This window comes from Nanorana parkeri, unplaced genomic scaffold (genome assembly GCF_000935625.1).
Source record: "Nanorana parkeri isolate BGI_ZX_2015 unplaced genomic scaffold, ASM93562v1 scaffold989, whole genome shotgun sequence".
NCBI classification, from domain to species: Eukaryota; Metazoa; Chordata; class Amphibia; order Anura; family Dicroglossidae; genus Nanorana; species Nanorana parkeri.
In genome coordinates this window covers 463255-534893 of record NW_017307257.1, presented here as the reverse complement: position 1 = coordinate 534893, position 71639 = coordinate 463255, and the positions used below count along the sequence as shown (strand labels likewise).

The following is a 71639-nucleotide window of genomic DNA, read 5'->3' as shown; positions in this document are numbered from 1 at the left end:
GTTATTGCTATTATATAGGGGGATAACAATCCCCCTATATAATAGCAAAGGCACACTGACAGGTCCTCTTTATGGAGACATTAGGGGTCTCTAGGACCCCTAATGTCACCTGTGGACCCCAAAAAAAGCTGATGAAGCAGAGATCCGGCGGCGGCCGCGCGGGGGGGGCGAAAAAACGAGCACATATAGACGATCGGCGGGCTATGGAGCCGCCGATCGTCTATTTGTGAAACACCCGGTAACGGGTGTTTGCATTGGTCGGGTCTTTTCTGCCCGTGCGTGCCCGCTAGGGGGCGCGCGCGAGCAGAATAAAAATGCCGTCTGGAGACGGCAACCCGCCAATGCAGCAGTGCCGTCCGTCCGTTTTTTTACAACGGGCGGACGGCAAGTGGTTAAAGCGTGCGGTTCCCCCTCCCAAAAAATACTAGGCTCTTTAGGTCTCATGTTAGGAGGGACCCCATTTAATAAAAACAAATAAGAAAGTGTGTGGGGTTCACCCCAAAAGTCATACCAGACCCTTAAGGTCTGGTAGGAATTTTAGGAGGGACTCCATGAAAAAAAAAAGTGTGTAGGGTTCCCCCTTAAAGTCATACCAGGCTGTTAAAGTGACATTAAAGTCAAAAAATGTTTCCCTCCCCCCAATGTTAATGTTTGCACTTACCTTAAATTATGTCTCTTAATCCGATCTTCTTCTTCTTTCCTGTTGTTGTTATCTGACCCTCCAGCACTGCTGCGAGTCTCCGATCCAGCGCTGACTCCTCTGTGCTTGCTGGCACTTCCTGTCCCACGGTTTCTGCATGCGGGGGCACCCGTCCATATACTTACCATGTGTCCCTCCTCGCGTCCCGGCCGAAAATGTGAACTGCGCATGCGCCGCCCCAAGATGCTTTGTGGCTGCCCGAGGATCTTCACATTTTCAGACGGGAGCGCGCGGGTTAGACACAGGTGAGTATTGACCTCTGTTACAGCAGGGTTTTTTTTAGAATGGCATTTTGACAGATGCCGGCAACTTATAAACAATTGGGTGGAACTAGCAGTGACAGCTAGCTCTGCCCAACTGTTTAGAGTTCTAACAGGTGAGCCATGATTACGCAAAGACATCATGACTTTACCCTATCATAGTTCTCACAGTTTATAAAAGCCTTGCAACAATTTTGGTTTCAGTTCTAAAAAGTGCAACAGATTCAGAGAGTAACTATTAGCACCAATTTAAGAACTTGTCCCCATGGCTGGAAGAATTACCACCGCTTTACAGATTAAGAAGCTGGCAGTAATTGAGACTAACTCTGATGTGGCCTACAGAGAGTTGCTGGTGTTCAGAGAGGGGCAGGTACTGTATGTACTGTCATGAATATGACAGGTTCCAGCTCATGGTTAATTGGTTGCTGGGATACCAGACTGCCATCGCCCTAACAGCCAATGATGTATCCCTGGGCCCATTCAGCTGCCAACTGGGAGATTCCCCAGCTGGCATCAGAATGTAAACAAAGGGGTCAGGGATGCTGGTTGACATCATTGTGACCATGGCCATACCAGCTGATTGCAAGTATGTATAAAAATGCCAGCTGAAAAAGAATTGTGTTTTTTCATGGTCATCTGGCAATATGGGCCTTGGAGTAATTACACGGGCCTTTTTAGTGGTAGATAGTTTTGTAAATGAAAATGGAACTTTACATTTTAAAACTTGCAAACAGGCTGACTTTTTAGTGCAGAAAAGACATACTATGGGGTCTATTCACGAAGCAGCCAAAGGATCTAGCCGTAGCTTCGGCTGATCCTTCGGCTAGCTTTGGCCCCAGGACCTCTTTGGTTCAGGGCTGCTGTACGGGCTATTCAATATAGCCCGTACAGGTCCCGAACTTGGCCGAGCGGCTCAGTCGAGCCAAAGGCATATGCCTCGGCTCGGCTGAGCCGCGCTGAAAGCCGACCGACAGCCTGCTTCTGACAGCTGGGCGGAGCATCTATAAGAATAGACCGAACAGCAGCGAGTAGCCTGCCGGAGGTTCGGCTTAGCCGATCCAGATGTTGGATCAGCTGAGTCGAACTCATGCTGTGCATGTTCGGCCGACCCGAAGCCACCCGATGTACGGCTGATTTCAGCCATACCAGCCTGAAGTGAATAGCCGAACAGCGTTCAGCTCACTTCGCTTTAGGTCGGTCATTGACTCGGCTGCCTACGGCAGCTTAGTGAATAGACCCCTATGTGTCTTCTGTAATAAAGGATTCTTACCTATCTGTTAGCAATCTTTCTGACAATGTAGACTGAGCTTTACATCTGCCAAGTGCCAGGCTGTATGAACTCCCGTGCACATGCACAGGAGTTATATCATCCCAACACAGCCAATCAAAATTACTGAAGATCTGGAACCCAGAAGACAACCCGGCAATGATGTCAGTGTCTGTGAATGAGCTTGTGGACATCACTTTTACCAGAGCGGAGATGAGTATAGTCCCACTTTAACTCAAGCCTATTTTTTTACATTTGTGATAGCGTGGATAAGAGTTACAATTTCTGTTTTTTTAATTGTTATTTTTGTTTGTGACTCCATTGGAGATCCTTCCCCTTCACTTCCTGTCCCTGTGATCCTCCTCGCAGGACAAGGCAGGTACAGTTGTTTTATTGTTGGGACAGGAAGACATGGTCTGCTAGACATGTGCATTCGGATTAGGATGAACCTGCAAATCAACAAAATTCAGTTTATTTGACGGTTCGTCTGAATCCGAAATATTGAATTTATTATAATGTATGCCCAAATATATGAAAACTATATTCAGGCATACATAAATTTGTGTACAGAATGAGCGGCGGCCATTGGTGTTCTGTGCATGCCCTCTGCCATCTTGGAGAGTGGAGTTTATGATGTCATACATCGAACGAGCGGCCACCGGCGCATTCTGCACATGTGCACCGCCATTTTGGAGTATATTTTGATATACACAAAGATGGCGGCACCCAACATGCAGGTGCCGCCATCTTGGTGTATACCAAGACACACTTAGAAATGGGGGCACGCATGTGCAGAATGCTCCGGCGGCCAATATGGCCACCGCTCGTTCTGCAGTTTATGGTGCGGTTTCGGATTTCTGGGTTCGTTGCCTCCAAATCCGAAACAGCAATAAAATGCATTTCCTTTGACGAAACTAATAAAAATGTTTTTGGTTTTCAATTGTTTCATCCAAAACAAAACATTTTTGCCATGCACATGACTATGGAGTGCATTAAAACTACACATGTGCGCTGGCAAAGAAATTTGTTTCATTTAGTTTTCATTCTGATTTTTCATTATTTAGTTTTGGGATTCGGACAAAATCTGAATTTTCATTAATTTCGTTAGCGGTAGTATGTACAAATTTTCATTATGAATGAATGTTCATTGCAGCAAAGTGACAGATAAAAGATTTTTTTTTAAATTACAGTCCGCAGAAGAAAAAAAAATGTGAGGGGCCCCCCAATTGATAACAGACCCTTTAGGTCTGGTAGGAACTTCAAAGGGGGTACCCAATTACCAAAAACAATGGGGAAAAAGGGGGGTCCCCTCGAAAATTCCGACAAGACCCTTGGCCCCTCTATTCCCTGCGCCATACCAGGCCACCTGCCCTGGGGGGATCCCTCCTAACATTCCTACCAGATCTGAAGGATCTGGTATCAACCTCACACTTTTTCTTTTGTCTGTCACTTTTCAACGAAAATTTGTTCCTTACGAATATTCGTACATACTACCGTTAACGAAAATTTGGATTTTTTTAAAATCACTTCCAGCGGGTTCACGTAAATACACGTCATCCGCTGTGCCCAGTGCGGGCCAGGACCAGCATGGCGGCACTGTCACCAGAGATCAGAGGGAGTTCAGTACACAAACTCCCTCTGATCTCCTCTCTGGTGTTAGAATGAAGGAAGTGATGTATATCACATCACTTCCGCATTCAGTTGTCACTTTTCAGCTACAGAAGCCCGGGAGAAGCTGGTGAAGCAGATCTCTGCTTCATCAGTTTCTCTTGGGGTCCCTAGGTGACATTAGTGGTCTTGGAGACCCCTGATGTCTCCAAAAAGAGGACCTGTCACATAAATTGGCTATCACATAGGGGGCTTCTTAGCCCCCTATGTGATAGCAATAAAGTTTAAAGCAAAAAAGTGTTAAAAAAATTAGACAAGCATTAAAAATAAAATTCCATTTATAAAAAAAATTTAAAAACAGAAAGAAAAGTCCCCCGCCCCCACATACAAGCGCAAACATGCTTCGGGTGCCCCTACGTGCAAAAACGACGATTGCGCCCATTGTGCCGCCCATGTTACATATCGCCGTGAACGTCAGATCGTGAGCAATAATTCCATTTCGCTTTTAAAGCGTCGTGATTTTAAGGCTTGACATGTTTGGTGTCTATTTACCTGACGTGACCCCGTCTTTTATATTTTACCAAAAAAAATTGGGGTGATACTAAAAAGGTTATTCACAAAGCTAGCTGAAGGATCAGGTAGAATTTGATTTTTGAGTGTAAAGGTCCGTTTGAATGACCTAGACATTCATATACACACACATACATTCTAATGCTCAAAAAGGTGGAACTTGATGGACCTGTGTCTTTATTCAACCTCAAATACTATGTAACTTAAGCTTTAAATATAGTTTTTTTTAAAAAATTTATATATAAAAATAAATATAAAACACACATTTAACCGCTTGCTGACCAGGTGTTTACACCCGCTTCCTGGCCAGCTCATTTTTCAGTATTTAGCACTGCGGTACTTTGACTGAGATTTATTCTGTCATACAACACTGTATTGGAATGAATTTTATACCATTTTTTGGGGACTGATAGAGCTTTCTTTTGGTGGTATTAAATCATTAAGGAAAAAGTACTGGAAATTTTTTTTACATTATATTATAATACATTTATTATTACCCAATTCTTTGGTAAAATGTAAAAGACGGGGTCAAGTCGGGTAAATAGACACCAAACATGTCAAGTCTTAAAATTGTGCGCACCCTCGAAATAGCAAAAAACTACCATACCCAAAAGTGACCATAGGCGATGCTTTAAAAGCTTTTACCGCTCATCAGTTTAGTGTTATCAGTGATTGATGGCCCTAGAATGATTGCTCTTACTGCAACGTTTGCAGCGATATGTAACACGTGCGGTATAATGGGCACAATCGTCGTTTTCGCACTTGTGGGCACCCGACGCATGTTTGCACACGTGTATGTATGGGTGGGGACTTACTAAAAAAAGTTTGTGTTTTTTATATTCTTTTTTATGTGTGACTTTAATTTTTTTTTCAATTTTTTTTTACTTAACTTTATTGTTATTACATATGGGGGCTAAGAAACCCCCCTATGTGATAGCAAAGAGACGTGACCGGTCTTCTTTATGGAGACATCTGGGGTCTCCAAGACCACTAATGTCACCTAGGACCCCCAAAGAAGCTGATGAAGCACAGATCTGCTTAATCAGCTTCTCCACAGCTTTTGAAGCTAGAGAGTGACACAGGAATGCAATCTCCCTCTGATCCCCTGTCACAGAGCCCCCATGCTGGTCCTGGGCTCGCACCGGGCACAGTGGAGCTCGGGACCAGCGGGAGGGGGGGTGTGGAGGGGGGGTGCACAGATCGGGACATTATACAAGCGAACCGACGGCTCTATAGCCGGCGGATCGCTTGTATGTAAACAGGCATCGCTGCCGGTTTTTAAATCTGGCAAGTATCCCGCTCATGCGTGAGTGGGCGGGACAAACAGGCCTGTTACATCCAGGAAGCTCACGGCTAGCCGTGTTTTTACAACGGCTGGCCAGGGGGCGGTTAAAAAACCTATGTGCTTTCAGATCTGTGCAGTAATCCAACAGTAATCAACTTGTGCCTCTATCCGGGAGCTTCTTCTAATACAGACCAGTCACAGCTGCTCCCTCTTTGTGCACTCGGTGACTGGTCTTGTATCCTCCTTCCTGTAGTTTTCTGCAGCCAGCTACTAGTAAGTGCAGCAGATGAGTCCCAGTCACAGCTCCTCTCTGCTTGGTGCAGCATGATGTGAACTGAATGAGATTTCAGCTTTAACTCTTTTGGTGCTGTCACCATATGGTGACGGCAGCAATGCCTTGTAAGCAGATCCCAAGTTACTATAGCAGCTGGAAGTTTGCTTACACATGTATATCTGACTGTCAGCTGTACACAAGAAGGGATTTGGGTGGTTTTAACCTCCCTGGCTGTATTCCCAAGTGTGGCTCGGGGTTAATTTTATGTGCCATAAGCGGTAACCCCTAGCCACACTTGGGAATACAGCGCAGCGTCTCTTACCTTGCCCGCGATCCCCGCTGTGTCCTTCGGCCGATGCCGGCTTCCGTCTTCCGGGTTTCCGTCCCTTGCAATTGTCCGTGTGGCAGGGGGGCGGAACCGGTGGGAAGTTTAAAAGTAAAAAAAAAATGAAAAACACAAAAAAGGAGAAAAAATTAAATAATCATACCGCCAGGTAGGTAAAGCCGTTTGCTTACTTATACAGGCCACTGATGAATTCCCCCCTTTTCACTTGACAACCATCCTATGTACCCCAGCAGACGGTGGCAGTGAACATCCATTTACTAATTGCCCCTGTACTGAATGGTATGATTACTATTGTAAGTAAAAGAAACTTTGCTGTACTGTGAAATTATAATTCTAATGAAAAATGGTTAATGACATGAGTTATGTACCTGAAAATTTTTTTTTGCTAAATTTTAATAAAGCTATAATAAACTAAAAGAAGTGAACAAGTGGGTGTTATAGTGTGTTTTTGTGCACTAAAATCAATTCAAAGGTATTTTTAATAAAAATGTGGGTTTGATAAATAGTTGCGTTAATATTGTGAGACATAAAAACATTGCAACTGCCATCATCTCCTTCTACAGGATCTCTGCTTTCAGGAAATGTATACTTCTGGAGGTCTTCAAGTAATCTTCAGGCCTAAATTGTGCATTTTAAAATGCAAAAAAATACAAAAACAGTTCTGGCAGTGAGAGGGTTATTTGTACCTTAGATTTAGAGCCACCTTCTTACCTGTGCATATCCATAAATGTTTAAAATCTGAGCTATATGTAAAGATATTTCCGATGACTGGCCTCCAACAACACCAACAAGTTTGTCATGATCACGGCAGGAGTAGTTGGGAACTGTGGATCCCATTCCAGATAAAATGTTCAGGACACTGTCTAAAGCTTTATTCACATTTCTACAAGAGTCACCTGCAAAGTATCCCAGAGTCACATTAGGTAAAATGTCAGAATTACTGTTGATCTCATCAATGGCAAACGTAAAAGCCAAGAAGTATCTGTAGTAACGAGGTACAGGTCTATGAAGAGAAAAAGGATGAAAAGGGCATCTTGAATCTTCTTTCTGTGTAATTTTTTATATGTGTTTAGGCCCTTAATAGAAGGGTCATCTTTAATTTTAGGTTGCAAATAATAATGCGAAAAGCACCAAAAAGCAGCACATTCAGCAGGATTTTACAAAGTATTGACCAAGCTTCTATTAGCTTTCTTAAAGACCAATTGAACCATTGAAACCCTGCTAAAGCTTGTTTAAAGATATACTACCACTTTGTCCATTAAGGGTGAGGATAAAGGACCTGTCCCCCTATATACACACACCTTACCATTGTTCCATAGCCACTCCTTCCCCTGCCAGAGTGGCACCAAAATTTCTGATTTTGATGACCTAAGGAAGCTTTGATAGTGCTCGGAATATGATGGCCTGGATGGCATTGTCACAGAGGACAAGATCACATGTTCCTCCATATTTGGTTACACCAGGTATAATGGGCAGCTATGTAGGAGAAAAAGGCTCTGGGAGTACTAGTAAGATCTTTCTTTTGGTGTTATTTAATCACCACTGGGTTTTTGTTTTTTGTTTTTTTTTACTATTGCGGTATTGTGTGGCAATCCCACAGTAGAACTGAGGGTTGTAGTCGCCCAGGACTCTCAGCCAGAGGTGCTGAGCGGTTCCAGGAAGCAAGTACTTGCACTGGGAAAGAGCTGACTTTGCAGTTCTTCCCAGGTTTTGTAGATTTGGCATGGGATCCTGGAACTGGGAGATTTCAAATAGAATTGGGAGGGATGAGATCTCCAGTCCCGGGTCCGTGGTTTAGTAAGGGTCAGCACCTAATGATTGCACACCTGTGCACAACCCTTATGGAAAGGGTGCTGGCTGATGTTCAGGGCTTCACCTGGGAGACAGGAAAGCTCCACCCAGGAGTCAGAGCACAGATGTTAGCACCTGTATACGTGGACAATGCTGCATTACATTGTGTTAGTAATGTGATCAGAGTAGGTTCTAGAAAAGAAAAGACAGAACACACACCCTTCCACATTGTCCTGTGTTATGATTGACCCCCACTTGGCATTTCAAGGCACAATAACATCACCACATCAGAGAAGTCTATCTATAAGTTATATGAGTTACCAGAAAACCCATCCCCATAATGCCAAGTTTTGGTTTTAAATCCAAAACATAGCGCTTTTTGGGAAAAAGTTATTTTTTCACACTGTTTGCATGTTCTGGTAACTTTTATGTCCCCAGGGTAAAGAGCGAGGACAGACAGCCAGGAGAGAGAATGAGGAGACACATCCAGGGGAGAGGGAGGAGATATATACAGGAGAGAGAGCGAGAAGAGTCAGCCAGGAGAAAGAGCAAGGAGAGACAGCCAAGAGAGCGAGGAGAGACATCTTTTGTCCCTGATTCAGGACCATACACTGCAGAACTTGTTAAATGGGCTGAAGCACAAAGTGTCTGAAAAAGACACAAATTGTTTGCTGAGATCCATGTTTTTTTGGCATGAGGGACATTAGGGGCGAAATGAAATAAAATAAACAATTCTCACACTGGATCCTCCTGCACCCCCCACAATCCTGGCTCTGAGTGCATACATTTAGCATTGCACATGGGAGAGGGCGAGGGAGAGGGAATGTTGTACTTACTATCAGAGCCCAGTCACAGTGGAGGTCTACCTCAATACTGTGCACAAAGTGCAGTTGCATATGATCAGGAAGACCAGGACTCCATGGTTGCCCCTGTCTGCCTGACATTGTGACATTTTTTGTCCGGGTTTAAGTTGCCCTGAAATACAGACACAGCACGTACAGGATTCAAATCAAATTCTGGGTGAATCCCGGACAGGTGGCCACCCTAGGTAACATTAGTGTAGGTTGTATTAAAGTGTATGAATAGCCCAAAGCTGTGTTTTGGACAAAGTGTAAAAAGCTTAAAACCCCAATCAGGTTATTTTTGGCCTATTCTTGGGAAATTTCCTTGGATTTCTTATCCTGGTGAAACCAAAGGATATAAAAAAAAAATCCCACCAAAGTGAAGGGAATTCCTATCTTTATTGTCACCGCTGGATGATTAACTGTCACATCTTCTTCTAGTAATGACTGTGAAATGTGGTCAATTGTAACCCGAACATATGTAGGGCTTAATCTGAGACAGCCTGATACACAAAAACAGCTTTCAAAACTTGAAAGAAAGTCTAACCCTGCCCACTTGACTCAAAACTGAAAGAAACATTTTGCCTTCGGATGCATTTAATAAATAATAAAAATACTTACAGCATACAAGCCATTGGAGAGTTTAAAACATCACCAATATTCACTATATGATGATAAACACTGAATATTCCCCCAATTATGAAGTCCCCTTCGCTGAAATATCTGATGTTGTATACATATTCTTTTCTGGTAATAGAACATCCAGGTCCTGAATTTATTTGTATACCCTCTGATGGTAATATCATACATAGACATAATGTAACTTGCAGAAGTGCACAATGAACATTCATCACTGAGCCTTGTTACTGTCCTACCCAATCCTTTTATATGGAGAATTAAAGTTCTGTAATCGGAGTGCACACAGAGTGCACACAGTGCACACTATGTCTGGAGTCTGAATCAGTACAATGGTCTTATATAGACGTGGCAGAGCAAGATAAAGATTTTGTTAGATCTCAGATGCTATTTTGTAGACAATAAATTATATATTTCTTTTTCTTCATGCAATACTTTAAAAAAATCATGGTGTTATTTGAGAAAGAACAAGATAGGAAGCAGGAATACAAAAAATCATTAAACATAGAGAATGGACTGCTTGGGTCAGATTCTCATGAATTAACTCTCCATTGTTAATGGCCAAGTTTACTTTTCATACCATGTTTCACCCATATTTAGAAAGCTTTTATTGCAGCTAATGGAAGAAATCTGTATACAACAGTCCAGTAACAACAAACGTTTGAATCCAAAAGGATAAAAGTTCCAGCACAACGGGACTCCCTGCCTAGAATCCAAGCACAGGAGTCCCGTTGTGCTGAAAATTTTTAGGCTTTTAGATTAAAGGTTTGTTGTTGGTGGACTACAGTGTGCAGCTTTCTTCCATTGTTTGCTGGGCTCGAGCATGGATGGCTCCTACCCTGCACACACTTGTCCCCGGGTGTTGTAGACTCAGTGCTGGATGGAGCAGTGTAATCCTCACTTGAATACAAGCATTTTTGCAATTCCAATTTCAGATGATGCCTGCTGCCAGTTGTAGCTGCACTTTTCAGCCAATGTACAATATTTGTGGCTATTGTTTCTCAAATAAACCTCTTTAATTTTTGTTTGAAGGTAATGCCTGGCTCTTCTCTATCTTTGACCAAGCTTTCCTCATATGGTCTAGCCACTGAACACTATGTGTGGCTATTGTCTCTCATAATAAAATATAATTTTTTTTAAGATAAAACCTGACTTGTCTTTTTCTATTTGCTGACTATTCAAGTGCTTACCTAGTCTCTCAATGCTAGCCAATTTCTATCAAACACATACCTGAAGTCTATATTTTGAAAACTTTGGGGGAAATTGGGGATACATGAATGGGAGGGTGTTTTGGGAATGTGGATTTTGGTCTTGAATTGTTTCTGTGTACTCTGTTTTGACATTCTATTAAAATTTTAAGACACCACAGTGTGTTACTGCCAGTAAAAGAAGCTCATAAACTATACTATTAAACTTTTTTGCTATTGGATAGTTTGTTAGAAGCTGAAAACGTTAGCTTTATTTTCCACCATTTAATTCAGGCCTGTTGCTGCTGGATAAAAAAATAAGGTGTTGCCAAAACTACCTAAAATGGTTGAAATAAGTTAGATTGGGAGCTGCTTTTGTGCTTATTTTTTTAATTTGTTACATGTCCCCTGTGGAAGTCCCCACCTCCCCATGCCTTTTTCTTACAATATTAGTCTTGAAAATGGGCAGTATTTAGTATTAAGATTCATCAATACAAAACACAGAAATTCCCCAGCCTCAGGCTGCCAGCCAGCCTGCAACCAAACAAGTAGCCCTGTCAACAGTATGCGTTAAAATCAGAGGTTTTAGTTGCACAAACTTTTGGCCAAAAATATGTAGAAGCCACACTGCCGCGCCAAGGCACCTTTGCAAAGTGTGGTCCTAACTCTATGGGGTTGATTTACTAACCTTTTAAACACACCACGAACGTGTATACACCTCTGTAGTGTGTTCCCTCCCAGCATGATCTATGGGAGGAATCGAAACACCTTTGTAGTGTGTACACACCCAGCAGGTGTGTTGTGCAAAGCCCTGCAATGAATTGCAAGGTAATGTGGTGTAAATTAGCTCTATGTTATGTTGCTTGCGTTGATGAATGCAGGAATGTAAATGCATGAGCTAACCATTTTTGTCTAAACTGTCAAGCAGCATTATATATGCATCATGTGCATTATATTTCCATATATGGCATTAGTGGAAATATGCTTTTAGAGACTTTTTGGTTGATAAATACGTTTTGCTGTGTGAAAATCACACACACCTGGTGTGTGTGTGTGTGTTTAGGTTAGTAAATCACCCCCTTAGTCTCAAGGGATAACTGATCTATTTAGAAGTATTCTGAATCTTGTGGTCATCCAAGTTCATGACAGTTCTGCAACGGTGATGACCAATGGTATAAGTTATGGGTTGGACTTGATGGACGTATGTCTTTATTCAACCCCAAATACTATGTTACTATGTAAGTAAATGTAAAATGTGTTTAAAAATCTGCTTTTTATGTTCATAATTATGTGTATTGTTACTTTAAAAACCACAACAATTATGTACAAAAGTGGCATCAAGATACAATATCATTGTATTTACCCTAATATTCTGTAGATAATGATGATAATAATCATAATTATAATAATAATAATGTAGGGTCCCTACCATTTGCAGTTTTGTCTGATTTAGAGGGTTATTCACAAAGGAGCTAAAGGATTAAGCCAAAGCATCGGCTAATCCTTCGGCTCATTTCAACTGCCATAGCCCTTTGGTTCAGCCGAACCGAAGGACTGCTATACCAGTTATGCACAATAGCCCGTACAACAGCCAAAGGCAGCCGAAGGGCTCCGCTGAAGACACAGACTAAATTTGCACCTGTCAGATGGGTCTTCTGAGGTTCCAGCCAAATCAAAACAAATGGGCGGAGTCGGCCATGAAGTTATGGCCGGCTCCACCTATTTGTTGTCAATACAGGTCATTTGGGGTTAGTAGCCTGCCATTGTATGACAACAAATGGGCCGAGCTGGCCGTGATTTTTTTTTTGGCCGACAAATATGACAGATGCTGGCCAAATCAAAACAAATAGGTGGAGCCAGAGGTGATGTCACCGCCAGCTCCCCCATGTGTTTACTTTTTGCTGGCACCTGTCATACAGGTCATGTTGCGACAGAAGTTCATCGCGTGCAGATGGGTCATCATGGACAACGCTGGACATCATGATTGACCATTGGATTATGTCGAGGATCAGTTATTTGGATTTTTTTATTAGGGGAATTGTCACAATTCCCACAAAATGTTGTGTTTTTGTTTTTCAATTCAAATATTTTTTTCAAAAGTGTGGGATTTTTATTTACAATTTATTTTAACCCTTTAGTGAATGAGTAGAGGTACCCCTTACTAATTCACAAGGGGGTGGGCAGCATCTGGGTGCCCCCTTTATTAAATAGCGTACCCCAATGCAAATAAGCCCCCCTGCTTGCGGGGAGGGCTTGTGGGGAAGAGGCCTTTGTTCCCATCGGCACAGGGACAAGGTGCTTTTCTTGGAGGGACCTGGTGGCTTTTTTAGTGAAATAAATACATTATATTGTTGTGTTTTTTATCAAAAGCTTGTCACTGTGCATCTTTTTCTAAATGTAGCCTTGTGAAAGAGCTTAAATACTGTGTAGATAATCTTTGCATTGGGGGATTTTTCATTAAATTTTTTTTATTAAAAGCTGGCTGTTGTGAGCCTGGTGTAAAATGTGACCTAGTGAAAGTGCGTCAATACTGTGCACAATATTTAAGAAGCCATTTCCAGTAGAAAAAAAAGACACCATATTGTTTATTTTTTTTATTATTAACAGCTTACTGGTGTTTAAATTCTGATGACATAGTCACTGCAATGTTTTGGAGGCTTTTTCCAGTTTAAAAAAATCAATTATAATGTTGATTTTATTTTTAATTAAAAGCTTGCTGGTGTGGGTCCTGTTCAAAAAGAAAGTGCTTAAATACATTGCACGTAGTGACAACAATATATTGTAGGTCTTTTTCAGTCAAATAAATATACTATATTGTAGGATTGTTGCTTAACAGCAGGCTGGTGCCTGTCAATTTGCAAACGTGGCCTATTGAAAGTGCTCAAATACAGTGCATGTAGTCACTGCAATATTCTGGGTCTATTCATTTTTAGGTAAAAAATATGCTTTATTGTTGATTTAAAAAAAAAATTGGCTAGAGTGGGTCCTGTTCAAAATGCGGTCTAGTGAAACTGCTTTAATACTGTGCACATGGTCACTGCATCATTTTGGGGGTTATTTTCAGTGACATAAATACATTTTATTATTCATGTTTTTTCTTAAAAACTGACTTGGGTCCTGTTCAAAATGAACACTGACTAACACTGATCAACCTGACTTACTATGTAACTATGTACATCTATAGTGTATAGTGTAAGAGTATAGTGTCATCGATGTTGTCCCTGAGAATCATGTTCTGTAACACCAAATACAGTTTTTAAAGGCATCTTCAATGCATGTACTTATGCATATTGGTGTTTACCCCAAGTTGCCCTCAAATGTGTATAAAAAGGAGGACCATCTCTCCACTGAATGGTTTTTATCAATGTTAATGTTTGACAATCTCTTGTCTATTACCTTTGAAAATTGCTAGAACTGATTTCCAAGATTCACCCCTATAGATGTCAGTGGGGTTTAGATTTAAGTTTGCAATATTCAGACTTTATGATGAAAGGTCTGTGACCTGAACCGAGGCTCATACCTACTCTTAAACGGCTTTCATACTAGATTGCAAAAAAAAAACAATTTCTCTAGTTCATGGCCTGGTCATTTCCCATGTGAACATTTTTCCAGCCATTATAATTTTTTATTGTAGCATTATGTACATAATTTTGTTTTTAATTATTTTCTTTAAAAAAAAGAACACATATACACAATATACATGCCTGTGTGTTTATATACTATTTTATTTTTTTTGTGAATGAGTAACATTGGTGTTCTTCCCATGTTGTTCATGTGTACCCCATATACATTAACATAGCCATGAGAGACAGATATCTAGGAGCCACTTTTCAGAATTTATGAATAAAATTGAGTACCAATAGTGGCCAACAATTCATGCTATATTATATTAATTTGGATGACACACAAAGCCCCCCAGGCCTGAACACTTCCTGCCTGCAAGGGTAGTAGCGCTTTAGACTTTCTTTTTCTGTTTTACATACTGTTCCCAGCTTCTGAGTGCACTATATGTGAGGGCTGCCATTTGAAAGGGCAGCAACTGTCACCTTCAAGTGACCTCTAACACCTGATACAAGCTGAAGAATATGACTCAGAGAAAATAAAGCTAAATTGGATGGGCAAAAATATTAATTATTCATAAGTACGTCTGCTATCCAGTGCTCCATTCCAGAGATTTCTACTTATTCCCTGTTCTGGTGACACAGCTTTATCAGACAGCAAGTAAGGAAAACTCACCAACAGCAACACAAAAGGAGGTAATTTTACTAAAAAGGTTATTCACTAAGCGGCTGAAGGCTGCCGGGTGAATAACTCAGCCGAAGTGAAGTTGTGCGGCTACTTACTCAATAACTCAGCCGAAGTGCAGAAGGACTTCAACTCAGCGGATCCAACATTTGGATCGGCTGAGCTGAAGCTCAGGCAGCTCACTTGCTGCGGTTCACCCCTATTTAAATAGGGACCGCATGGTAGTGAGTGAACAGCGGAATCCGGCTTGGCTATTCTGCTCTGTACCGAGCAGAATAGAAGACAACTGAAAAAAAAAAGTTGAAAAATATTAAAAAGTAGGAAAAATTAAAAAATAAATAAAAATATTTTAAAGAAAATAAAAAATAATTTAAAAACTGATCCAACTGCATGCGACGGACTCCCGCCGCATAATAAGGCATCTGACAGATGCTGGCAAAAAAAAACAATTAGGTGGAGCTAGCAGTGACAGCTACCCCCGCCCAACTGTTTCCTATTGGCCGGCACCTGCTAGAGTCTTCTAGGTCATTTGGGGACGCTGATCTGTCATTAAAACTGGGTGGAGCCAGCCATGAGATCACAGCTGGCTCCACCCAGCTGTCATTTGCGTGGCTTATGGCCAGACTTCGACCGGCCAGCAAGAGCCGAAGCATATGCCTTCGGCTCGGCTGAGCTGCTCAGACTGCCTTTGGCAGCTGTACGCGCTATAATGAATAGCCCATACAGCAGCCCTTCGGTTCGACTGATTGAAGGGCTCTGATGGCCGAAGAGAGCCTAAGGATCAGCCGTAGCTATGGCTGGATCCTTCGGCTCCTTCCTGAATAACCCATAAGTTAATTTGCGAATGATAGAGCCCCTATGGGCTTTTGTCTGTTTCCCTGTTGCAAATTTTTCCAAGTTGGTAAAAAAAAGGTTCAGTTCATAAATAAAACTGTACTCCTGACAGTACTAGACCTTCAAATAATAAGTGGATTGTGCTACACTAAAACCAAATCAAGAGATGCAAAGTCACCAGTTGTCCAGATACATAATTTTTCTAACAAATGTATTGTGAAGAACAGCATCACGGACATATATACCAATGTTTCAGGGCCTTTCAGGGCCCCTTTAATAAGGTAACATAGAGTGTTGCTTTAAAAAGGGGACACTGTGAAGCCCTGAAACATATATTCCTGTGTTGATGTTCTTCACAATAAATTTGCATCCCATGATTTGGCAAAAAAAAAGTTGTCTATAGGACAAGAAACAAGAGGAAATCTCCAGATAGCAGCCTTTCCCAACTCCATCCCAAATTAGAAAAAACGTTTGGGCTATAAATACACTTCAAGGCATTGACTGAATGTTCAGACTTTTGGACAGTCTGTTAATACTGTCATCCCTTGTCATACAACATATGTCACATATCAGATCCTCAAACATGTTTCAAGATTTGCCTATAAGTACACTATCATTATTCTTAACTCTGCTGCTTTATGATGCAAAAAAGTTAATTCAATCAGATCTCAGTTTTTTCCAATTGGTAAACACATCAGAAAGCCCAATGCAGTTCTCCAACCATGTAGATATAAGCCCACATGTCTACTGTGCTTGGCTGGCAAACCTGGCAAAGCAGATCACAGGAATGGTTCTGATCAACTTCTGATGGAATGTATTTAACAATATTTACTCCTGTCTATCTGACATTGTGATACAAACATTTCATAATGTGTGAGATAAATCAGTAAAGAATGTACACCTGTCTCATTAGATATTTCTCCATCTGAACACTGCAAACATTCAAAGCAGCACCGATGGATTCCCCTCTTCATGACACTTCTATATCCTGGAGGACAGTCTTCAGAACACGTAGACACAGGAACCTACATGAGAAACAAAACAGCAGAAAAGTTAATAAACACTAATTGTAGAAAATTTAATAATACTGTAATAATGACAATTTGCCACAAAGGATCCCCCCGACCCTTCCCTATTTGTCCCCTTTGGAATGACTTTAATTTGCCTTAGTTCTAGGTGTCCTCAGTCGGGTGATGTCACAGGTGCTTTTACCCTCTTCTTCCTCTGGTAGTGAATGGTTCCTAAATGTTGCAGAAAGCAGAGCCAGGCTGACAAAAAATTAGTTATATGACACTTTCAGGTCTATTCACAAAAGGGTGAAGAGTTTGGAGAAGGCAGGAGAAGTGAACAATGTAGGACAACAGAGCCGATATGGAAAAATTCACTAATTCAGCTCACTTTCCAGTTCAGCTATGTTGTCCTAGATTGTTCCCTTCTCCTGCCTTCTCCAAACTCTTCACCCTTTTGTGAATAGACCCCTGGATGTCATTCAGCCCAGAAGATAAGTCATGCTGGATCCCCAGGCGGGTGAGGTTGAGGGGAACAGGTGGTGAGTATCGCTGCCAAAGCTGATTTTTTTATTTTTAAAGACTGCTGGGGGATCCAAGTTTATTTCAATTGTTTAAACAGGATTTGGCCTTTAATAATGTAGAAAACAATCTATATAGAGTTACTATATAAACAGTTGTGCTCCTCTTGCTCATAGGCTAGGGGAAGGATAGCTCACCACAACTAATTTGCAGCATAGGGTTCTACTTAGAAAGCAGACCCCTGATATTAGACCCCAAGAATGGGTCTCACTAAGAGTAATGTGGATTGAGATAACTTCTGTTTTATGACCGCATCAGCTATGTGCTTAAACCTGACCTGCTTCCTTATTTTCTGGACATGGAGTAGTAGTAGTGTACATGACATAATTAAATTATAGAGCCTCCTAATTACTTACCTGCTACATTCACCGTGTCATCCTGCTTCCTTAATATGCCCCTTGAAGACCCTATGTAACTGCATACATACTCTTTGAAAGTCAGAATTTGCATAGGGCAAGGAATGCTGTAGCATTTGCAACACAATATTATAATAAGAAAGGAGCTGCGGACACAAAATATGCGTGACATAAAATAAACACCAATGTGAAAGTCCATGTGACAAGATGTATAATCAATGAAGATTAATCCATCCGGTAACAGTTCTAAATAAACTCTTCCACAAAGTTCAAACTCTTCATCATGAATCAAAGTGCGCCAGTGCTCAAACACCTCTCCCCAGCAGACTAGGACTCACCAAACATCAATGCCTCTCATTGTGCAGATTGGCATATAGCGCCTTATACAGATGACTTCCATCTAACATAGCTTCCGGTCCTGTCTCTCCTCATTCGTGGAACTCCCCAAATGGTAAACAGAAAAGGAATTCACGGTGAAGGGATTGAACTTTTTTGAAGTTTATTTAGAACTGTTACAGGATGGATTAATCTTCATTTATTATACACCTTGTCACATGGAATTTCACAGTGTTGTTTATTTTATGTAACGCATTGCACATTGTACTATTTTTGGGGGGGTATTGTACGCCTGTAGCGCTGAGTTGGGTAGTTATATGCTGTAGCATTTACTTGTCTGGGAACTGAGCAATTCACCATGGAGAGAATAAGTCTGATAGCCCCATATTCCAGCGTTGCACAAGGAAATTAAAATGTTATCATGTCTATAGCACTTGCTATACAACTTTAGCCTCACTTTGCATTCTAGATCATGGAGGTCCCCTTCTGGGAGGTGAGATATGATTACTGGCCTGTGTAATTGTAAAAAGGGAATTTTGTATATATATGGCTGACAAAGAGATTTTGTTGTTGCTGTTGTGTTGTTCAACTATATGATGGCATTGTGGGTGGTAACTTTTGCTTAAATCTATAACGCTAGAGGATAGAAGTTATCATGTAGCATTAAAGTATTATAGGAGTAAGGAAACTGACCTTGCCAGGTTTTTTCCATATTATTAGATCTTTGAGGATAAGCAGTTTCTTCTCTTCAGGAAATAATCCATTGAATACGCCAATTTTCTGCATGTGATATCTCCCATCAGTGAGCACGGCGTAATTATAAATGTAATAGAATGGGATCATCTCTCCGTTTTCATTAAAATACACTTTTTCTCCAGTGGGATCTTGGAAATGAACCCTTCTTAAAAAATACTGGAACAATAAACAAGTATATTTGGTTTAGTTTGTGGTCAACAACCCTCTGCTTCCAGTAGTAGATCAGCTAAGTTACAAGTGGCTCCCTATCTAATAAATCATTTATCTAATCTAATGGGTCTGATACCTTTAATAGGTCAAAAGATTACTACCCAACTCTGGACACCTTCATTTTAATATTTTTAGATGAGTTAATATTTTTATAATTTGAACTTTTTATTCCTGAAATCCATGTATTTGTTGTAAATGCTCTGTATTCCTTCCCTGTGAAGTGCTGTTGTAGCTGGTTTCACACTACATCAGAATGGCATCTATGACAGACACTATTGGGGGTGTTCGTTTTTGTTCCCCTTTGTTCAGTTTTCCATTCTCACAGCACAGCCTGTGATGACAGTGTAACTCAGCAAGTGATGAGGATAAGACAGAACAGAAAGCATGGAGGTTACTTCTCAAAGAGGTAGAAAGCCGCATGTAACACCTTACAAAGGTTCTAACCCAAGACCACTCCGTACATAATGCAAACAAAAAACAACAGTCAAGCTTTATTGGAAATAACATTGTCCCATTTTCCTCAAATTACACCTTAAAATGGAGCTTTACCCCCTTTCAGTAAAAATTACATCAGCATGCAGCGCTGCATGCTGATATGAAATCATCTTACATGAATTAGTTAAACAAACTTGTTTTTCATTTACTTACAAATACAGTTCATCTTCTTCCTGGTCCAGTTCTGGCACAAATCATGTAATGTGCCAAAGCATTGCATCCTGGGAAGTTTACATCAGACATTACATTGCTGAGAAATCTCATCTGTAATCTCATGAGATCTCAGGGAAAGGCATTTTCCTTCCCTGAGATGATGTGTATGGTCACGTGTCCTAGTCACATGTGCCAGAATTCCAGGAAGTAAAGGGAGATCTAGTAACCTGCCCTTATTTAACATGGCCACTATCAGAAGACTGGAAAAGAAAAGAGAAAAAAGGTATGCAAAGAATACAAAGCCTGCATATATCAAGCAGTATCTGTCTGTAGATTGTCATTGTTGGTGAATAAATACCACCAAAAGAAAGCTCTATCTGTCCCCAAAAAAGGGTATAAAATTCATTTCAGTACAGCGCTGCATGACGGAATAAATGTCAGTTAAAGTACCGCAGCGCTGAATACTGAAAAATGGCCTGGATGGGAAGGGGGTTTAACACCGCGGATGTCAACTGGTTAAGCATTATATACAGTATATGGGCTTCACCAACACAACCAGCATGACCTCTAATAATCTGACTTGAATCAGTGTCAGTATACTGGACCCTGCATATCACCTTACCTTCAGTATATGTCTATGACTTGTAACGCTTGTGTTTTGTTTCCTGGATGTAAATAATTGCATCTCATGTAGAGCATGTGCCATGGCATAGACGGTTCTGTACACTTGGTAAGTCATTCCAAAATTCTGAGTGTAGTATATATTTTCAGGAAGCTCACCAATAAGTATACTTCTGTTACATTTGGAAAGTCTAATTCCATAATAGATTTCAATCATCTTGTTTAAAAATCGATCTGAAGTTTTGCATCCAAAATGAATTGCCATGATGTGTTCAGCTAAAAAGTTATCTGGATCACTTGTAAGGCTGAAGTTTTCTAAAAACATTTTTAAATTGGGGACTGTTTTAGTGATAGGGGTAAATATCAAGCTACCATGGAGGGAAGCTTCCCCTTGGGGTTTTTGTGGAAGGTGAGGAAGTGGAGTTGCTGGAGAAATGATTGTCTTTTCATGACCAACCGTGCAAAGTATGTCAATGAAATGTCCTACAACCAATGAGATGGTGCCACAAAGTACAACAACAGTAGAGGTTGAATTATTGAAAATTTTATTTCTTACATCTGATATAAAGTATCCTTTCTTGGTGTGACCAGGTGGTAATTTAATAGTATACTCAATGCAAATGCCGTGTTTAGCAGCCTGTTTGTTGAGCTCCAGACTTTGTATCTCTCCAGCATCATCATCAGATGTAATAACACCAATCCAAGTCCAGCCAAAGTGGTTCAGTAGCTTCACAATTGCCAGATACTGTATCTGATCACTGGGCAGTATTTGGAAGAAGTACGGGTAGACTTGTTTATTGGTTAAACGAGGATCTGTTGCACCATAGCTGATCTAAACAATAAATTAAATACAATTTCTGATGTGTTTGTAACCATTTGTGTCCCCGAGCCTTTTACCCCCTTGAGTCCCATAGCATTTTAGTTTTGAGATGATTCAGATCCGCAATTTATGGCTTTTACTTTATTCTTGTCTGCCCTAACATATTATGCATTGATTTTCTCAAAACATCTCTCATGTAGTAAAAGGGGGGAGGGGGGGGGGGGGGATTTTTTACATGAACTACTACAGCCATTACAAAAAGGTTTAAACATTATGGAGAATGTGAGAGGGAATAAGAAATCTACTCAGATAATATAGAGCAATCTAACTCCATATATGATCTTATAAAACCCACAGAGGAGGAACAGCAATTCCATTTTCCATTTTGCACCACCTCCATTCCGCCTACAAGTCACGTCACAAGACTCCGCATGACCGACGTTGAGTCACAGATGACTTCTTTAGTGGGCACACCATTGTGCACCTCTCCTTTACCCCAGAAAGGGTGTTGAGAGTCATGAAAGCAACACTTTTTTGAGTGGGACAGGGGAGGGTAGGGGATTGGTAATGTTCTGTAGTCTAAAAGAGAACTAAAACACTAAAAAGCATTTCAGTGCAGCAAAGGCTCTTTGTTTCACCAAAAACATGAATTTAGGAGTTCATTGGATATAAAGTAGATCCAAACGTATTTTTCTGTTCTGCTGTGTTAAAACATAAGGAAATGTGCATGTATTGTAGAGATTGTACTAAATATGTTTATTTTACTCTGACATTTGAAAGGTAAAGATTGCATATGGATGAGCTATCTGGTCTGCCCATAATTCCTAGTACCCGTTGTAGCAGGTCATCATGTAGAGAGCCAGTAGAGGTCCTGTCCGGTGTTTATGTGTCACCCAGATTCCTCTCTTACACCTTCTGGAACCTCTAGTAAGCCCCAGGTTGTACATCTTGACTCAATGGCACCTTGCCTCAATGAAGCAAACAGACAGTGCTCTGGAACCTGGTGAGCAGACAGTCTGAATCTGCAGGAGCACAAGGTTGGTCACTGTGTTTTACTGAGGTCTGACCAACAATAGGTTTGTATAGGTTGTTAGACAGGACTATCTTATGTGTAGTCAGTGCTGGGACACGGCTAGGATTTTGTTTTTGAATAGTTTACTTCATTTGAGCACTGTATATAGCCTGTGTGATGCACCAATAAATGCACCTCTGTGCGAAGAAAGGTTATTGGTCTGGTCTCTAAACCTCTCAAGTTTGCTCACCCCAGGGAGCAATTTACCGGCTATCTATTGCCCACCTCACACCGTGTAAAAAAAGAAAAGAATTGACCTTTCCTCTACAACAAAGTGTACCCCACACTTATTGGGGGCACAACTAGAAATCTCAGAACCCTATATCAATTTTTATGGGACCCAAGATGCACTCAAAAATGGGGGCGCCAATGTGCAGAACGTGCCCCTGCTCGTTCTGCAGCTTATTGTGTGGTTTCGGATTTGGAGGTTCATTGCCTCCGAATCTGAAACAGCATGAACATTTACTTTGACAAAACGAATTAAAACTTTTTTCAATTGTTTTGTTTGAAACAATGCACATGCCTATGGACTGCATTAAAACTAGACATGTGCGCCGGCAAACAAATTTGTTTCATTTAGTTTTCATTCTGACTTTTCCGTTTTTTGAGATTTTGGTCCGAAAGTCAATTTGTTTTGGGATTCAGACGAAATCCAAATTTTTGTTAATTTCGTGGTAGTATGTACAAATTTTCGTTATGAACAAATGTTTATTGCAGCAAAGTAACATTAGACAAAAGGAAAAAAAATACTTTTTCTTTTTACAGTCCGCAGAAGAGAAACGAAAAGTGTGAGGGTCCCCCCAATTGATACCAACCCCTTGTTACTTATCGTCGCGAGTGTTGGAGCGAAAGCAATAATTCTAGGTCCATAAATCTTTGCCCACACTAAACTGATGAGCAGTAAAAGCGTTTAAAGTGTCGCAATTTTAAGGCTTGACATGTGTAGTATTTATCTACCCGGCGTGACCCCGTCTTTTATATTTTACCAAAAATTAGGTATTATATTCTGTTTCTGTGCACTAGATTTCATTTTAAGTGTAATTTATCCTAAATATACTGGTTTGATAAACATCTGCGCAAATACCAGGCAACATAAAAATTGCAACTAGCATCTTTTTATTCTACAGGGCCTCTGCTTTCAGAAAATATATCATTGTTTGGGGGTCTGAAGCAGTTTTCTAGCTAAAAATTCAGATTTTATCATGTGTGTGCAAATGTAAGAAATTGCTCTGGACATCAAGTGGTTAACCACCTCCCATCCAGTGGCTGTACCTAAATGGCCAGATGGGAGCCTTGTAGATGTGAGTGGGCGTTTTAAGATGTCCTTCCCAGCCCTCACTCATGCCCGGCGCCCAGCGCACGCACGAGTTGGAAAACTATTTTTAAAGTATTTAACAGTCTGCGCTGGCTGTTGAAATACAAGAGATACGGCATCTGTAGAGACACTTGATTGCTTGTCTTCTGTGTGGGTGTGCAACCCCCCGGCCGGTCCCGAGATCCGCTGTGACCGGTGCAGTGGCTCTGTCACCAGAGATTAGAGAGAGATCAGTACACAATCTCCCTCTGATCTCCTCTCGTGTTAGAATGCAGAAAGTCACGTATATTACATTACTTCGGCATTAAGTTGTCATGTTTCAGCTACAAAAGCTAAAAGAAACTGGTGAAGCAGATCAGTTTCTCTTGTGATCTCTATGCGACCCCTTTTAGCTACATAAAGAGGACCTGTCATGTAAATTGGCTATCGCATAGGGGCTTCTTATCACCTATGTGATAGCAAAAACGTTTAAAGCAAAAAAGTTTTTTGTTTTTTTTAAATTAAACAAGCATTAAAAATAGAATTCCACTTATAAAAAAAATTAAAAAACACAAAAAAGTGTAAAGGTGCCATGCCCCCATATACACACGCAAACATGCATTGGGTGCCCCTACATGCAAAAATGCCGATTGCGCCCATTGTGCCGCACATGTTGCATATCACCGTGAACGCCAGATCGTGAGCAATAATGCTATGGCCATCAATCACTGATAACACTAAACTGATGAACAGTAAAGGGCATTTTACACCTGACATGTCTATGTTATTATTCATCATCATACATAGAGGGATGCATTGGTAGAATTTGATTTTTGAGTGTAAAGGTCCGCTTTAATGACTGGAACACACAGACACTTATATACATACATGCAAATGCTCACAAAGACTGAACTTGATGGACCTGTGTCTTTATTCAACCTCAAATACTATGCAACTTAAGCTTTAAATATAGTTAAAAAAAAGAAATGTATATATAAAAATAAATATAAAACACAGGTTTAACTACTTGCTGACCAGGTGTTTACACCCGCTTCCTGGCCAGGTCATTTTTCAGTATTCAGCGCTGAGGTACTTTGACTGATATTTATTCTGTCATACAACGCTGTACTGAAATGAATGTTATACCCTTTTTGGGGACAGATTGAGCTTTCTTTTGGTGGTATTTAATCACCACTGGGGTTTTTATTTTTTACTATATTAAGGAAAAATGACTTAAAATGTAGAAAAAAACTTTTTTTTTACATTATGTTATAATGCATTTACTATTACCCAATTTTTTTCGTAAAATATAAAAGATCGGGTCACGTCGGGTAAATAGACACCAAACATGTCAAGCCTTAAAATTGCACGCATGCTTTAAAAGCTTTTACCGCTCATCAGTTTAGTGTTATCAGTGATTGGTGGCTCTAGAATTATTGCTCTCACTGCGACGTTCGCTGCAATATGTAACATGTGTGGCGTAATGGACGCAATCATCGTTTTCGCACGTATGCGCACCCGACGCATGTTTGCACGCGTGTATGTATAGGCGGGGACTTTAAAAAATGTTTGTGTTTTTTTAATATTCTTTTTCATGTGTGACTTCAATTTCTTTTGCAACTTAAATTTTTTGTTGAATTTTGTTTTCCACTTAACTTTATTGTTATCACATAGGGGGCTAAGAAACCCCACTATGTGATGGCAAAGAGATTTCACAGGTCCTCTTTATGGAGACATCAGGGGTCTCCAAGACCCCTAATGTCACCTAGGACCCCCCAAAGAAGCTGATGAAGCAGATATCTGCTACATCTGCTTCTCTCCAGCTTCTGAAGCTGGAGAGTGACACAAGAATGCGGAAGTGATGTATATATCTGACTCCATGAGAGGGGACCGGAGGGAGGTCATGTACCGGTCTCCCTCTGATCCTCTGTCACAGAGCCCCCATGCGGGTCCCGGGCTAGCACCCGGCACAGCAGAGCTCGAGACCAGAGAAGGGGGGGGACGCTCAGATCGGGACATTATACAAGTGACCCGCCGGCTCTGTAGCCGGCGAATCGCTTGTATGTTAACCGGCATTGCTGCCTGTTTTGAAATCCGGCAAGTTTCCCGCTCATGCGTGACGTGCACAAGTGGGCAGGGCTAATAGGCTGTCTTTTGACGGCCTGTTACATCCAGGAAGCTCCCGGACGGCCGTTGTCAAAGTTAAAAACCTATGTACTTTCACATCTGTGCAGTAATCCAACATTAATCAACTTGTGCCTCTGTCCGGGAGCTTCTTCTAATACAGACCAGTCAGAGCTGCTCCCTCTTTGTGCACTCGGTGACTGGTCTTGTATCCTCCCCTCTGTAGTTTTCTGCAGCCAGCTACTAGTAAGTGCAGCTCCTGAGTCCCAGTCAGAGCTCCACTCTGTATAGGCTTGGTGCAGCATGATGTGAACTGAATGAGATTTCTCATCCCAGAGGTTCAGCTTTAACCCTTTTGCTGCTTCCACCATGGTGATGGCAGCAATGCCCTGTAAGCAGATCCCAAGTTGCTATAGCAGCTGGAAGTTTGCTTACACATGTAAATCTGACTGTCAGCTGTACACAAGAAGGGATTTAGGTGGCTGTAAAGCCATTTGCTTACTTACACAGGCCACTGAAGAATTCCCCCTTTTCACTTGACAACCCCCCAATGTATCCCAAGATTCAGTGCCCCCCAGCAGACCAGGGAATAACATGGTGGGTGTTGGCAGATGAGGCAGTGAACATCCATTTACTCATTGCACTTGTACTGAATGGTATGATTACTATTGTAAGGAAAATAAATTGTGTTATACTGTGAATTGATAATTGTAATGAAAAATGGTTAATGACATGAGTTATGTGCCTGAAATATTTGTCTTTTTGCTAAAGTTTAATAAAGGTATAATATACTAAAAGAAGTGAACAAATGGGTGTTATATTGTGTTTTTGTGCACTAAAATCTAGGGCTGTTACTGATTAAAATTTCCGTGTTCGATTAATCGAAATTTTTTTACATCGATTAATCGATTAATTTAACGCACATACAGATCCAACTACATTGGTCTATACACATACCGCACAGCAATGAAGTAATAAAATGAAGTAGGATCACACTAATCCAGCACGTTATTAATCTCACGTGGCCCACTCAATGGGGCAACTCAGAGGTCTTCAAGTAATCTTCAGGCCTAAATTGTGCATTTTAAAATGCAAAAAAATACAAAAACAGTTCTGGCAGTGAGAGGGTTATTTGTACCTTAGATTTAGAGCCACCTTCTTACCTGTGCATATCCATAAATGTTTAAAATCTGAGCTATATGTAAAGATATTTCCGATGACTGGCCTCCAACAACACCAACAAGCTTGCCATGATCATGGCAGGAGTAATTGGGAACTGTGGATCCCATTCCAGATAATATCCCCAGGACAATATCTAAAGCTTTATTCACATTTCTACAAGAGTCACCTGCAAAGTATCCCAGAGTCACATTAGGTAAAATGTCAGAATTACTGTTGATCTCATCAATGGCAAACGTAAAAGCCAGGAAGTATCTGTAGTAACGAGGTACAGGTCTATGAAGAGAAAAAGGATGAAAAGGGCATCTTGAATCTTCTTTCTGTGTAATTTTTTTAATGCGTTTAGGCCCTTAATAGAAGGGTAATTTTTAATTTTAGGTTGCAAATAATAATGCGAAAAGCACCAAAAAGCAGCACATTCAGCAGGATTTTACAAAGTATTGACCAAGCTTCTATTAGCTTTCTTGAAGACCAATTGAACAATTGAAACCCTGCCAAAACTTGTTTAAAGATATACTACCACTTTGCCCATTCAGGGTGAGGGTAAGGATTTCTTCACGAGGGACCTGTCCCCCTATTTACTCACCTTACCAGTGTTCCATAGCCACTCCTTCCTCTGCCAGAGTGGCACCAAAATTTCTGATGTTGATGACCTAAGAAAGCTGTGACAGTGCTCAGAATATGGATGGTCTAGCAGTGATTGCCTGGATGGCATTGTCACAGAGGAGAAGATCACATGTTCCTCCATACTTGGTTACACCAGGTATAATGGGCAGCTGTGGAGGAGAAAAAGGCTCTGGGAGTACTAGTAAGGTGAGTATAAGTTAGTTGGAGGAGGGGGCCTTTGACTAGAAGGTGGCAGCGTATCTTTCATGCTTTCTCTAGCATTCTATTAACATCTGTATTTAACACCTCCAGATTGGAGCTAAAGGGTGCTTCAAGGGCTCCAAGAAGACATGCTAAAATTGTGATCAAAGCTGATACTCTTCATGCTTCTATCAATAGGAAGTGAATAAGTATATAAACTCCAGACAACTAATTAGGTCCTTTATTCTAAAAGCTTGCTCTAGAATTGAAATGTAAATAATTTATAATTACGTATTTAACATATAAGTCAAAGGGTACATACCAGAAGTCATTGGATTATATGTTGTATTATATTACTATAGGAGTTCCATAAAATAAAATATTTATGATTTTCAGAAACTACTACAATTGTTTAACCACTTGAAGTCCGCGGTGTTAAACCCCCTTCCTGTCCAGGCAATTTTTCAGTACTCAGCGCTGCGGTACTTTGACTGATGTTTATTCCGTCATGCAATGCTGTACTGAAATTAATTTTATACCATTTTATAGGAACACATAGAGCTTTCTTTTGGTGTTATTTAATCACCACTGCGGGTTTTATTTTTTACTATATAACAAAAAAAGTAAATTTTTGAAAAATAAAAACCAGTTTCCCTATGAAATGTTATGACACATTTATTATCACCCTAATTTTTTTGTAAAATATAAGAAACGGGGTCATGTCGGGTAAATAGACACCAAAAATGTCAAGCTTTAAAATTGTGTGCGCCCGCGAAATCGCAGAAAACGACCACACCCAAATTGGCCATAGGCGACGCTTTAAAAGCTTTTACTGCTCACCAGTTTAGTGTTATCAGTGATTGCCCTAAAATGATTGCTCTCACTCGGATGTTTGCAGCGATATGTAACATGTGCGGCGCAATAGGCGCAATCGTTGTTTTCACACGTTGGCGCATCCGACGCATGTTTGCACGTGTATGAGGGTGGCAGGGCACTTTAAAAAAAAATTTTTGTTATTTTACATTTTTTTTATTTGTGACTATTTTTTTTTTTGCTTCTTTATTTTTTTTATGCTATAATTCTTTTTATTTTTTTACACTTAACTTTATTGCTATCAAATAGGGGACTAAGAAATCCCCTAAGTGATAGCAAAATTAACATGACAGGTCCTCTTTATGGAGACACCTGAGGTCTCCAAGAACCCTATTGTCACCTAGGGACCCCCAGAGAAGCTGATGAAGCAGAGATCTTCGAGCACAGCTGATCTCGGGACCGGCAGCGGTGGCGACAGAGACGGCGGGGACGGGCTCACACATGCAGCTACTACAAGTGATCAGGTTTCTCTAGAGACGCCCGATCGATTGAATGTAAACAGCCATTGTTGGCTGTTTACATTGCTGAGAGTTTCCCCACTCGTGTGCGCGATGGGCGCCGCGCATGAGCGGGGGGGAGGGGCAGGACGCCCCCCAGCTCCTATAAGACTCCCATGGACGGAACGGTTAAAAAGGGATTACTCTTTTTTTATTTTTTGTTATTATCTTTTTACTCCTGTAACTCTCTCCCACTAAGGAGCCGCTGGAATAAATGGGTCATTCATAGCCTGTCAAGAGGATTTTAGTATTTGGCTGCCCCAATAGCACTTACCACCCTCCATGGTGACCAATAAAAGGGAAGTCCAGACTGCAGGTATGACGCTGAGGAACTTTATTGATGAACTTCAGGAAGAGAAGGTTAGAGTCAGAATCATCCAGGCTGGTGTGGACTCCTTTAATTAGTAGAGCACAGTAACTGCTGCCATTCACAGACTAGGACCTCTAAAGGTGGCCATACACTTTACAACCATCGCAATACCTTAGTCTTGCGATGGTTGTAAAGTAATTAAAAAAACGTACGATCTGCCCATCTTGGACAGGCAGATTTTACTTACGATCATCGCAAGCCCGCCTCCCTGAGGGGCGGGCTTCCAATGACCGCAATGCTGAACGGGCAGTGGCGCGTGCGCACACCGGTGCGTGCGGCATTGGTCTTACGATCATGCTAAAAACCAGCTGAAAATCGTACGATTTTCGGCTGGTTTTCTAGCATGCTCCTTAGACAAAAGACGTGCGACCGTACAGTAGAAACGGTCGCACGTCTTCATTCACACTGCACGATTCTCGTACGATCGCGGGATTTCCCGTGATTCTCGTACGAGAATCGTGCAGTGTATGGGCACCTTTAGCCACTGGGCCCCCAGACTCAGGCCTCAGTGCAAGCACACGGCTAGTCCCTAGGCTTCAGGCCTAACCAATCAGTCAGTCCACATAAACTGTCCGAAGGATGAAGCCCAGGGGAGGAAAAGCACCTCACATGGTCTGCTCCAAGTATTTATGTTCTCTCCCAGCATGCACCACATATACTCATAACAATCCCTTATAGGTTGCTCTGCTCTGTGGCCAGGGTACACCCAGCAGCAGGCTGATGCAAAAGATAACAGATTGCTTAGGGGACACCAAATGAGCATAGACTACAATCAGCATCAGACTTATTACAATCTGACAATCCTAACAGGGTTATTCACTAAAGGGTGAAGAGTTTGGAGAAGTCAGGAGAAGTGAACAATCTAGGACAACATAGCGGATTTGGAAAAATTCTCCAATTCAGCTCACTTTCCAGTTCAGCTATGTTGTCCTAGATTGTTCACTTCTCCTGACTTCTCCAAACTCTTCACCCTTTTGTGAATAACCCTGAAAATGTATTAAGCACTCCTGCTTACAAAATACTACACTCCAAATCATTTTTCTTAAAGTTTAAACAATTAGATAGAATACAGAGATCACAGGAACAAGGAAAAAAAGTATCAAGCTAAGTCAATAAAAACAATTCTACAGCGCAACAATCGTTCAAGATGGAGGATATAAACAAAGATACTACAATGCATATCAGTTATAATCTTTAAAGGAGAACTATGAGGTGAGTGAAAATCACTCAGCCTCATAGTTCTAGCCGAACTGTGACAATGAAACTGTCACAGGTCGGCTCAAACGATCGGTAAGTAAACGAACACATACCGTCGCTTGCTCACTTCTCGATCTATCGCTGCAGAGAGCCGTGACTGTCACTCACGGCTCCCTGCAGGAATTCCCCACCTCCCCTGTCCGATTGGACGGGGGAGGGGGCGGGTAACGCTGGCTCTGCCTCTAGATAGTCAGAGCCCGCTGTCAATCACGCAGCTGGGTGGATCTCGACAATAATGTCTTTGATCTGGAAAAAATGAGTAAGCAGAATAACATAGTGTGGTGTTTTCTCAGAACGCAAGGCCGCGAAAGGATCTTGGGGCGGGTGCATGCGTAGTTCAGATCTTCGGCCAGGCGACGAGGAGCAACACAAGGTAAGTACATGCAGCAGTGTGTACCTGCACAGACTCTGTGGGACAGGAAGTGCCAGTTAAGAGAGAGGAGTCAGCGCTGGATCAGGGACCCGCAACAGCACTGGAGGGACAGCTGAAAACTACTGGAAAGAAGATGATTGGATTTTTTAATGCCACTTTAATTTTTTCCTCCAGCAAGGAGATAGTATGAGATGAACCTATATTGGTAAGTAGGCTCTTTGTGGGATAGCCCCAGTGATAGGTGATATTATGCTTTTGAATCGCTCCAGTAATTGGAGTGAGCTTCTTCCTTTGGTTCACTGTATGCTGCGACACAGTTGGATAAAATTGCAGTTTAAAATATGGATCCAGTAACACAGGAGTAGAGCATATCTTAGCCATCAGTTGCTCCTTGATATGGAAAAAATGAGTACGCAGAATAACATTGTGTGGTGTTCTCTCAGGTAAGAAGGATGGTTTCGGCAAACTATGAATTCTGTCTGTCACGCATTAATGTGTGAACATACCTGTGTAATTCCTGCTGAGTGACAGATTCAGGTATGCCCCATATTTTAATATTGTTGCAGCAGGACCTATCGGTTAAATCTGCCAATTTGTATTTAAGCCACTGCAAATCAACGGTAAGATGATCATGAGAATCTGTAAACTCATTGATGGTGGATGCAAATTCGCCCATTTTTGTTTTAACATAGTCCAGTCTGCCACCAATTGAGGTAACAGCAGGACTGGGATCTTGAACTAGAGAAACCGTATTGGTGTGTATTGCACTACGCAGAGAAATCAGCATTCCCTTTAAGGTCATGTCTAACACTGGATGATTAGCCGTTGGGAAACCAATGATAGTTCTTATCAGCACTCTATCAGCTCTAACTCTCATCTAAAGAGTTATTAAGCTGGCTCACCCCAGAGTTGTTGCCACGTTCCTCTGACATGCGAGGCCTGGTTTTCGCTGGGCTGCCACTGTGAGAGGAGACAGGAGTAGCACGATCAAGCGCTGCTATGGAGTCCCCCGATCCAGACGAAGCAGCTTGCCGTGAGGTGCGGCCATGCTGCAAGGAAGCCAAGGATTCTGGTGAAGAGGATCTGTCCACATGTTGGGATGTGCGGGATCCCTTGTGTGTTTCTGTACCTTTAAGGAGGTGGGGCGTCCTCCTGACAGGCCTGCACCCAATTTGATATCTTCTGCCCCCATGTGCTCCAGGATGGAGACTCTCATAGGTTAGAGTTAGGACCGCACTATAAGAGGTGCCTTGGCGCGGCAGTGCGGCTTACACATCCTTTGCAGAAGACGTGTATCCAAACCTCTGTCATTGTCCTTAGTGGTGAGACAAGTTGTTTTACATGCTGGTTTGTGAGTGTGCCATGAGGCCTTTCTACTGTTCTACTGTTCAAAGCCCATTTCGTGTGCACCTTACTGTATAACTGGTAACAAATTGTTGAGTGCGTTTGTCGTTTGTTTTGCTTTACCGATTTGGTGCAGCGACGCATGGGGTTTCTCAGCTGCCAATGGGATGTGCGGGATCCCTTGTGTGTTTCTGTACCTTTAAGGAGGTGGGGCGTCCTCCTGACAGGCCTGCACCCAATTTGATAGCTTCTGCCCCCATGTGCTCCAGGATGGAGACTCTCATAGTTTAGAGTTAGGACCGCACTATAAGAGGTGCCTTGGCGCGGCAGTGCGGCTTACACATCCTTTGCAGAAAACGTGTATCCAAACCTCTGTCACGGGGAAAAGGAGTCTCGCAATAAGTAACAAATTATATGGATTCAGCTCCTGGGTTTCAAAAAATGGTATTTAAACAGCACAATCCCCCTAGCAAAGAAAAATCCCATAGATGGAGCTATCCAATGAGCAAGTAACCCAATAGTATGTAGTACATCAAAAATATTTTAATTAAACATTGAGAAGGTATAAAGATAAATCACCTGATACATAACATTTAAAAATCTTAAAAGAAAGACACGGCATCCCTTGGATGGCCCAAGTGTAGGACAGGACAATCAGGGTTGTTTTAATAAATGTTTTAATAAATGTTTTAAATAAATCTATTAAAACAACCACTGGGATTACAATTTATCACAGGAATATTTTCCATTGAGATATCATCTTGACATCTATTACAAAATCTTAGATGGACTTTCATTTTGTGGCCACAGATGAATGAAGTGAGTAATCCTGTTACATTTTGATACAACTATATCCACTGTTCCAATACAGTGTATCCACTCATACCAGAGACTGCCTGTCATCCTGCTGGCACATTAACCCTGATTGTCCTGTCCTACACTTGGGCCATCCAAGGGAAGCCGTGTCTTTCTTTTAAGATTTTTAAATGTTATGTATCAGGGGATTTATCTTTATACCTTCTCAATGTTTCATTAAAATATTTTGATATACTACATACTATTGGGTTACTTGCTCATTGGATAGCTCCATTTATGGGATTTTTTTTTGCTAGGGGGATTTTGCTGTTTAAATATCACAAATGTATTGCTGAGATCCATGTTTTTTGGCATGAGGGACATTAGGGGCGATATGACATAAAATAAACAACACTCACACTGGATCCTCCTGCACCCTCGACAATCCTGGCTCTGAGTGCATACATTTAGCATTGCACATGGAAGAGGGAATGCTGTACTTACCATCAGAGCCCAGTCACAGTGGAGATCTACCTCCATACTGTGCACAAAGTGGAGTTGCATATGAACAGGAAGACCAGGACTCCATGGTTACCCCTGTCTGTCTGTCTAGGTTTCAGCTGTCTGGAAACACAGCACAGCACGTACAGGATTCAAATCAAATTTTGTGTGAATCCCAGACAGGTGGCCACCCTAGGTGACATCAGTGTAGGTTGTATTAAAGTGTATGAATAGCCCACAGCTGTGTTTTGGACAAAGTGTAAAAATCTTAAAACACCATTTAAGTTATTTTTGGCCTATTCTGGTGAAATTTCATTTGAATTCTTATCCTGGTGAAACCACAGAAAATTAGAAAAAAATCACACCAAAGTGAAGGGAATTCCTATCTTTGTTGTCACCGCTGGATGATTAACTGTCACATCTTCTTCTAGTAACAACTGTGAAATTTGGTCAATTGTAACCAGACCAAATGGAGGGGTTAATCTGAGACAGCCTGAGACACAGACCGCATTAAAAACTTGGAAGAAAGTCTAACCCTACCCACTCTACCCAAAACTAAAAGGAACATTTTGCCTTCGGATGCACTTTAATAAAAAATAAAAATACTTACAGCATACAAGCCATCGGAGAGTTTAAAACATTTCTAATATTCGCTATTTGATGATAAACACCGAATATTCCACCAATTATGAAGTCCCCTTCAGTGAAATACCTGATGTCGTGTACATATTCTTTTTTGTTAATAGAACATCCAGGTCCTGAACTTAGTTTTGCACCGTCTGATGGTAATATCATACATAGACATAATGTAACTTGCAGAAGTGCACAATGGACATTCATCACTGAGCCTTGTTACTGTCCTACCCAATCCTTTTATATGGAGAATTAAAGTTCTGTAATCGGAGTGCACACAGAGTGCACACAGTGCACACTATGTCTGGAGTCTGAATCAGTACAATGGTCTTATATAGACGTGGCAGAGCAAGATAAAGATTTTGTTAGATCTCAGATGCTATTTTGTAGACAATAAATTATATATTTATTTTTCTTCATGTAATACTTTTTCTAAATCATGGTGTTATTTGAGAAAGAACAAGATAGGAAGCAGGAATAAAACAAATCATTAAACAAAGAAAATGGACTGCCTGGGTCAGATTCTCATGAATTAACTCTCCATTGTTTATTACCAAGTTTACGTTTCATACCATGTTTCATGTTTCACCCATATTTAGAAAGCTTGTATTGCAGCTAATGGAAGAAAGCCGTATACAACAGTCCAGTAAAAACAAACTTGTTAATCCAAAAGGCAAAACATTTTCAGCACAACAAGACTACCTGCCTAGAATTCCAACACCTGTTGTGCTGGAAAATGTTAGCCTTTTAGATTAAAAGTTTGTTCTTGGTGGACTGCGTTGTGCGGCTTTCTTCTATTAGTTGCTGGGTTGGAGAGTGGACAGTTCCTAGCCTGCACACACTTGTGTCCGGGTGTGGGAGGCTCAGTGCTGGATGGAGCAATGATGTATTTCCTCTCTTGAATACAAGAATCTTTGCAGTTCCAAATTTCAGATGATGCCTGCTGCCAGAAAGAGCTGTACTTTTCAGCCACTGTACAATATTTGAGGCTATTGTCTCTTTATAATATACTTTCATTTGTTTGCAAGATAAAACCAACCTTATATTTTTCTATTTGTTGAATAGTCAAGTGCTCACTTATTGTCCCAATGCTAGCCAATTTCTATCAACTACATACCTGAAGTCTAAAATTTTTAAAATTGAGGGGGAAATTAGGGATACATTGATTGGAGGGTGTTTGGGGAATGTGGATTTTGGTCTTGAAGTGTTTTTGTGCACTCTGTTTTTACATTCTATTGAAAATTTAAGACAACACAGTGCGGTACTGCCAGTAAAAGAAGCTCATAAACTATTCTATCAAACATTTTTGCTACTGGATAGTGTCACGATACTGTGTACGGGTGTCCCAACACTGCGTGCAGGCATCTATACAGGTGAACCAAATATGCGACCACACTTCAGATACCAAAACAATTCCTGTGAACTATAATTTATTAGATACACCAAAAACAACACAACCACAAGCAACCCCACCAACACCTGCAAGTATCATATAAGAGCCTAACTATATACAAATAACAAATCACACACTGGAGATAACAGGGCTGGGTATAACCTGGGGAGCAGGGCAACACGGGGAGAGCCAGGAGACACAGATCAGGAGACCTCAGGGGTAAGAGTCAGGTCAGAGTCAGGGCCCAAGGTAGGAACAGAGGTTGGAACAGGAACCAGGATACAGGTAGGGATATGGGAACAATACTGAGGCACAAGTCTCACTGTGAGGAGGGGCTAAATACCTTCCCAGACCAGCACCAGGGGGTGACTAATTGCTGATTGCTGGGAGACACCCGCAGGTGAGCACCAGAACTGCAGGTTTCAGCACTACAGTGCCACCCAGAGGTGGTCTGGTACCTGACAGCTACTCGCTGCCTGAAGCCACCTGCAGGTGAGCACTGGAACAGCAGGATCCGGTTCCAGCACCACAGTGCCAACTGGAGGTGTTCTAGTCCCTGACAGATAGCTTAGAAGTCAGAAGCTGAAGGCAGTTTCTTTTTTTAAGAGAAAACTTTCCGGTTGCTTTTAGATTTGTTATGGCTGTTATTTCCACCTTTCAATTCAGCCCTGTTTTTGCTGGATAAAAAAAAAAATCAGGTGTTGCAGCCAAAACTACCAGAAAAATTTTGAAATGAGTAAGATTTAGGGGCTGCTGCTCTGTTTAAGTCAAGCTAAATATACAAGTTAAAAAAATGAATTATACATCCAATATACAGTATGTGATCTCTGGCAATAGCAGTTATGTATTTACACATTACTTCCGCATTCACAGCACGGAAGGAGATCAGCAAGGAGGAAGATGCTGAACTCCCTCCCATCTTACCTCCTGACACCCTCCCGCGCCGGTCCAGGGGCGCAGATTGAGCAGCGGATCACGGGATTGAAGGTGAGGGGTCAGGAGGGCGGGGGTCGGCGGCGGCGGCACTCGAGGGGGGAGGGGGTCAAGCAGCCAGCACATACACACGATCGGCAGGCTATAGAGCCGCCAATCGTGTGTATGTGAAACAGCCGGTAACGGCTCTTTACATCGGGTGTTTTTTTTCTGCCCGTGCGCGTGGCAGGGGGCGCGCGCAGAAAAAAAAATGCCGTCTTAGGGATAGAGAACTGACAGTTTGAGACACACATAAGCACTACTTCAAGTGAATTGGATGTTTTTATTGAACCGCATGATTTTTAGAAAAATAAGAATCGAAATAAATATTTATTAATTATATATATCTGAGTCCTTTCTAAACACACTCCATCACAGTATTTATATTGTAAACGGTTTCTAATTGAACAATTAGGGAGGTGTGGACTCAGATCACCTTGGGTGAAATCTGGGAAGTGCTATTAATGGATTGGCAATTAGGTTTGAATTTAATTAATTAATTTATTTATTTATACAATATTGGCTGTTATTTATTAACTAATCACCTTTAGAATAGATCCATTTAATTAGCTGTCCACTGGGCCCCTAGTGTTGTACATTTATTTATATTTATAACTGGACCAGGTTGTCTATAGCGCAGCAGCTTCCTATCGATAGTTTGTTGAGGAATATTCCAAAGCGCAGAATTTTAATAACCTTTTAAACATAGTCCCTATGTTTGACTGATGAAGGAATCACTGATTTCACATTGTATGATGAGGGGACCCTGGGTGGTTTCGAAGCGTCACTTCTGTGATACCTTGATTGCTTAACTTCAATAAAGGCATTTTTATGATAAGAATTGTGGTGTGCTGGTGGCTCACTTTCTACCTTGCAATTAAATAAAGAGGCCAAAAACCAAATACCTGTAAGGCTTCTCCTCTTTATTTGAAATTCACCCCATGACCAGTAAAGAACAATGCCTCCTTCGATAATGTAGCGATCACAATCAGTATACTCAAACACCCGTAATATACACAGAAAGGAAAGAAAAACGTGCATAGGTTAAAAAAAGTTGAATAAAAAAGCCCCCATAAGTAGACATGCAAATTTAATTTTGTTCCAAATGCAAATTTGGACAAAATTTCATGAATTTGGACATTTGGCTGCATCCGAATGTCCAAATTCCAATGAGGCTGAATACAAAATAAGCCCAAAGTTCTTTTAACGGAATTTCAAACCATTCAAATTTTGTTCAAAATGAAACTAAATCGGACATGTTACTGTTTTCTGGCCAATCAGAAAACCCCGTCCAAAACTAAAATGAAATTCCAAAAGATCTGAAACTGAATAACGAAATGGCGTTCGGACCCGAAACCTAAAAGAGCGAAAAATCCGAAAAGAAACACATTGTTTTGTCTACCCATAAGATGAAGTGTGATTACATGGATTTGTTCTGCGTTCCTGACTTCCTTAGGACGCTAAATTGTTTGTGATGGACTTCTTGTCCTTACAGGAAACGAGGGGGAAGCTACACAAAGGGGACCCAGAAGTATAAAAAAAGACCATTACGAACTAATCCTTTATTGTCTCATAAACACTTTTTGGGCTGGTTTTGGGTCTTACCACTGGTGCTTGATAGAGGGCAGCATACAGTAGCATACGTCAAATGTTAAATTATTTTTGAAGAAACCTGTGTTAACAAAATATAGAGGCAGTCCTCTACTCCTGAAAATGCTAGCTGCTTGAGGGCCTATTCAGAGCTTGGTGTCCTCATTCACTGCATTAAAATGTCCAAGAAAAAGACATCCACCATTTGGGGCAAAGGATTTTGCTGATCCAATGGTTTCAATATATTTTGACAACCTTTGGCCTATGTAATGCACCAGCAGCAAAAAAGTCAGACTTACATGAACCCACCCATTTCCTTTAAAACCAAAGGCTCTGTCCCCACCTAGGCGTATTGGTGCCCTTCGCTAACTGCAACAAAACACTCCACCCAAGGAATCCCATTAATTTCTATGGCTCCCGTTCACACCTTTGAGTTTTGTCGCAAGCAGAAATACGTCTGTTGCTCGAAATAGTACATGAGCTACTTTTGGGCAGATTTCAGGGCGTTTTGTACACCATATACTCAATAGAAAACGCTTGAAAACGCACGTTGCGATTATTTTTGTGCTTTTGCCCATTCACATGAATGTGCCACAATCTGCTCATAAAAACATGCAACTTGATATACGCATGCAAAAACACACTGGAAAAAACACGCAAAAACACTAAAAGAAAAACGTGTTTATAATGCGCATAGTAGATGTCGCCTAGGCGTGAATGGAGCCTTATGTCCTGATATACTGACCCTGATTAACTAAAGGAATTAGACATGCTCACTTTGCAAGAATACCCAAGTACATATGTTACAAATTCACTTTGAAAAACTAAATACCCAATTATGTGCAAGGAAAATGTACAAAAAAATGGATTTTTGCTTGCGGAAGGAAAGGGTACGGTATACGGAAGGGTACGGTATACTGTATGTAGCTTCGGCTACATAAAGTATACCGCGCTGAGCCAATCACGGCAGGCTTTGTATTAATGAATACAAAGCCTGTATTCATTAATACAAAGCCTGCCGTGATTGGCTCAGCGGAAGACAGAGCACACAGCGGGGATCGTGGACAAAGTAAGAGACTGTAATCCCGAGTGTGGCTCGGGGTTACCGCTTATGGTACTGAAAATTAACCCCAAGCCACACTCCGGAATACCGCCATGGATGTTAGTGGGTGCATTTAAACATTATTTTGTGGGTCGTCTTATACGCCGAGTCGTCTTATACGCTGGCAAATACAGTATACCATTTCAGATAATTGGATCTTTGGCAGGATCAACAGGTATTGTTTTGTCAGATATAACAAAATATTTGACAGATCAAAAAGCAGCAAATAACAGAAATGAATTGTTAGAGCTTACATACACTTTATTTATTGTACTTACTCCATACATAACACCGGAGAGTTTGAAAAACTCGATCTTGCATGTACTGTAAAATAATACACAAATTCTGACCCGACCATCTGAATGTCGCAACAGAAATGTAGACTCATCAGACCAGACAAAGTTTTTCCAATTTTGATGAGCCGTTGCAAACTGTAACCTCCGTTTCCTGTTCTTAGCTGACAGAAGTGGCACCCGGTGTGGTCTTCTGTGGCTGTAGCCCATCTGCTTCAAGGTTCAATATGTTGTGTGTTCAGAGACGGTATTCTGCATACCTCGGATGTAACGAGGGGTTATTTGAGTTACTGCTGCCTTTCTATCAGCTTGAACCAGTCTGCCCATTCTCCTCTGACCTCTGACATCAACAACCATGCCGTGTTCAAAGTCACTTAAATCCCCTTTCTTCCCCATTCTGATGCTTGGTTTGAACTTCAGCAGACCATCTTGACCATGTCTACATTCCTAAATGTATTGAGTTACTGCCATGTGATTGGCTGATTAGATATATGTGTTAACGAACAGTTGAAGAGGTGTACCTAATAAAGCGTCCAGTGAGTGTATATATACATCTATACATGGGCCTGATGTGATGTAAGTTCTGATTACATCAAAATTTACATTTATTAATATAGCAAAAATCACTCTCTATAATAATTATCTCTATAATAATTATTTGGTCCCCTTATAAACCATCTCAGCACAGAAGAATCCCCCTGTTTAAATCCACATGAACGGCAAAATTGCCTAGTCTGTAAGTGTACAAATTTTGTTTCTCATTTCCCTTTTATGTTCTTAATATACTGACCCTGATTCACTAAGGCCTCTTTCACACGTGTGTTAAAATCAGGTATTAGAGAAGCATTTTTAACACCTCTTTGCCGCCTACTAAGGCCCATGTGGGATAATACAATAGCAACCGCCCAGTGTGGTTCACACTTGGGCGTTAGTGTTGTGTTCTGTTGATGTGTGTTCAAAAATAGAGTGCAGGTCGCGTTCTGGAGGCATTCCTGCTGGAATTAAGTATATTGAAACGCCCCTCAAATGCTCGGTCAATACTCCTTAAGCATTTTGTGGGCATTTAAGAACCATTGCACAAGTGTTTTAGGAGAGGCATAGGAGGTTCTGCAATCCCAGAAACCACTGGGGAATCATAGAGTGAGTGGACAGAGCAGGTGCAGATGCCACTTCCTGTCTGCACACAGCCAGCGTTTTGGCAGCAAGAGGACAGCTTTTAGCCAGGTACTTGCAAACTGTGAAAGCCTGACCAATGCCATCCTGTAATGCCAGCTGTTATCAGTGTCATCCAGAGCAGTGCCAGCCATAACAGTGGCAGCTTAGCAGTGCCAGCCATACCATTGGACAGCCATTGCAAGTATCAGCCAGAACCAGTCATGAAATAAATGTTGCACAGCTAATTCAAGCAGTTGAGCAACACCCAGAATTGTATGACCCACGTCTGCCCAGCTACTGCGACTTCTTCAAAAAAATAGAAGTGTGGCCACTGCTGGTCACTTCCCTTTACTACATCACTTTTTAACCCACTCCCCTACATGCAGGGCATTTTGCAAGCGTTTTTGACGCCTCCCTAATGCCTTGAAAATGCCTTGTTAACACTATAGGTGCGTTAATCAGTGTTGCTCTTTCATTAAATTCTCAACGCACGTGTGGAAGAACCCTTAAGGGATTAAGAATGTTCACTTTGCAAGGCAATTCCCACTTAGCCCAGTAAATGTGTTAAAAATGTGCTTTGCAAAGAACACCCAGTTATGCGCAAGGAAAATGTAAAAAAAACTTTATTTTTATTTGCTTCCACATGATTGTTCGATTTAAGTCAGCACAGCGTCACCTCATTCACTAAGCTATGTGATTTTTCTATTTGCAAAGTGAAGGTTCTCCTTGCAAAGGGAAGTTTTATGAAGCTTAGTAAATGAGGTGAAGTTTGCAAAGTGAACACGCTTAATTCCTTTAGAAAATCAGGGTCAGTACATCAAGAATATAAAAGGTACAAGAGAAACCAAATGCACTTCATTCGCTAAGCTAAGTGCCAATTTACTTTGCGGGGTGAATAGTGAACTTCCACAGTGAACATTCTTTAGTGAATAATGCAGGGATGTGCGGTCAGGGGAGGCAGGAGGGGCAGAGCCTCACCTAGTATTATGGAGGACAAAACTGTCACCTTCAAGTCTGAAGCTGACAGATTTTTCTCCATTCAGATCGGCTTGTAACAAGTTACACAGCATGGAAATCCTCCCCACTGTGTAACCTGTCATGGGCTGAGAGCTGCCTGTTAATTACAGGCAGTGCTGTATCTGGCTTTTGACGGGTAGTTAGGTTACACAGCAGCGGGCTTCCCCACTGCTTGTGTACCCTAGTGAGGCAAGAGCTGTCACAGCCTCTACTCTGTGTTAGAGGCGTGAGCTCTGTGGATGGTTTGGACCAATAGCAAAGCACCATTGGTCCAAGCTGTCCAATCAAGAAAATAAATAAAACAAAAAACACTGAGGCCAGGATCTCAATGCCTCAGCAGCGACGAGCAAGTGAGGGACAGGGAGGCTCCTCCCTGTGAACTCCCTTCCTCCTCCCTCCCTCTTTCACACTACCCGGGGCTTATGCGGGATGGGGGCAGGGCTTCGTCGGGATATGGGCAGGGCTTAGGCGTGCTGGGGGCCGGGCTGGGCATGCTAGGGGCGAGGCTAGGGAATGCTTTACCAAGAAGCGAAGGTACCGCACGTCACTGGAATAATGGTCAATGTTTTCCATTAAAAAAATTGGAAGAGCTATTTGGATTTATGAGCTTCAGAACAATAAGCTCTATCTCACCATCTTTTATTTATAGGGAGATATTTCAAAAGTCATTTAATAGACTACAAAAAATATATATATGCTTACATAAATTATGTTGCTTTACATTGTATGTTATTGCGCAGTGTATTGTGTGCTTGTTTTAGTAAGTGACTTTTTGAGTTTAAATCTGGTCTCACCAATATAATATAACATTTTGGTAAAAATATACAACCCAAAATGCCGACAGTAGAAGACAGTATAGCAAATATCTCTACAAGCACAGTGTTCTTTCCTGTAACACTCATATAAGCCGGGATAAAAGCGATCCAGACGCTGCAGAACACCAGCATGCTGAAGGTGATGTATTTGGCTTCATTGAAACTATCTGGTAAATTTCTGGCCAGGAAAGCCACAATGAAAGTCACAGCTGCTAGAAGTCCCATGTAACCCAGGAGGATGGAAAATGCCACCGGAGATCCTTCATTACACTGAATAATAATTTTGTCAACATACAAATTAGTGTTACTTTCTGGGTACGGAGGAGAAATAGATAACCAAGTGATACTAATTAAAACCTGAATGAAAGAGCAAAGCAGAAGCACACAGTTAGTGATTTTTACTCCAATAAATTTCCTCCAGGGACTTCCGGGTTTGGTGGCTTTGAAGGCTGAGTAGACCATGATAGTCTTGGCCAAAATAGAGGAGATAGCAACCGAGAAGATGATTGCAAATGATGTCTGACGCAGCATACATGTTGTGTGTACTGGGCGGCCCAAAAACAAAAACACACAGAGGAAACCCAACATAATGCAAACCAGAAGTATGAAGCTCAGATATTGGTTATTTGCTTTGACAAGTGGAGTGTCCCGAAATACAATAAAGATTCCCAAAATAGTGGAACTTTTAAGAAATAATATGACTGAGATAATGGAAATCAGATGAACTACTGTATCATTTCCAAAAGCCAGATATTCCACAGGTTTTGGTGCGCATTTGTTGTCATTTGGCCACTGGTCTTCTGGACATGTATGGCATGATCCTTTGTCTGAAAATGAAAAATCAAATAATTTATTTTCTAACTCATCTGTCATCTGCTCTAGGCCCTCATGATGGCCACCTGGTTCCTCCCTGAGAATGATATATCAGATGCACGTTCCCAGCAGTTTCTGATGCATTCTATGGACACTGACAATAGTGACTTTCTGCAGATTCTCCACCTCCCTGCTGTTTAGTCCTGTGAGCCTCACCTTCCTCTATTCCTTTTCCCTTCTTGAGCGTAATCTACTGCATGTATCACTGAGTGCACACAGACTGAGTCCCAACACACTTATACATATCTCCCCTCTCTGAAAGCATGTCAACTGTGAGCATCCTCCAGTGCCCATAGGAAGCAATGCTTTGGCTAGAAAGTCAGGAAAGGCCATCTTTTATGTTTGCTTTTGTGCTAAAGGAAACTCATCATGTATTCACTTAAGACATAGCGAAAGTGAAAAACAAAATAATATGGTGGCTTAGGTCAGGAAAATATCTTAGAATAAAGTCATCCACTATACTATTATTTTTTTCCTGTCCATGGACAAGGTCTCCCATTATCAGTCCCCCTATCTCTATTAAATGGTTAAAAAAAACAAAAACATGTTGATACCATAGAGCTCCATCACTCAGCACTAACTGATCCATTGTACCCTAGTGAAGCCTTCCTACTAGGGATTCACTGATACCGATACTGGTATCGGTACCAGTGCCGAAACCAAGTATTTGGCCGAGTACTCGTACTCGGCCAAATACTCCTGATACTTATCCCGATACCGGAACTTTTGGTATCAGGAAGTCGGGTGGCGAGTCATTGCACACTGCCCGGCCTCCTGATTGGCCAGGAAGCTGGCTCCATGCTCTCTCGTCACCAGGCTTCCCGGCCAATCAGGAAGCCAGACGGCGTGTAATGACTCGCTGCCCGGCTTCCTGATTGGCCAGAAAGCCGGCTCCATGCTTTCTTGTCACTTGGTGATGAGGGAGCATGGAGCCAGCTAATCAGGAAGCTGGGCGGCAAATCATTACACACAGCCCGTGTTCCTTAATACCAGAGTCTTCCGGTATCAGTATTCGCTATTGGCAAGTATCGAAAAAAAAATATGGGTACTCGTACTCGATACCGAAAAACAGGCATTGGTGTATCCCTACTTCCTACCACTGGCAATTGCACGGAAGTGGGGGAAAAATATTTAAATACCCCAAACTGACCAAAATAAAAAAAACCTGAATGTCTCACTAACAAAACACATTGAGTTATAGCAAAAATGAAAAAGTCAAAAGAGATCATTGGGGGAACTGCGTAAGGTTTGGTGAGTACAATTCAGATTTACCATCTCTGTGGCTTATCGAGGCAAGAAACTACTTTTGCCAATGCAGCATCTCAGGTAGGCCCATCAAGTGAAATGGTCTTCAAGATAACATGCACTGTAGCATAGAAGGAAATTTTACCTGTTTCATTAGATATTTCTCCCTCTGAACACTGCAGACATTCAAAGCAGCACCGATGGATTCCCCTCTTCATAATGCTTCTATAACCTGGTGGGCAGTGTTCAGAACATGTAGATATAGGAATCTAGATGTAAAACCAAAACATTACAAGAACTTCAAAATAACTTTGGAAAGTCATTTGTCATCTTACAGCCACAATATATTGAAGACAATACCAAGTGTTTATCTAGTTCTTAGTGTAACAATCATGCATGAAGCAAAAAACACAGAGAAATGGGATTTAGCTTAAAGTCCCCCTATACTTGGGAGTTAAAAGAGAACTATGGAGTAAGTGTTTTCCCCATAGTTCTCTTTAGTGTCATGGGAGGACATATACTAACCTCCTCCCGTGACCCAAAGCTTAGTATATAGTGGGCTATTGCACGTGATATACTGAGATCGCCGCAGCCGGGACGGATCCTGACAATACTGTGGAGATCCACCCAGCTGCGTGAGTGACAGCTGGCTCTGTCTATCTAGAGGCAGAGCCATCTGTGCCCGCCTCCTCCCCCTTTCATTCCTGGAGTGGATCAGCTGCATGTGGATTCTGCTCACTTGCCGATCGATAGAGCCGACCTGTGACAGTTTCTTTGTCACAGGTCGGCTCTAACTATGAGGATGAGTGGAAATCACTCACCTCATAGTTCTCCTTTAAATCTTAAAAATGCATTCCACTACCCTAACTATTAAAGCAGACCTTTGCCCCCTTTGACTAATAATCACATCACCATGCTGATATGAAATAATTTTACTTTCATTAGCTAAACAAACATATTCTGCTTTTACCTTTACTTATTTATTTTTTCCACTTCCTGGTCTACTTTGGCACAAATTATGTAATCGTGCCCAAGCATTGCATCCTGGGAAGGTTACATCAGCAGAGCATTGCTGGGAAATCTCATCTGTAATCTCAGGAGATCTCAGAGAAAGGCATTTTCCTCCCCTGAGGTGATGTGCATGGTCACATGCCCTAATCACATGTGACAGAGTTCCAGCTAATAGAGGGAGATGGATTTATCTTCCCTTAGTAAAAAATGGCCACTGTCAGATGAATGAAGAGGAAAAGAAAAATAAGGTATACAAAGAATAAAAAGCCAGCAATTATATATAAATATCTGTTTGTAGATTGTCATTACTAAACATTACTAAAGGTGTGTTTGATATTATTTTGAAGATATTGGTAAAGGTCCGCTTTTAGCAAAAATGTCTCTTATTTGCGTATCACTCGGCTGTAGATCTTCAATTGGAACTGACACTGTCCTTCCTTCTGGAGCAGTGACTACTTTACAATACACACAGGGACCATGGGGAACAAAAGTAGCCCCCCTCCAGAAGGAAGGACGGTGTCAGCACCAATTCAGAGATGATTTGAGGATCTACAGCCGAATGATACACAAATAAGATACATTTTTGTTAATAGGGTACTTGAATGTATTTTTAAGATATAACTCCTGAGCTTAGCGTCACTTTAATGGACTGGAGTACTAATCCCATGCCTACTACCAATGTTCAAGTCTTTGTGCTATACCTTGGAATATCAGTAACATTATTGCCTTTTACTTAATTTATTGTCCTGACGGCTGATCCTACTCTAGACTTGATCTTTTTAATTTTGTTGTACATAATAGAGCATAGATTCCCTACACCTTATTGGACACTTTGGTAAATCAAACCCTTTGAGAGTTAGAATGTACTACCACTTTAGGACACAACATTACATTTTGACATGACATTGTCTCAGGAGATTTCAGGTCCATCACAGAACTCTACATCATGTCAGAATAGTTTACGGAAGGGTTGGTCTCCATTTTGAGGGACAAGTACACTGACTGGCCAGATTATTATGACCACCCCATCAGTACTTCATTGGGCCACGAGATGACTTCGGTGGGCCGCCTCGTGACTCCATGAGATGTTAAAAGGTGATGCGAGGAATCTGACACTGCACTGTTGCCCTTCTGTTGTCTTGTACCAGTCTTGCCACTCTCCGTTCTGCCCTAACATTGACTAGTCGCTGATGGCCACAATTCGCACGTTCAGACCCAGATTTTCGGCTGACAGTCCAGTCTTTAAACACTTTAACAACAGCTGCTCTTGAACATTTAACAAATTCTGCTGTTTTGCTGATACTCGCTCCATGGCTCCGAGCGCCAACAATCATCCCACGTTCAAAGGCTGTTAAATCGCGTTGTTTCCCCGAATCTTCAGAAACAAATCACTTCTACTGTCGTGGTAAACAACCTGCTTCCCTATTTATAATGGTCTGGCCCTCTAGCAACTTCAGCGCAAAATTATAGCTAATTTGCCTACAAACGTCAGGTGGTCATAACAATCTGGCCACTCAGTGTATATTCTGTAGTGTCTCATTGCTGTTATAAAGGCACTGACCTCGCCATGTTTCCAGAATATGTCATCTTCAAAAATATCAAGCTTTCTACCTTCAGCAGCGGAGACATTGAAAGTCCCAATGTGCTTGTTGGCAAACTTCCCATCAACAAGAACTCCATAACTGTACATGTAATATAGTTGGGATATCTCTCCTCTTTCATTAAAATAGGCTTCCCCGCCAGTGGGATCTCGGAAATGAACTCTTCTTAAAAAGTGCTAAAACAATACACATTTCTTTGTTTTAATAAAAAAGAATAAACACATACACATTTGGTATCATCTAAAGAAGTTCTGCCTCTGTGGGAATCTCATATACCTCAGCCGGGTTATCAAAAATCAAAATTTGTGCAGTTGGTTAGATCATCATCAGTTGTTGTTTGCATTAGATCTGACATAGAAAAAGAGATATTAACAGTTATTTTTAGTGGGGGGCTAACCCATCATCAGCCCCCCACTATAAGAAAATTGAACAAACAGCTAATTTGGAAGCTATTTGTTCCATCCGGTATGATCAACTAATTGTTTTGTTAGATCTCACATAATTACAGACCTATTACGTGATTAATGAGGGGGGGGGGGGGCTAGCCCCCCCATATTACATTTTCTGGCCAAAAAACATTCAGGCTAATAGATCTTTGTTAGATCCGGTAAGATCAAGCGGTTTGACCTTAGATCTCACATGATTACAGAGAAAATATGTATATTATTTGGTGTTACATAAGGGGGGCTAGCCCCCACATTCCGTTTTCTGTAAAAAAAAATCATTCAGGCTAATAGATCTTCGTTAGATAAGGTAAGATCAAGTGGTTTTAACTTTGGATCTCGCATAATTGCACAGATACTTCACACAAAAACAGAAATATTAAGTTGTATTACATAAGGGGGGGCTAGCCCCCACCCCCACAGGCAATTTTCGGACAAAAAAATTATTCCGATTAGTGATAAACATGAGTAATTTTATGTGGTGTATTAGGACTGCAGAATCTCAGAAGATTTGGCAGAGGTTTTTGTAAAGTGCAGGCAAATAGGCTGGGTTATGATAACTGCAAAATTCTGTACTCTTTTATCCGACTTTCTAATTTGTTCCATGGGTGCCCTTAGCAATTTACATTGCAGATTGTGGATACTTCTATAACTTGTTGGCCATAACAAGAAAAACGGGTATCAGAACAGTTCAAGGACAAGACCAGAGGGAAAAGAATAATGTCAAATATTTAAAAAAATTTAAAGAGCTGCTGTGCAAGCAGGACTTACATCCCACCAGATATAGACAGTGTTTGGTGATAAGACACAACAGTATTGAAGGTTGCACAAGGAGTCAGTAATGGTAAATCTAAATAGCATTTGTCAGCCAAAACATAACACGTAGTGTCACAGGCAGAATTCAGGGAAAGACTTGCAGGCAGGCTTAAACAAAAAGGTTAGTATGAGATATGCAATCAGAACAGCTTGCATGAGTAGTAATAATTGCTATGGCCAAATAGAGTTTTGAATGAGTTGCCCTTTAAAAGGAGCCTGAAACAATAAGGATGTGTGTTGATGTAGGCTGCCACGTGGGCATGATCACTCACAAGCCCAAAATGAATGGCAATCCTGAGGACATAGTTAAGCAATGCACCAGGACACAAGAATGAAATTTAGAGAGCAGGAAGGCCAATCAAAGTCTGCAGGAGTTAAAGCAGAAACCAAGACAGGTAGATTGAGGGAAAGCAGCAAGAACAAAAGTAACAGTGGTCAAGAGGAAAGAAGAAGCAGCAGAAACATTAGAAAGCCCATAAGTTAGATATCTCAATGAAAACAACTTGACTGAAAATTGAGCCCCAGGTGTCATAACCACATCCCAAATGGACAACCATGCCCAAAGAACTGTCAAATGCCTGTCTGTACAAAACCACTTCCGAACAGTATTTCTCCATCCTGATCATCTGGCATTTATGTGGCTCCCAATGGTCACTTTGATCCTCATGTAGTAGTATGCTATAATTGAGAGGCTATAAAATATAGCCATGGATTGGGGAGAACCAGGCCCCCTAGATCTTTGGTTCTCTGCAAGGTATCCAACTTCAACCGTGCCTGTTTCCGCTTCCAGATAAGATCCCTGAAAATACTATTAATCTGCAGCCAAATGCCCAGCTCCACACATGACTTTACCTTGAGCATATATCTATAACATCCTGTGCATGAGTTAAGATTCCTTGATGTGTATAATTGCATTGCATGCAGAGCATGTGCCATGGCATAAACAGATCGATAAACTTGATAAGCTGTTCCAAAACTTTCAGTGTAGTATATATAGTCGGGGAGCTCAGCTAAAAGTATACTGCGGTTACAAGTGTGAAGTTTATGTCCATAATAGAACTCAACTGCCGTGTTAAGTATTGAATCAGAAGATGTGCATCTAAAGTAAATTGCAATGATAAATTCCAGTAAAGTGTTACGTGGACTATTCGCTGAGCTCATCCACTCTAATGCTCTCTTCAAACGTGGGATTGCTTTAGTGATTGGTGAAAACACCAGACTTCCATGGAATGGAGATTTTTCTTGTTCATTTGGTGAAAACTGGGTAATTGGATCTACTGAAAAAATTAATGTCTTCTTATGACCGACGCTGCTTTGAATTTCAAGAAAACGTATTGGGACCAACGAAATAGTGCCGCAAAGTACAACAACACTAGAAGTTGAGTTATTAATGATCTGTTTTTTCTTATTTAGGTTACCCATTCGCCTACTGGTCTGACCAGCTGGTAAACTTATCATGTACTCAATACAGATGCCATGTTCAGCAGCCTGTTTGGTTAGCTCTTGACTTTGTTTCTCTCCAGCGTCATCATCAGATGTAATAACACCAATCCACGTCCAACCAAAGTGTTTTAACAGCTCGGCAATCGCCAGATACTGGGTCTTATCACTGGGGAGTGTTTGGAAGAAGGATGGGTAGAGTAACTTATTGGATAAAAGAGGATCTGTTGCACCATAGCTGATCTAACAAAAAAATAATAATATATATATATATATTATGTGGTTTTACAGGGAGAGGTTATTGATATTTAAGTTATATATAGGCCTGGATGTGTGGAAAGGCAACACATGCTTGGTCCTTAGCTAGCAAGCTAAAGCAAATCAACACCCTGCCTTACCATCTGTCATGTACATATACACAAACAATCCAGTGTTAAACAAAAGCTGCCATGACAGCCCACTGTCACTTTTTCCACAGTTGTTAAAAAGGACCCTGTGCCCAGCTTAGACCTCCTGTCATACACTGGATTCCAAATCCCGATTGCAGAAAATTCTAAGGTGTCACCATGATGTTGTGCTTAGTACAAACATTTTTTCTTGCTATAGTCCAAAAAATACAGGAGAAAAATTAGATTTTTTTTCCCAACAGAACTCGCAGCCCAAAGAGGTCTCCCAGCATTCACAACAGCAGGTTTCTCTATCTCTTACAAGTCGAAAAAATGAAACCCAGGTTGGGGCATGTATATAAGACCTATGGATGTCATTGTTTTATATCTTACATAGTTATATAGTAACGAAAAATGTATTTGTACAACACGCAACTGAAATTGTACTCACAAAAAGGTCGGTGGTTAAAAGCATGTAAAAGTTGATGAAAGGTAAAATCTCTAGCAGCGGGAGTCTGAAGGGATACAACACATCAGCGTCCTCTGACCCCGTGAGCTCGAAAGGTCTACGCGTTTCAGGGGCACGCCCCCTTCATCAGGACCTAAAGGAACTCTCCTATATCCTGCTCTTTTAAATTAAGAGGTGACCAATCACAAAAGTTTTGTCCAAAAAAGATCACATAGTAATGGAACCAGATCATTGGCATCAGATAATTGGACATAGAATAATAATTTTTCAACTGATAATGCCAATGATCTGGTTCCATTACTTTCAGCGGTGTGCCTGTCAGACAGGCATTAAAATCTGAAATACCGGCGATTGGCTTAAACACTGCCATGTGATCTTTTTTGGACAAAACTTTTGTATAGGGTACAGGGGTGAACATGTTAAAATTTAGTAACCTTGTCTCATAGCCCCTTAATTAGTTTAGTTGCCCTTCTCTGGACTCTTTCCAGCTCAAGGACAATCTTTCTGTGTATTGGTGACCAAAACTGGACCGCATACTCCAGATGAGGCCGAACCAGCGATCTATACAATGGCAAAATGATCGCTTTGTCTCTACAGTACATTCCCTTTTTAACCCCTTCGTGTGAGCAATAATTCTAGGGCCAGTATTTTGGGGTATCTCTAAATTGATGACCTGTGGGGGCTTTTAAAGCGTCTTCTATTGACTTTTTGGGGTACTGCAGTTGTTCGCCGTTTCACAGACGCACGCAATTTGTAGCCTATGCATGTTGGGTATCGTTTTACTCGTTGTGACCTCATCTTTTATATGTCATTTAAAAAATTGGTATTTTGTTGTGTTTTGGGGCATTAAATTACATTTTTCACTAAATGTTGGGGTTTAATAAGGAGTTGCGCTAATATTGCGCAACATAAAAATTTGCAACTACCACCATTTTATTCTATAGGGTCTTGGCATTCAGAAAATATATAATGTTGGGGGGTTTTAAGTCATTTTCAGGCCTAAAATGTGGAATATAACATGGGTGCAAAAAATGAAAAAAGGGCCTCAGTCATGAAGGGGTTAATACAAGACAGTACTCTGCTTGCTTTGTTTGCAGCAGCCTGGCATTGCTTGCTATTGTTCAATCTGTGGTCTACAATGACCCTAAATCTTTTTCCATTTCTGACTTCCCTAGTGGAGTTCCCATTAATGTGTATTCCTCTTGCCTATATTTAACCCCAAAGTGCATTACTTTACATTTATCAACATTAAACCTCATCTGCCAAGTAGTTGCCCACTCCCCCATTTTATACAGGTCCTCCTGTAATGTTATAATGTCTAAGTCCGTGTCGATTACCCTCCCGATTTTGGTATCATCAGCAAGCACGGACACATGGCTATTCACGCCCTCCCTGATATTGTTAATAAAGAGGTTGAATAGTATGGGGCCTAGCACAGAACCCTGAGGCCCGCCACTCATGACCCTAGACCAATCTGAAAAGGAGCCATTTATCGACACTCTATCTGAGATGCCTTTATACTCAATGGGGGGAATTTATCAAAACTGGAGAAGTCAGAATCTGGAGCAGTTGCCCAGGGCAACCAATCAGCATCTCTCTTCAGTTTGCTCAGGTAATATTTGAAAATTAGACAAAGAAGCTGATTGGTTGCAGTGAATGTCTGCTCCAGTTTTGATAAATTCCCCCCAATGAGTTTGTAAGCACAACAAAACATTGAGATTCATGGTATTTGGTAAGAATGCACCGATACAGGTACTAGTATACTCGTACAATCCCAAATGCTCCGATACTTACCCCCGATACAGAACATCCAGTCAGAGGGAGATTTGACCAGGAATGCTGTGAGGGAACATGGAGCTGGCTTCCTGGCCAATCAGGAAGACCGGGCAGCAGATAATGACTCACTTGATTAGCCAGGAAGCCGGCTTCGCCGGCCATTCAGCATGCAGTCGGCTTCCTGGCCAATAACTGGGATCGGCGCTGATACAGAATATTTGGCCGCGTACTCGTACTAGTCCAAATGCTCCGATACTTACCTCCTTCCTTTCCAATCAGGAAGTCGGGCAGTGGGTCATGACCCGCCTCCATGATTGGCTAGGAAGTCGGCTTCACTTGTTGCTAGATAGCCTGGCTTTCTAACCAATCAGGAAGCCAGGCAGCACGTAATGACCCATCTCCCGGCTTCCTGATTGGTCAGGAAGCCAGGCTGCCTAGGAACAAGTAAAGCCGGCTTCCTAGCCTATCAGGAGGCAGGTCATTACATGCCGCCCGGCTTCCTTATTGGTTGGGAAGCCAGGCTACCTAGCAACAAGTGAAGCCAGTTTCCTAGCCAAACAGGAAGCCGAGAGGCGGGTCATGATGTGCCGCCCAGATTGCTGATTGGCTAAGAAGCCAGCTTCACTAGTTGCTAGGCAGCCTGGCTTCCTGACCAATCAGGAAGCAGGGCGACTTTCTGATAATCGGGGCACACGACATCGATATCAGTACTCGGCATCTGCGATTACTGTAAAAACAAATACCAGTAAATATACTCGATACTGATACTCGATGTAGGGGCTTTTATAGCATCATCTATAAAGTTATTGGGGTACTGGATTTTGTCGCCGTTTGACGGACGCACACTATTTTTTACCTGGGCATATTGGGTATCTATTTACTTGCTGTAACCTTATATTTTATAATTTACAAAACAAAATGGGTATTTTATTGTGTTTTTGGGCACTAAATTCAACTTAAGTGCATTTTTCACTAAAATGTTGGGTTTGATAAAGAGTTGCGCTAATATCATGCAACATAAGGCTATACAGGGTCTTGGCTTTCAGAAAATATGTAATGCTTGGGGGTTTGAAGCAATTTTCAGGCGTAAAATGTGGACATATACTTGTGATGAAAAAATGGAGAAAAAAAAAAAAGGCCTTGGCAGTAAAAAGGTTAATAGTTAAATGGAGCACTATGAGGTGAGTGAAAATCACTCATCCTCATAGTTAGAGCCGACGTGTGACAATGAAACTGTCACACGTCGGCTCAATAGATTGGGAAGTGAGCGCATACCAATCCTCCAGCGCTGACTGGCAGAACAGACGGGGGAGGGGACGGGTACAGCTGGCTCTGCCTCTAGATAGGCAGAGCCAGCTGTCACTCACGCAGCTGGGTGGATCTCGACAGTAATGTCGGGATCCGTCCAGCCTGCGGCAGTCTCAGTATACCGCTAGCTGTAGCTCACTATATACTGAGCTGTGGGTCATGGGAGGACGCTAGTATATGCCCTCCTGTGACCCTTAAAAGAACTAGGTGGAAAAACTCTTACTCCATAGTTCTCTTTTAAGGTACTTGAATGCATTTGTAAGATTGATATCCTCAGTTTAGTGTCACTATAAAAGCAGACCACAAAGATCCCAAATACAAGTAAACTTCTTTTTAGACATAAGGGTTCTTCTATTCTTACCTGGGCATAACCATAAATATTTAACAATTGAGCTATGTGCAAAGATGTGTCCGAAGATTGATCTCCAATAACGCCAGCTAGATTGTCATGATTCTGGCAGGAGTAGTTGGGAACTCCATATCGCTGTCCAGATAAAATACAGAAGAGACTGTCCATGGCTTTAACCACATGTCTACAGGAGTCAGTTGCATGGTATCCCAACGTCACATTAGGTAAAATATCAGCGTTACTGTTGACCTCATCAATAGCAAACACAAAAGCCAGGAGATATCTGTAGTAGCGAGGTACAGGTCTATGAGGAAATGAAAAGAAAAAAAAGATGAAAAATGGAAGTTACTCCCACATCTGGTATGTCATTATGAATAGTGTTGCTCAAATATGGCTCTGCTCTATTTGCGGACAGTTTGACGAAACAGGCCACATTTTTCGGTATTCCAAAGGCATGGAATCTGAACCCCATTAAAGTCAACGGTAAAATATTTCTGTTGGGTTGTTCGAGCCTTTGGTGGGGAACAACAGCAACCAAACGCAGAAAATATCATGGGAAGGCCAACACATGTCAGGGGAACATGGTATATAGCTGGTAAGGTTGAATAAAGACACAGGTCCTCCAGTTCAACCTATACAGTATGTGTGTTTGTGTATGTGTGAGCGTATACACATATTGCTAACTCCCATATCCCTGTATATTCTGTGAACAGAGAAAATAATCTAAGCGTTTTTTGAAGCTATCCAAGTGTTCAACTGATACTACTGAGTGCAGAAGGGAATTCTAAATTTTTACTGATCTGAGTAAAAAAAAAACCCTCACAAAGCCCGAGATTAAGCCGCATCTCTTACAAATTCTTGCTGCTATTTAAAAAAAGGGGGAAACGTGTACAGCGGTAGGGAGGAGCCATTTTATACTGCTTTGGGGACAGCATGTGAAAGACACAAATCCTTCAATTTACAGCTTTGTGAGGTCCCCTATGGTGGTATACAATGTTACATGATCACTGAGGGTCATTTCTGGGACTTCCAACAAGGAACGTTGGCAGCCCATACTTTGCTCATTATGTCAACATTTATTTTTACAGAAATGCCAGTCAAATTAAAAGACCTTGCTCTTTCAGTATGAGCCTTAACTGGTGTACATTTAGGAACATTAGCCATGCATTGGTCTGCTCGCTAAAAACCCCTGTTTCAACATTGTGGGGCACAAAGATTGTTTTCTTAGTACTTCGAAGAAGGATCGCAAGCTAAAAGCAGAAATAGGCTGCACAGTCGGCATCTCTCATGGTAACCAAAATGTAAAATGTAAAGCTTCAGTCCTCTGCGGTTGAGGGGTAAAAAGTACAACATGGTGTCCCATTTGTATTGCATGGCACATGGGGGGTGGAAGAGAGGATGGGTTGGCACTGGAATTAGTGACCAGCCCAGCACGATTCATTTATTATTCGTAATGATTACAGATAAACTGTAGTAAGAGGAATGCGGAGGCAGCAGTGGAAGCACCAGCACCTAGAGTGCAGAGTGTGTGCTCTTACTTTGTAAATATATGATATTCCATAGACAAAGACTCAGCAGTGTGCTGAGCCGGGTTCATTTTGATAAAAGTCAGGTGGTCCACATTGCCTGTGATGTGTCTGTCATTCACCCCTTCAAATGCGCTGAAAACTCTTTCTGATAAGACACTTAGAGCCGGGTAGGCAAGCACCTCTGGCACATGTTCTGCAAGCTCCTGCCACTGGTCCCTCTTGGACACCCAGTAGTCGCTTCTAGACACTTCACCTCTGAGGTTGAAAGTATCTGACCTGAAAATGACATACTCTTTGGCCATCACAGGACAGAGGGTGCCTGTGAGTGCTGCCTGAGGCTAGGCTCCAGACATTTCCTGCCACTGGTTTTACCTCACATTTTGACTTCCATCTGCCATTTTGGTGCAGCGTGTATGAATGAGGATGACCACCCAATAATGATCAGTGTTTTGATGTGACCTATGCAAATTCTATAATCACAGCAATATAAGGAACTTATGTGCCTCAAGCTATCTACCCCCAATGGGTCATTCGGGATCCAAATTTTCGAATTGCATTGGGGAGCTTTTGAATGCCATTCGGGTCTGGGAGCCTCATCTTTAGTAATATATGTATATGGCTCCCAGACCCAAATGGCATTCGGGATCTGATTTGCTTTCGTTAGCTCCCGAATGCCATTCGGGTTTGTGAGCCATAGACATACAGGTGAAACTCAAATAATTAGAATATGGTGCAAAGTTCATTTATTTCACTAATGCAACTTAAAAGGTGAAACTAATATATGAGATAGACTCATTACATGCAAAGCAAGATAGTTCAAGCCGTGATTTGTCATAATTGTGATGATTATGGCTTACAGCTCATGAAAACCCCAAGAACCCCAAATCCACAACCTCAAAAAAGTAGATTATTACATGCAATCAATAAAACAAGGATTGTACATAGAACAATATCGGACCTCTGAAAAGTACAAGCATGCATATGTACTCAGTACTTGGTTTGGGCCCCTTTTGCAGCACTTACTGCCATTACTTTTGCACGACATTCTAATTATTCGAGTTTCACCTGTATATTACTAAAGCTGAGGCTCCCAGACCCGAATGTCATTTGCGTCTAGTTACATAGTTACATAGTATTTGAGGTTGCATAAAGACATATGTCCATCAGGTCCAAACTATTGTGTGTGTGTGTGTGTGTGTGTGTGTGTATAGGTCCTTGAGTCACCTCATTCTTAAGAGTACATGTACCCTCGTATATTATGGTCTCTCAGGAAATCGTCCAAAAGCTTCTTGAATGATTCCACACTATTTGCTGAAATCACTGCATGTGGCAACGAGTTCCAGACCCTAACCGCTCGAACTGAGAAGATTCCCGCTCCGCCTCTTGTGTTTGAATTTTTTTTCTACCAGTTTTAGGTGGTGGCCTCTAGTCTTTGTTACGGAATTCATCTTAAACAGTTTGTTGCTAATGTTGCTATGACTATAGAACATCTTGTACATGAAAATCATATCCCGAAAAAATGTATATTCCCTGGAGCTCCGATATACTAAGTATATCCCTTTATATATAGTTGGGGCTGGTCATCAAGGTCATGTAATCAAAATTAGTAAAAGCACAAAAAAGGGGTAACAGTGTTCCAAGTAGGGAGCACTGTGAAAAGTGGTTACTGAATAGACCGAGACCAGTGATTTCTTATAAAAGTATAAACTTTATTATGATACAAGAACATCAATTTTCCGCACCAAATAACACCGCTTCTCAATAGTTTCGTAAAAGAACAACGCTGTTCATAGCACTCATACATTCATTCATTCATCCTATGGACCCCACACAATCTACGGCAAAAAATATATCTTTATGGTTCAGAGGAGGCAATACTCCTAATTCAACACCTGGTTCCTATCGGTAATTATGCCCCTACTAGGTGATGATGTTGGATCAAAGAGATGAATGTTACAGATTATTCTGACTCCGATCGTTGTGATAGCAATATATCCCTTGCTGAGACCTCTATGCCTGGCCTGTATAAGCAGATATACTCACTGCGGACAATCCTCGTCAGATAGCTGAACTCGTCAATACCGATTCATTCAAAAGAGGTGTTTATTCTTAACATCAAGATTACAGCAGATGATAGGAACAGCAGTTGAACGGTTATAGTATTGTGCGGTCAGAAAATTATGCCTTTCCTCCGTACTGTGCAGATTACCTGTGTGTCCTTGTTACATGTGGCTTTCAACTGTGGCCATGACACAGGAAGTACTGCACACAGGAAGAAGGAAGGGGCGTACACTAGGGGGAAATACATCGTCACATGAGGAATAATTACAGAAAACATGTTTGTTACAACAAAAGGCCACTAGATGCAGCATAGGATAACACATGGATTTAGCTATGAGAAAATAGTTAGGCAAAACACACTATGTAAAACTTCTATCTATATTAATTTCTATAACATATTCTATGCCCCATTGGGGCGGCACAATGTAAAACTTCTATCTATATTAACTTCTATAACATATTCTATGCCCCATTGGGGCGGCACACAGATCTACTCTGAGATGTACCCGTAACCAGTTTTTCTTGCAAGTGATACATCCGAGAATATAATAGGTGAAAATCTGTTTGTTGATTATTGAAGAAAGGTTATTTGGTGCAGAAAATTGATGTTCTTGTATCATAATAAAGTTTATACTTTTATAATAAATCATGGGTTTTATGAAAATCATATCCCCCCTTAATCTCCTTACTTTCAGCGTGAACATATTAAAATTTAGTAGCCGTGTCTCATAGCTCTGGTCCTCCATCCCTTTGATGAGTTTGGTCGCCCTTCGCTGGACTTTCTCCAGTTCAAGGACATCCCCTCTGTGTACCGGTGCCCAAAACTGCACCGCATACTCCAGGTGAGGCCGAACCAGTGATGTGTAAAGTGGCAAAATTATAGACTTGTCTCTGCAAAACATTCCCTTCTTGATGCAGGACAGGATTCTACTAGCTTTGCTTACAGCAACCTGGCACTGTAATCTATTATTCAGTTTATGGTCTACAATGACCCCCAAATCTTTCTCCATTTCCGACTTCCCTAGAGGCATACCCATGATGGTATAGCCCATTTGCTTATTTTTGATCCCAAAGTGCATAACTTTGCATTTATCGACATTAAACCTCATCTGCCACATAGTTGCCCACTCCCCTATTTTATCCAGGTCCTCCTGTAATGTCCGTTTCTATTACCCTCCCAAGTGTCAGCAAACACTGAGATATCGCTGTGTACTCCGTCCCCGATGTCGTTAATAAACAGGTTGAATAGCATGGGTCCCAGCACAGAACCCTAAGGCACACCGCTAATGACACTAGCCCAGTCTGAAAGGGCGCCATTTATTGATACTCTCTGTACCCGTTCCTTTAGCCAGTTCTCTATCCATGTACACACCCTTCTATCTATGCCCATAGCTCTCAGCTTGTATAGTAAGCGTTTGTGTGGTACCGTATAAAAAGCCTTTGAGAAATCCAGATATACCACATCCACAGACCTCCCTCCATCCAGATTTCTACTTACCCCCTCGTAAAAAGTAATTAGGTTAGTCTGACAGGAACGGTCTTTCCTAAACCCATGCTGATTATCACTAACCATGCCATTATCCTGAACAAATTCTACCAAATAGTGCTTAATCATTCCTTCTAGCAGTTTACATACCACCGATGTAAGACTAACTGGTCTGTAGTTCCCCGGTTGGCATCTTGCCCCCTTTTTGAATATTGGAACTACCGTAGCCCTCCGCCAGTCACTCGGAACTCTACCAGTCATTAGAGAGTCCTTAAAAATGAGGAATATTGGTCTAGTTATAACCGCGCTTAGTTCCTTGAGTATCTTGGGGTGCAGGTTGTCTGGTCCCAATGCTTTATTTGCATTAAGTAGACTAAGTCTTTGTTGTATCCCGGGTTCCGTCAACCAATTGGCTATATTTTGTGATGAACTACGTGTTTTATCATGGACGTCAAACCCGTTTCCCTCCTGAGTGTATACTGAAGAGAAAAAAGTGTTCAGCACTTTGGCCCTCTCCTTGTCATTTGTGGCTAACTTCCTGTTTTCGTCCTTTATTGGGCCTATCTGCTCCTTTCTCACCTATTTACTGTTTATGTATTGGTAAAATTTTTTTTTTTTTTTTACTATCTGTGGCAATGTGCTTGTCGCACTCTATTTTAGCTGCCCATATTAATAGTGTGACAGGGTACACGACTCTGTGTATGTCAGTGAGAGGTTGAAAAGGGCAGCTTTCCCTGGCTAGGAAAGGGTTAAGCCTGGCCCAACAGGTAAACCTCCTCTCTTTCTCTCTCTCTATTAATTAGCCTGCACCTGATAGTGACTGAGAGGGAGTGAGAGCTCAGAGTGAGATCCAGGCTGCACTGGATGGACACAGACTGGAGAGTGTCTGCATATCTGGGGAATAAGGTCTGTCAGAACAATTGTTTGTATTGGACTGTGGTTTTTGTCCATTTATACTGGAAGCTGGAATAGCCGCTCCAGTAGGACGTAGTGAGGGACACTACTGTTTAGTTAGCCTCCTAAGGTGGAGTAGGCCTTTTTTATTTGTGTTACTTTTTCGTTGGATGCAATAAAGCTGCATTTATTGCCATTACTGTTTAAAGACCGGTGACTTTCCTACACTAGTTTGCATCTTTTATTACATTCTTTGTAGTTATGGAACGCCAATGCCGTCCCCTCGATCTTATATTTTATAAATGCCATTTGCTTTTCCTTTATGTGATGCTTTACATTTTTATCCAGCCATACAGGCTTTGTTTGTGATCTTTTACTTTTATTACCCAACGATAATGGTCTAGGAGCCTCAGCTTTAATATTATATGTATATACTGAACACGAATGTTTGTTACGGCATGTGACTTTTCTGGCCAATCAGATGGCTCCAATTTGCTGAAACATAAATTCGTATTCAGACACATTCGAATGCATTACACTGAAAAACACATCTGATTGGCCAGAAAAGTCCCATGTCCGATTCAGTTTAGTTTTTGAACTAAATTCGGACGGGATCTGAAATTCAGAAATGGGAATTCGGATTCAGGCACATTCGGATGTATTGGGACTCGGAAATTTGGATGTGTCCAAATTTCGGAAAATTTGTCTGAATGTTGATTCAGTACGAACCGAATTGCACATGTCCTATTGCATACATGTTAACATCAAAACATGGGAAAGAGGGACACCTGGAGAAAACACAGGTATGCATCAGATAGGAGAAAAGGCAAGGTTACATTGCTCGAAATATTGGCCATGGCTTTATTAGAGATAGTTGAACAGCCTACTTACACATACACATTACATGTTTTGCAGTCCTGGTACCCAAAAAAACTATTTAATAATTGCACTGAGCAAGAAAGAGTCTCAGAGACATATTCCTAGGTGAGAAAAAAAATGCCCTGTCCTGGGTGAGCCTGAGATGTGGTACTTGGAGACATGTCCATAGCCACCTCTCCAGGATTCACCCAGACAATCTGGGTTTTGAGTCCTGTATGTGGTGTGTCCGGGTTTCAGGGCAGCTGAAACCTAGGCACAAGATGTCACTAGGCAGACGGGCAACCACAGGGTCCTGGTGTTCCAATATGAGTGCATAGAGGAAGCAATGGACATAGGGGGAAGCTGGAACTCGGGAAGCAAGGAGGTGTCTGATGTAGCAGATAAGTCTTAAAGGGCACAGGGGTTCTGCTTCAGGCAGATGTGTTGCTCGCTATCTCTCCTCTCTCTCTTGGCTGTCTCTCCTCTCTCTCTCCTTGCTGTCTCTCCTCTCTCTCTTCCCTGGCTGTCTCTCCTCGCTCTCCCTAGGTTGTCTCTCCTCGCTCTCCCCAGGTTGTCTCTCCTCGGTCCCCCCAGGTTGTCTCTCCTCTCTTTCCCCTGGCTCTCCTAGCTATCTCTCCTGGCTGTCTCTCCTCATTCTGTCTCCTGGCTGTCTCTCCTCACTCTTTCCTGTATGTCCTCCAAAAAAATTGCCACAGGGTGCTAGAGTGTTTGGGTTTTGCTTGAAGCAAAGGTGGCAACCCTAGTCCGCACTATGACATTGGCATTGGTGCGCTGCAGTACCCTACACTAAAGCAACACACAGCTATGTACTACATTTGTTCCTGAAAGAAATGTCAAGTTCAGGTTTGGCCATGTTGGGGGATGTTGGCAGCCAATTTACAATTAATAGACTGCCCTAACATAATGCATGTTAACGCAGCAAACAAGCGTGAACCCAGTCTAAGAGAGAATAAGCAGTAGAAGTTGCATACATGTGGACTGGAGGAGATCCACCAGCACATATATTGATCATCAGCACTTGAGGAGCGACTCCTGCTTTGACAGTACTGCTATTCAGTTATGTGCTGTTGGGATGCTGTTCTCATTACTACTGATGTGCAAATCTGTTTGGGTTCAATTTGTAGGTGGTTTCAGCTAATGCATCCAAAAATCCTCACCTTGCAATCTTTAATTTAAACCCCACTGAAATCAATGATCTGCATGTTCAAAGTGAATATGCAAGGGATTGTCAAACAATGGGCATGGAGAGCTGGGCTCTCTCCTACAGGGCATGTACCAATGCAAAAACAAAAATTAAAAATACAGTTCAGCGGGGAACAGCTCCTTAAATACATATTAAAGTGAAACAATAAGGACCCCCTAAAATACAAACCAGGCTCTCATGAAAGATAAGGGTTTGTTATTTATTATGGGGGGACCCCATGTCTGCAAAAGTGACAAAAAAAACATGCCCCCAATCCATACCAGGCCCTTTAGGATCTTATATGAACCCCCTCCCCCCCTAAATATTCATACCAGACTCTAATCCAAGCATGCAGCCTAGCAGGTCAAGGAGGGAAAGGGGGGTAGTAAGTGTGCACTCCCCTCCCTGAACCATACCAGGCTGCATGCCTTTAACATATTGATGCAGACAAAGGCCTCATCCTCCTATCGAAATCATAAAGCCCCCTTTAAAATAAGGGAACCCCAGATACCCAGCACTTGCACAAAGTCAGGGATTTTGTAGGATTAGAGTTAGGTGTATGATTAACCAATTATACCAAGCAGGTGCTAATGATTATCAATTTCATATGTAGGTTCATATACAATCACTAACTGAAACAGAAACAGCTGTGCTGGAGACTTAAAACTGGGTGAGGAACAGCCAAACTCTGCTACTAAGGTGAGGTTGTGGAAGACAGTTTCACAGGGCATACACCATGGCAAGACTGAGCACAGCAACAAGACACAAGGTAGTTATACTACATCAGAAAGGTCTCTCCCAGGCAAAGATTTCAAAGCAGACTGGGGTTTCAAGATGTGCTGTTCAAACTCTTTTGAAGAAGCACAAAGAAATGGGCAACACTGAGGACCGTAGTCGCAGGGGTCAGTCATGGAAACTTAATGCAGCATTTGAAAGACACATCATGCTTACTTCCCTTCAACATCGGAAGATGTCAAGCTGTGCCATCAGCACTGAACTGGCGGAAGCCAGTGGGCCCAGGTACAACCATCTACTTTCCGAAGAAGTCTGGCCAGAAGTGGTCTTCATGGAAGAAATGCAGCTTGCTGGTCACTTTTTTACTTTATTTATTATATACTTTATTATACTTTATGACATGCCTTCTATCTAGGGTGCCAATGCTCACTCACTGTACTGTACTGTATCTATAGAAGGGCAGCATTGTTACCCTAGCACAGGAAGGGAGTTAGGGCTGCAGAACAATTCCCTCTCTCCTCATCTCCATGAGATCTCTGTATTCAACAGGTATTCAAAAGCAGCAAATAACAGAAATGAATTGTTGGAGCTTACATACACTTTATTTTTTTGTACTTACTCTATACAGAACACCGGAGAGTTTGAATAACTTGATCTTACATGTACTGTCAAATAAAACACACTGAATATTCCTCCGATGATAATGTCGCCTTCCTGGACATACTTGGTGGGGAAGCTAAATTGCCTGCTTGTGATGTAACATTGAGGTCCGGAACCTAGCTTCTGACACTGTGAGAGTAATAACACACACAGGGATAACAACGCTTGAAGAAAGAGAGAATGAATATCCATCCCTTAGCTTTCTCACTGCCCCATTGTGATCATCTTAAACCATAAAATCCCAAATCTGTAAAAGTGATATAGCACAACGTAGATGTGCCCTGTGCATGGATCCTGACATCAGTTCAATGCTCTTATATAGAGAGAACTGAGCAGGACGGAGATTGTGTGAACACCATATTTAACTGATGATTTATATTTGGCTTGTGGATGGATTTGCTGTTGCTTTTTATATTTTAAACAAACATATTTAATCTTACGAAAGCAAATTAAATTAATATTAAACTTTCATTTTTCTTTCCAATAATGAATCCAGATCAAACCAATATACATTGACCCAGCAAAGGATTCCTTTACATTTTTTCCTAAGCACTTACAGTCATCATGTTTCCAAACAGCTCCAGCTCTCTCAGCTCTGCTTCCCTGAACTTCCTGTCCAGTAAAAGATCACAAGGGGCAGAGCAGTCTCCTGGTGGACGGGAGGACGGGAGTGGCTGCGTTGATGTGCCTGTGTATTTGTGGGGACACACACCGCTTACTAGCACACACAAGGATGGCTCCATAGGACTCTGCACACTAAAACAGGATATCAGGGCCAGTGCTCAGGGGACCAGCTGATTCTGCAGGAAAATAAAACTTTCAAACATCGGGAAGCAGCGTCCATTACAAGTGATTTCATCAGCATTTGAGATAGCCTTTTGAATTTAATATCACTTTAAGAGTAGTAATATGAGGTTTGGGTTCGTTCGAACTATGAGGTGAGTGAAAAGCACTCACCTCAAAGTTCTCCTCTAAGCTCAAGTTCAAGCCAAATTTCCAGGATGTAAAGGAGAACTAAGGGGTAAGCGTTTTCCCCAAAGTTCTCCTCAGGGTCACGGGAGGACACAAACTAGCGTCCTCCCGTCACCCAAAGTTCAGTATATATCGAGCTACAGCTCGCAGTATACTGAGACCGCCGCAGCCGGGACGGATCCTGACATTACTGTCGAGATCCACCCAGCTGCGTGATTGACAGCTGGCTTTGCCTAACTAGAGGCAGAACCAGCTGTACCCGCACCCTCCCCCATCTATTCCTCCAGTCAGCTCTGGAGGATCGGAGCGGGGAATTCCTGCAGGGAGCTGTGACTTACGGCTCTCTGCAGGGAGATGATCGGGAAGTGAGTGAGCGGCGGTATGTGTTCGCTCACTTCACAATCTATTGAGCCGACCTGTGACAGTTTCATTGTCACACGTCGGCTCGAACTATGAGGATGAGTGATTTTCCCTCACCTCATAGTTCTCATTTAAATTTAATTGAAAGTGATATCATTGATGATATCACTGAAATATGAGAGTGACCATAGTATGTTGCTGAGCTCCAAACAGAGCTCAAATTCCCTTTCTGAACCACCTTTTTTTCAGGCGGTAGACCAGCACAAAATGGCACCTTGATCGTATGTGGCGATTCCAATCATGTCCTTCACCCTTCCCTGGAGTATTGCTCCCAATCCCTTGCTTTTGTGGCCCAATTCTGTACCCTATTCAAACAATACGCATTAGGTAAGACCTGGAGAGAAGTACTCCCAAAGGAAAGCAAATATACTTACCACTTCCACTCTCACAAACCTTTAACGTTTATCCCTCACTCTGAAATTTGACATACAGTACTCCCTGGACAGGCCACAGTGCAGTCTTCCTTTCCCTGACTTCCATGCTCACCAGAAACACAGACACAGCCTGGTCCATAATGAGCCGTTGCCAACTGATACAGCTTTTCAAATCCAAACAACCCTACTGGATCATGTGTTCCATGACACCACAAGACTGACCTGTTTTTAACAGTTACAATGGAAGTTTCAGTCTAGTTTTTGGGATTTTCAATCTCACCCTAATCCTACCAAAAAACATATGCTTGGAAAGTCTAGATTGGAACTGAACATAATACTGATGGATATGGCAAAGAGACAACTGAGGCGGGATAAGCATACTTTTTATGTTAAAGTGGACCGCAAACCAATTAAGTTTAAAATAGGCAACCAGAGACCAACTAGAAACCCCTCTGCAGATTCTGCAGAATTCCACTCCCACCTTTCTAGACTATATGCCTTCCATGACTTATTTACCAGGGAAGAAACTGACATGTTTGTATCCGGCGTCTCTTTACCTGCTCTTTTGGCCTCCTCAACAAAAGAACTTGTAGCGCTCAACCCCTGAAGGAGCCGCTGGATGAATGGGTCTTCCATAGCCTGTCTATGGAATTTTAAGCAACCTGCCTGCCCCAATAGCACTTACCACCCTCTGTGGTGACTGATAAAGCAAGGTCCAGGCTGTAGATATGATGCTGAAGGAACTTTATTGTAGAACTTCGGGGAGAGAGGTTGAGGGCTAGGAACATCCAGGATAGTGTAGACTCATTTAACTGTTAGAAGAAAGTAACTGCTGCCTCCACAGACTAGGACCTTTTAAAGGAGAATTATGGGGTGAGTGAAAAACACTCATTCCCATAACTCAAGTCGACCTGTGACAATGAAGCGGCTCAATTGATCGGGAAGTCAGCAAACACATGCCACCGATCGCTGACTTCCCGATCATCTGCCTGCAGAGAGTGATGACTGTCAGTCACCTCCCCGCAGGGATTCCCCCCATCCCCTCTCTGATCCTCCAGTGCTGACTGGAGGAACGGATGGGGGAGGGGGCGGACATAGCTGGCTCTGCCTCTAGATAGGCAGAGCCCGCTTTCAATCAGCCAGCTGGGTGGATCTCGACAGTATTGTCAGAATCCGTCCCGGCTGCGGCGCTCTCAGTATATAGTGAGCAATAGCTCACTATATATTGAGCTTTGGGTCACGGGAGGAGTTTAGTATATGTCCTCACGTGACCCTAAAGAGAACTATGGGATATAAAGGTTACCCCATAGTTCTCTTTTTGTGCTCAGAATTGTATGTCGGTGAAACAAAACAGCAGCTACACCAGCGTATGGCACAGCATAGAAGAGCCAACCCCTCTGGTCAGGATTTGACAGTGTCCCTACACCTGGTGTCTGTTTCTTTGTCACAATGGGCACCCTACGCCTCGGTGCCCATTGGGGAACCAGAAATTATGACCATGAGACAGAAGGAGAGCTATAGTACAGACAACAAACAGTGTCTTGCCTACTGAACAAGGAAGCCAGGTTCGCCAAGAGCTAATCGGTCCTTTGCCTGTTATCCCTGTTCAAGTGGATGGAGTGTTCACAAAAGTCTTGTTAGACTCTGGGGCCCAAGTCACCTTAATTTAAAAAAAAGCATTTAAAACACAACCATCTGATAAAATTGAAGGGCCTCGAGATTTGGGGCATTGGAGCTAGGAAACTCCCAGATGATGGGTATCTTCAAGTCAAATTGGAATTCAGCCCCACTGTTGCAGGACAATCTGGATTTTTTAACACCCTACCCTAGCCATTGTGGGCCCTCGACCACCAGGTTCTAATAGAAATTCCATTAATGTGGGAACCAACACTGACTTAGTGAGATGACTTCTTGCTCCTCTTGTGTCTGAAGAAAGTCCTGTCTGGGAGAAAGTACACCCTGCACTACGGTCCATCTACCTGCAGATGATTCAGGAACAAAAGGGCCCAGTGGAAGTAGGCCGCCTGTGGAAATTAGAAGTTGCGGATAAGGTTTTACAACCGGTGGAAGTGGCCTGCCTCCAAGTTACTGTCGGGTTTAACTGGGCTCAACCTGGTCCCTATGTAATTCTGGAAACCTGCCCCAAAGACTTAGAGAAATATGGGATAGAGATAGTCCCGCAATTAATCTTTATGAAAGCTTTACACAGATCTAGAGAAAGAGTTTCTGCAAATATGTGCAATGTCTCTGATTTTCCAGTGACCCTGAAAACGAAGATGCCAATTGGACTAGTTATTTCAGTCACACCCCTCTCCCCAACCGATCCAGTGGGGGGGAGCAGAAAAAGAGATTCCAGCTGAAAGATTCTACCCTTCCTATCTCGCCTGAGTGGAAAAAACGACTTCAATCCCAGCTTCTTAAATGGCAAGAACTGTTCTCTAAAGATGAGTTTGACGTGGGGTGTGCGAAGAGCACTCAACTTCGCAAACGTCTTCAAGAAGACCAACCATTGTGGGAAAGGTCACGGCGAGTCCCATTGGGAGATCTGGATGACTTCAGGGAACAGTTGGCTGAATTAAAAAGGACTGGGATAATACAGGAATCTAAGAGTCCTTATGCCTCACCAATTGTGGTGGTTCGCAAGAAAAACAGTTCAATCCGCCTGTGTATAGTGTACCGCACACTCAAACAAAGAACCATACCAGACCAGTATACTGCCCCACGGATAGAAGATGCCCACAGTGTCTGTCTGGAGCTAAAATGTCAAGTGCACTGGATTTGCAGAGTGGGTATCACCACTGTGTTTATCTGTCCTTTGGGGTTCTTTGAGTTCAACAGAATGCCTCAAGGTCTAGCTGGAGCCCCTGCAACTTTCCAACGCCTGATGGAGAAGACAGCGGGGGTGAACCTGATACAGGTATTAGTATATCTGGACGATCTGATAGTGTTTGGAAGAAGCCTTGAAGAACATGAACAACGTTTGCAGAAAGTTCTTGAACGGCTCCACGGAGAGGGACTGAAGCTCTCCCTTGAGAAATGTCATTTCTGTTTGCTCTCAGTTACCTATTTGGATGGGGTGTCAACAGACTCCAAGAAACTAAAATCTGTAGCAACATGGCCGAGGCCTCGCACTGTCATCGTACTTCGATCCTTTCTGGGGTTTTGCTCCTATTACCGAAGATTTGTGGGAGGATTGCCAAGTTTTCTCGACCCTTAAATGAACTGTTGAAAGAAGACAGAGGAGACAATGAACCAGTGTCTCCTGGGTCGAGACCCAAAGTCCGAGGGCCTAGGAAATCCAATGAGTCGATTCAAGAAGAATGGACTGAGCAATGTGAGAAGGCCTTCTTACAACTGAAAAGAAGCCTAATTCAGGCTGTTGTGCTAGCCTATGCTGATCCCGCCAAACCACATGAACTACATGTTGATACTTGTAGAGAAGATTTAGGAGGAGTGCTGCATCAAGAGCATGATGAAACATTACGGCCTGTAGTCTACGTGAGCCGAAGTCTGAACCCCTCGGAGAAAGATTACCCAACCTATAAACTGGAGTTTCTTGCCTTGAAGTGGGTAGTTGTGGATAACCTGAAGGATTACCTATATGGGGCAGACTTTCTTTGCCAAGACTGACAATAACCCCTTGACCTATCTCCTTACTACGACAATGTTGGATGCCCCGGGGCATTGGTGGATAGCTTCTCCAATCGAGATGCTGATGCTCTATCCAGAAGGCCATACAAAGCCAAAACCCTACAAACCTGAATCAAGCAAAGAAGAGTGGACTCATCTGACCCAAGAGGGAGTTTAAGCCCTGTGTCAAGGAGTAGAACATCGAGAAAAAGGGTCTGTTGGGGCTTAAGCTATTGGGGTGATGGCTGCAGGTACTGTAATCCATCTAAATTGAGAGATGGAGGACTGCCTACCTTCAATCAGAAAGAATTGAGGGAAGAACAATCCAAAAATCATCTGGTTGGATTAACCCTGAAGGCATTGACAGATTATATTGACATATTCTCCCAAAGAGGCCAGACTGATTCAAAAGGAGTGGGACAGGCTACAACTTCAAGATGGGGTGGTCTAACGAAGGGGACCCTCGGATGGTAGAACTTTTAAATTGGTCTAAGACCGATTCTACTGGCCTAACATGAAGACTGAGATAGAGAGCTACTGTCCCTCCTGTTTACGTTGTATCCAGAGAAAGAGCTCACCCTTCAGAACTGCTCCAAGGAGTTATCTTAGGAGTCAAGGACCCATGGATCTGGTGTGCAATGACTTCCTGTGACACTAGTGGACAGGAAAACATGTTAGTGGTGACTGACCACTTTACGAGATATGCTCAGGCCTACCCAAGCAAGGATCAATGGGCCTCCACCGTAGCCAAAGTGTTAGCTGAAAAATTATTTGTCCACTACGGGTTGCCTCAGAGAATCCATTCTGACCAAGGCCTAAACTTTGAGAGCAGACTTATCAAACAATTACTAAACCTGTTGGGAATCCAGAAATCCAGAACTAACCCACAAGGTGATGCCTAGCCAGAGAGATTCAATCGTACTCTTCTTGACATGCTGGGGACACTGTCTACTGAAGAAAAGCAGCATTGGAGTGGAGCTATTTATGCCATTGTCCACGCTTACAACAGCACTAAAATGTATGCAATAGGCTATTCACCCAATCGACTCATGATTGGGAGAGGCTCGATTGCCGGTAGATTTGGCGTTTGGCCTATCAGTTGATCAAACGTTTGGTGCTTCTCACAGAAGTTATGTGGTGAGGCTCCAAAGAAATCTAGTGTCTGCATATGAGAAGGCTCGGTTTATGGCAGATAGCAGAGACTAGCAAAACAAGAGGAATTATGATCTGAGAGTACGAGTGCAACATGTAAAGCCAGGAGACAGAGTATTATTGTGAAATCTGGGGCCTGCTGCTAGACACAAATTAGCCGATAGAGCTCACACATTTATGTTGTCTGTAGGTGATTACCTGGCATCCCAGTGTATTAAATTCGACCAGAAGGAAGAGATGGATCTCTAAAGAACTGGCATCGGAATCACTTGTTGCCATTAAGTGAAGTTATTTGCATGCCTACCAAAGATGAAACTTCTTCACCTAATTCACAAACTTCCAGTCAGGTTCCAGTGACCAGATCTCAAAGACCACTGACTGAAAGAGAGAGTTAGGATGACAGCTAAGATATGCGCCTGAGCTGGATGTGGCCACACAATCCCATAGATGCCACTCAAACTACTACTACTTCTGAACTGTGTTCACACAGTTTGAGACCAGAAGCTCCTGGATTTGTACCTCCAGCTCATCCTGATACCCCTGTGGAGGATAACTGTGTTACTTGGTATGAGAAAACCTGGTGTACAGTGGCGGAACTACCGCCGGTGCAGCCGGTGCGTGCGCAACGGGGCCTCAGCCTGGGGGGGTGGGGGGCCAGCGAAGTCCCTGTGCATAGATGTTTGGACTTGCCGGCCGCCGGATCTGTATCCAGCGGCCGGCGGATCATCCGTTCATCTGACAATCCCGAGAGAGTGGCTAAATGCCGAAAGTGCAATTTTTCTGCCGATTCAGCGACACATCCCTGCTTTCTTTCCTCCCCGCTGGGCGCTGCTCTGTGTCCCAGCGGGGTGGAGAGAAAGTGTGACAGCCGGCCGAGCGTTGCGGGAGGAGAGTGCTGTGTTTGTGGGGGGTTTTTTTAGGGGGGGCCCAAAAAAATCTTGCACCAGGGCCCTTTGTTCCTTAGTTCCACCACTGCTCGTGTATGTACTGGGAAATCGTTTTTGCGCTGTGTTGGTGTGATAAAATGATACAGGCGTATATTTAACTGCAACACTAGGTATCACAACACACGGCAATGCGTCACAAAGCTTTGCCATGCGCTGCCACAGTAAAATTAATGCTTTTTATACAAAAGAAGAAAAAAATCATGCACTGCGAAGCGTTCTAACAACGCACTGCAGCGCATGTGCATGGCATACACCACAATATGGTGCACGTGTATGTTATGTGTGTGCGTTTTGTTATGTGTTTTGTTTTATTAGTTAATTTTTTTACACATTTTTTATTTATTTATTCTACTTTTGGGGGAG

The 71639-nt window shown here is 42.0% G+C and overlaps 2 protein-coding genes across 2 annotated transcripts in view; both read right to left on the bottom strand.

Annotated features, from left to right (window-relative positions):
* The window catches only part of LOC108795638 (vomeronasal type-2 receptor 26-like), a 21047-nt gene extending 8299 nt beyond the window's left edge, over nt 1-12748 (bottom strand). Inside the window, exons 1-2 of the mRNA XM_018566929.1 lie at nt 12675-12748; nt 7022-7313 (exon numbers count right to left, since the gene is read on the bottom strand). Coding sequence (XP_018422431.1) covers nt 7022-7313; nt 12675-12748 — 366 coding nt within the window. The remainder of the gene's footprint in view (nt 1-7021; nt 7314-12674) is intronic.
* Nucleotides 12749-31893: 19145 nt separating this feature from the next.
* On the bottom strand, nt 31894-56185 carry LOC108795637 (vomeronasal type-2 receptor 116-like). The gene is made up of 7 exons (XM_018566927.1): nt 55893-56185; nt 54367-54658; nt 49479-50270; nt 44901-45024; nt 42544-43464; nt 36618-36718; nt 31894-32076 (listed from the first exon to the last, which is right to left on the bottom strand). Exons 1-7 carry the CDS (start codon nt 56183-56185, stop codon nt 31894-31896), a joined length of 2706 nt encoding a protein of 901 aa, XP_018422429.1.
* Between the last annotated feature and the right edge of the window lie 15454 nt (nt 56186-71639).

Bases quoted from the DNA above. Each gene is read 5' to 3' on its own strand.
- LOC108795637 (XM_018566927.1), bottom strand. From the start codon at position 56,185: ATGGCCAAAGAGTATGTCATTTTCAGGTCAGATACTTTCAACCTCAGA. The intron at 50,271-54,366 runs GTAAGAATAGAA...TTATCCAATAAG, and splicing joins ATATTTATGGTTATGCCCAG to TTACTCTACCCATCCTTCTT. The intron at 32,077-36,617 runs GTAAGATGGGAG...GCTTCCTTGCAG, and splicing joins GCGCGGGAGGGTGTCAGGAG to CATGGCCGCACCTCACGGCA.